Source organism: Cavia porcellus, unplaced genomic scaffold, assembly GCF_034190915.1.
Source record: "Cavia porcellus strain 051 isolate PalLab524CR breed Dunkin Hartley unplaced genomic scaffold, mCavPor4.1 scaffold_4, whole genome shotgun sequence".
Lineage (NCBI taxonomy): Eukaryota > Metazoa > Chordata > Mammalia > Rodentia > Caviidae > Cavia > Cavia porcellus.
The window spans coordinates 10,248,187-10,318,497 of record NW_026947487.1 but is presented as its reverse complement, the minus strand read 5'-3'; the positions used below and the strand labels follow the sequence as shown (position 1 = coordinate 10,318,497).

Below are 70,311 nucleotides of genomic sequence, written 5' to 3'. Positions count from 1 at the left end.
AGTGTATTCACTACAAAACACCCTGGAAAGGAAGGTGTCTGTGGAAAGTGCAGGAATCCTTGGAGGTCAGCCAGGCGTACTTCTGTATGGGTCTGGGTTGGTCACAGACGACATCTAGTCCCTGATTGCTCCCTCTGTAGCTCTACAGCTCTCTGCTTCCTGGCTGCCAGAAAATGAGCAGCTTTCTTCTGCCATGATGTTTCTCCCTTGGAGTCAATTGACCATGGACTGAAGCCCTGAAACCAGGAGCCAAAATATACTTCATCCCTCTGAAGTCCTGTGTACATCATGTGTGTGTGTCCCAGCAATGCGAAGTTGACCAGAAGGGTCTCTTCTCAGTGCATGTTTCTGAGCTTCTGTCAAGTAAGGGGTGGCCTGTGTGTTTAGGCCACCAGTACTGAGGGTTACATGGGACTGGGTGTGATGCCAAGGGTCACATTGCTAAAGCTCACTTTTTGCCTCTGAAATCTGGTCAACATGTGTCTCCTGGGGGGGGGGGGGGCAGCACTCACAGGAAAAGCTCTGTCCCAAGTTTGTCCTCAGGACTGAAATATTGGTCTTTAACAAGTCTGAACTAGAAACTGGCTGCATTGTAGGGAAAAAAAAATATTTTTTTCCTCCAAGTCTAATCATCAAGGACCTAAAACTCACAAGATGGTGGTCAGGATAACAGGGGGACACAAGACATGCCTTTGCTCCTTGGTAGCTTCCCACATTTTGGTTGGTATGGGTGAATATTCTTTTCTTATGGGACCTTAAGGAAATAGGGTGAATAACTCAAGAAACTCTCATTAGGACTTCCTTGGTCATGTGGGATAATTACTGTGCTGTCTCTGTTCAGGGTTCCCCTCTTTTTCTGGTGATGATATCCTCGCTTCTCTGAGGAGTTATCTTCCCATTATGTGCCCACCAGTGAAGTGACAAGAGGGGACCCCAACCCTAGCCACTGCTCATGTGTGATTCAAACCGGGCCAGGCAGACCCCTTACCAGGGATTCTCCAGTTGGGGGCCAGGGGAAGAGGGTCTTTCCCCTCTGCCAGCATAGCTGGAACCCGTGGAGAGGAAGCATAGGCGGTCCTGGTGCTCAGTCTCCACTTTGAGAGACCAACAATAGCAGGAATTAGAAGACAACTAGGTCGCACTGCTGACAGTAATTGATGAAACCGTGGCCCCATCTTCTGTAAGTCAGCCCCATGGCTTAGTGAATTCCCTCTTTGTCAGACTGGTTTAAAACGGATCATCATAAACTCTGACTCACGATTCAAATTCCCACCTTCCCAGCTGGGTCTGGGGACCCAGGACGGATCCTAAGTGTCCACTCTGTTACCCTCAGAAGAAGGCCAAGAAATACGCACTTGGCCTCACCCACACAGATAATCTGCATGCAAAGGTGGCCCCAGCAGGGCTCTTGGCTAATCAGGCCACATGGCTAGTAAGGAATCAGAGTGTCGAGTGTGGTGGCCAACACCTGTAATTCCAACTCTTAGGGGGCTGAGGCAGGAGGATCACTGAATATTTGAAGCCAGCTACATGGTCATTAGAGGTCAGCCTGAACTACATAATGAAACCCTGCCGCGGTAGAGCAAAAAATAAAAACTGAGAAGAAACCAGAGAGTTGTGGCCCATCCTCCTCCCACAGCCTAAAGCTGAGCAGGCGGAATGAACCAGTTCAGAGGCTCAGTTGACCTCGGTCACCTGCTGGTGCTTTCCAAGCTGCCCCGGAAATCAGCTCCGCCTTGCTCACTTCATACGCTCTCCTCTCTTCTCTCCAGGATAATTGTTCTGCTGGGGCTCAGGGCGTGGGAGGGTATGTGGTGTAGACTGTTGTTTATCAACTTACTGAACCGGCTGGCTTTAAATTAAAGCCCACCCACACACTGGCTCACACTGGGGCAGGCAGGAGGGACAAGGAGACCACTGTTTACCCCACTCCTGATACCAGATTGAATAAACAGGGGTGTCCTTCTCATGGGGGACATCTCTTCTGGAATGATGGCAACAACCTGCTTCCTACAGCTCCCACTAGTTGTGTTTCTTTCTTTTCTTTTTTAGGTTAAAGAGACTGGCTCTGCAGTTGAAGAGGATACACAGCCTGAAAGGTCCCTTTGTTCTCTCCACACTGTCACCAAACCCTAGTCCAAACAGAGCTTCTGTTTAATCAGTCAACAAGCTGTTATTGCCCCTTCTCCGTGGTGTAGCAGGGCTAAGTCTTGCATATGTATTGTCTGGTCTAATCTGATCTAATCCTCCCAATCAGACTGGGAGAGTAATTATCACCCCTTTCCAGAGGAGGAGTCCTGAGCAAGGTCAGGCAGCTGTGCCTCCCACTTGCCTGGCTCCCTGCGAAGCCACACCCCCTGCCAGCCAGCAGCCTGCTGCTCCTCCCAGCCCACTGGTGGCTCCCAGGACATGATCACAACAAGACCTGTGTCCTTGGCTTCATCTCATGTTTGGCAAGAGCATTGCACATAGGTGATGCGCTTTGTACCATGGGCAGATTCTATTCTCAACAGCCAAGCCCTGGGCATTTCCATCGCTGACACCAGTGTGGCCTTGAGAGTCAAGGCCACAGCCCCCTCTGTCTACCATGGAACCCCCAGTCACTGCCCAGAGCCTGGTACATAGTAGGTGCACAAGAAACACAGGTGACATTCAACCAGATGGATGAATTTCAAAGCTTCCGCACCAATGGGGAGAAACATGGGTAGCAGGGTTGCTTGTGCACTGGGTCATTACTTCCGACCAAGATGTCTCCTGGAGCTGAGGGGCAGCTTAAGGACAGCCCTCCCCAGCTGCTAGGGTCTTGTTTTATCTTTGGTTTTATTTTCTCCCTGCCCACCCTACCTGTGCATACTGCAGGGATGGAGTGAGGGAGGACCCAGCAGCCTCTCCCTCCTCCCACAGGGGTGGTTTGAGTTCTCCTTGCCTAGCAGTCCTCTGGACCCCCACCAGAATGCATGACCTGGGCTTGCATTCACCTCCCAGCCAAACAAACCCAGCCAGGGTGTCAATCAGTCGTATCAATTCTCAATTAGAAGAATCAATTAAGAAAAATATTGACAACAGCTTCTAATCCTTCCTATAAACATCACTCAGGTTAAAAGCTCCTCAGTGGTCAGGTCCCTGTGGTCTCCTGCCCTCATTGGAAGCTGGGAGGGTGCAGGCTCCCTTTGGGGTGGCCCCCATGAAGAGTGACAATCAAAACCTTGGTCACCTGTTCTTACACCTCATGGCCTGTCCTTGCCAAGTACCGCTGGCCAGCAAGGGTAGAGCACTCACCTCTGGTGGGCCAGAAAGGGCCCCTCACTGCCAACACTGTTGAGCACCCTCTTGACACCTCCTCTAAGGGAAGGAGCAGCGGATGTGGGCCTGGATGAATGTGACTGACAGCTGAAGGAGATCCTGCACTTAGCTCAGGCAGGTGGGAAACCAAACCTAGGTCCATGGCTGCTGCAAAGCTGGGCCAGTTCTGGAGCCCTGTGTTGGCCCTGCTTATTCTAGGACATGCAGCCTTCTGGTGATAAGGGCCAGCCAGGGGCAGAGGCAGAAAGCAAGGCTCAGGCTCTGGCGCCCAGTGCCAGGGGGAAGTGACCAGGCTTCTCCCAGAGGCTGCGGACAGCTGGAGAAATCCTTTCCTAGACATCGCTGTACTCACCAAATGAAACGGCCCTGGGGCCTGGGGTCCATTCACCCCTCCCCCTTGGGTGCGTGCCATGCCCTTCCTGTCTCCACACCGCCCCTGCCCTCGCTGGGCCTCTTTCCTTGCTCTGGCAGCAGCAGTAGGATAGTGTAAACTGTCCCTTGCTACATTAACATCCGCCCAAGTGGTCATTAACAGAGTCACAATCAATTTCTCCGAGATGATTGCTATTGCACAGGAACTTAATGGAATCACTGGGTCATTTTTCATTGGGAGAAAAGGAGGGGCAGGTGGGGTGGGAGGGAAAAACCGGCCCTGTACTGGCCCAAGGGCCCTCCAGGGACCCTCCTAGTGGGCCAGCAGTGGCCGGAAACCTGCAGAGGGAGCTCATGGTGTCCTGGCTGGGTAATCAGCCAGCAGAGAGGCTTATTAAGCAAATGGAACATGATAAATGTTTTATTCCCACCGTGCGGTGGGGAGGGCTGGAGGTGGGAGGGTCTCACAGCTGTAGCTGGACATGCCTGGTCAGGAGGGGCCGGGGTCCAGTACATGGGCAATGGAAGGTGGCGATGGGGACCCCCACGGGTAGGAAAAGCAGGGCTGGACCAAGTGAACAGCAGGAACTGGAGGCTCAGAGAACAAATCTGTCGGCTTTTCTTACCCTGTAATCTCTCTGATGTTTTCTTGTTCCCAGCACCTTCCTGTCCCAGATGGTAGGCACAGAGGGGACATTTTCTGTGTCCCCAGGAAGCCTGCTCATGGTCTTGCCCTCTGCTGGAGGAGCACGGCAGGAGGAAGGGCAGCAGGGTCTGCAGTGAACCGGGGACATGGGACACTTGTGCTGTGGCCCTGTCCATAGCCCACTCTCCCCAGAGGAGCCCCAGCCTCCATCCAGGGCACAGGTCTCCTGGGGATAGCACTGGTCAGCCAGCTCCAGCCATCCCTATACTCCCAACAGGCTCTGAACCACTCCCTCCACCCACCCAAAGAGCCTTCCCAGGATGGCGATGTGGGGGGCAAATCGGTTCAGCAATGCGACCAGGGCTCAGGCAGCTGCCTTGGGCCCATTGGGAGAGGGTTCGGACAGAGACTGAAAAAGACTCACACCAGCCTGCCTCAGCCTTGGGCATGGCTGACTGACCCATAGATGGTGTCCCTGGATGTCCCTGTCTCCGGGGGACAATACCAAGCCAGAAACGGGTCCTTGGGGTTTGAGGCTCTGATCACTGCAGAGGGCATGAGTGCTGGGAGTACAAGGCCAGGGCTGGGTCTGGGCCCTGCCCTTCATGACCCATGGCATCCAGGACGGGATGAGCTCTTGGACTCCAGGCTCATGCACCTCCCAAGACTCAGTGTGAAGAAGGTTCATGTGCTTTGCAGGGTTAGGAGGAAAAGAGGAATCTCGGGACCGTAACATCTTACTTATATTCCCTGGGGCTGGAAGTGTCTCAGGATTCAAAGCATTATTTTAGGTTTTCAGAAATGGAATAAAGAGGGCAGACAACTATTCGGTAGCCCCCACCCCGCACTCAGCCACGCACCCACCCAATGGGATCTGGGACAGGGCCTTGTGATAAAACTCCTTCAGGTTTCTGCAGAAAAGCAAATGTGTATTCACAGCCCGCCGGACAGATTACCATAGCTACCAAATGGATTCTTAATAAATTTTTGTGCTCAGTGTATTTGGGGAAACCCTGAGAGTGAGAGTGGGAGCCCAGGGAGGTTAACTCAAGTCCTGCAACAGGACAGGGCTGGGACAGGGGGTCAGCGTGGGTGGCTGTGTCTGCTCTGGTGAGGACGGGCTGGCGGTCCCCTCGGAGCACCGGAGGCTGTGGCCGCCTCGCTGGGCTTTATCCTTGGAAGAAGCTGGGCTGATATTGAATCCAGCCAATTAGGAGAATTTCCCATAAAAATTTAATTCTCCAATAAAATAACAAAGTGCAAAGTGAAATAGGTGAAGAGTTTTTAAACTGTAAATTAATGATCTATAGCTATAGCCATCATAATGATAACAGCTACCAATTAGGCAGATGCTGGGCCAGGAGCTAAGCTCACGCAGGGCACTGCCTGCAGGGATAGGGTGCGCTGTGACATTTCGCAAACCAGGTGTCAGGCTCAGGCAGGGCCAGGGGCTCGCTGTGACCCACAGAGGCCAGGCGGGGTGGCAGAACTAGATATACCAATGATGAGGCCTTGCCATACACGTGGCGCAAAAATGAATCACCTTCCAGTCAGTTCCGAGTCCCTCATCCCTGTTGAAATGGAACCTGGTCTTCCATGTCTAGGCCTCTGTTTCCAGTACTGGCTTTGTTTCTGGGCCAGGATGACCTGCAGAGCATTCTGCTGGGCCACAAATAAACAAGAGGTTATGGTCTGGAGAATCGTTGGGTTCATGGGTCCTAGAGCCAGGTTGATGGGTTAAACCTTAACTGGGCACTGGCCGTGTGGTTTTTTTTTTTTTTTTTTTTTTTTTGTCTTTTTCCTTTTTTATCGGTACCAGGGATCGAACTCACGACTGCCTGCTTGCAAGGCAGGAGCTTATGCCGCTGAGCTAAATCCCCAGCCCGGCCGTGTGGTTTTAAGAAAGTTCCTTTGGCCGTGCACGGGCCGCTGTGCGCAGGGGAACAGCCAGACCCAACCCTTTCCCTGTGAAGGACTCCCATTTGAGGACTGCAGGGTAGAAGCGAGCCCTCCCAGTGAACCAGCACCATGCCCAGGAGACCACTTGAGGGGGGACAGCCACACAGAGGATCCTGCCAGCGTGCAGGCTGGCAAACAGGAAGAGCCACTCCACTGCCCCTACCCATAAGTGACCAGCGGATCCAGAGAAACTCGGGTCGTGATGATGGCTATTGAGGTGAAATGTGACTGGATGCCTGTGGCGTTTTGGTGTTCCCTGACCTTGCAGGTCTAAGGCCAGTGGACAGATCATCTATTCGGAGAATAGTGTGACATCCAGGCGGCTCTCCTGAGGGCGGTAGCCATTGTTAATTCCTTATCATCTTGTTTTGAGGTCCTGTGTCATTTTCATCGTTTTGTTGGGTTGGGTTTTGTGTTGTTTTGTTTTGTTTGATTTTGTTATATCCAATGGCAGGAGCAGCTATTTCAAAGATAGCAAGATACATTATGGTAGCCATTTGGGATTTACTTCTGTCATGTTTTGAAGTCCTTTATTGAATCCGTTGTTTTGTTTTTAGTGGTTCTGTTCTATTTTGTGATTTTTACTATGTCTAAAGGTATCTGCAGCTATTTTGAAGACAACAGGAGGCATTGTGGTAATCACTGTTGATTTTGTACGGTTTTGAAGTCCCGTATCACTTATGCTGGTTTGTTTCAATTGATTTTATTGTTTTATTTCCCTTGGTTTTATCTTCTTTAAAATGAAAGAAAGAAAGAAAGAAAGAAAGAAAGAAAGAAAGAAAGAAAGAAAGGAAGAAGAAAGTTCACCTCGCCTGCACGTCCCACCGCGGACTCCTGTGTGTCTGCCTTCCAGCCCCTGTTTCCGTCCCCAGGCCTCGCTCTGGGTCCCTGCCTGGCTATCCTCCCCTCACTCTGGCCTGTGACAGGTTCCTCTCCATCCTCTCCTTCTGTATCCAGCCTATGTAATAAATCTCCCTTCCCGAGGCTACCCGCCTTGTGAATCCCACCCCCCAGGGCCCTTCTTGCAGTCTCCTTTTTGCCACCCAGACCATTTGTCTCAAGTCCCCAGTGCCACTGAGAACTCTTGAAGGTGACATCATGTTTCAGGGACCTCAGGAGCATCCAACCCCCAAATCCGCCCTGGTGGGCAAGCCAGGAACCCTGCACCCCAGCACCCAGGTTGTCCACGGGGGCACTGTCCCCGCTTTCCCGTCCCATGGAGCTGACTCTGTTTCCAGGCTGAGGGAGGCTCTGGGCCTGATTTGTCAGCCTGAGTAACTAGGTGTGGCACTGATGTCAGCAGCTAATTACTTGTAGCCATTATTAATAGGTCTGCACCAATTATCTGTTGCACAGAGGCAAGACTTCACAGATGAGAGCTGGGGGTGGGGCAAGAAGGGAGGTGCCACCAGCTGAGGGGCAGTCAGTCTGGAAGTGGCCCCGGAAGCCGGGGTCTGGGCGAGGTCCCCTCCCTGGTGGAGGCTCAGCCAGTGGCACTGGGGTGACGAGGTTGGGACAAAGACTGCCTTTGCACCTGTGTGGCTAGAGTGCTCCTGCCTCCCCACTCCCAGAATGCAATCTCCTGAAACCTCTTATTGAAAGTATTCTGCAGGTGATAAAAGTGTCACCAAAGATTTGCTCATTTTCTAAACTGTCATTAATAAAAAATTTATGGTCAGGAGAAATCTAGGCAGTAGAGGTAGGAGAGTGCAAGGATGATTTAAAATCTGTCCTTTCATAAATTAAAGGCATTCACTGGCAAGAAGGGGCTTAGGAAGGGACACTGCTGGAAAGTCACTGCCTCCTCTCTTCCTGCTGGTCAGTGCCCCTCATGGGCTGCCGAACACCTGCCTCCGCAGCCTGCCTTGCTAACCATGCACACAGCCAAACGCCACCTCCCCAGGGCCCCAACCCTAGCCCTCCTCTGGACTTTAAATGGATTATTTCTTGCTGCTGCTGGATTTTAAGATCTTTGAAGGGAAGCGTCTTGACTCCACATATGACTTCATTGTTTGTTTTTAGACAGGGTTGTAGCTCAGGCCCACCCTGAATTCACCAGGTAGTCCAGGCTGGCTTCAAACTCATGATGATCCTCCTGCTTCAGCCTCCCAAGTGCTGGGACAACAGGTGCACCTCCACAAGCTGTCATGGTATGATTTTCGGCCCTCAGGGTGGGGCAGGGTCCTGCTGTTAGAACCAGGAAGTGATGTCAGCAGAGAAAAGAAGCCCGAAGAAACTGCTGAGTTCATTTTTGTTTTACACCCAGGGGCCTGGGGCTCAGAGAAGGGCAAGTCACTTGAGGTCCCAGGGAAGGACTCTGCCCAGTGAGTCTTCAAAGGCTCAGAATCTGCATCTCAATATGTCCCCTGCCACTCTCAGGCCCTGTGGCCTTGAGCAAATCTCGGAGCCCCATGTCCCCAGCTAGTGTGTCATCGGCTGTGGACCTCAGTACCTTGCCCCGTGACATGTATTTATCATCACTGCCATCACCTGTGCTGTCCCAGAGTGCCAGGGGACACTCAGGAGAACCTACCTTCTCTGCTTGCTTCTCCTGGGTCCTGTGCTAGCTCCTGGTCAGACCGCAACCTGTGGGGACACTGCTGTGACCCTGGGGTCCCTGAGGCTCCCCATGGGGGGCACTGCCACATCCTTTGTAGGTTAAGTGGCCCCGCATGAGGGCCCAACAGGAGCCCTGGAGGAAGGAAGAGGGTGTGGCCAGCAGGGGACAGGGCGGGATCAGGTGCTGCCCTGAGAAGCAGAAGTGAGAGAGCAGGTGCAGGCTTGGTGGCAGGGTAGTCCTGGGGACAGGTTCACAGCCTGAGCTGTGCCCCCCTCTACACGGGTGCAGCTGTGAGCCTGAGTGGTATCGAGGAAGAGGGGCCGGTGGCCTGTGGCTAGGGGAAGCTCCAAGCCTCGTTGCCCTCTATGGTGGCACCATGCAGTCCTGGGCCCCATGGGTAGGCAGAACCAGAGGCTCTGGACAGACCAAGGCACCTTCCAGAACCTCTTGGAGACGGGAGGTTAAGGACAAAGAGGATTTTGGGGTGTGTGTATGACATTTACAACACAGATCCGGGGTCAGTGTCACTGTGCACAATGAGCCCTGGAGAGCCCTAGGCTGGGCTTTGCAGGCCTGGGGTACAGGAGAGGGAAATCGAGCCACAGGTGGAGGAGGAGGACCGGGTGTGCAGCCCACAAGCCGGGCAGGGCCCATGAGGACCGCAGCTGTTCAGGGCAGGCCGTGTGTGGAGGGCAGGCCCCAGCTGTCACCCCGCAGCCTCCACCTTACAGCCAGAAACTGGGGCTGTGTTCGACAGGGCAAGGGGGCAGCTGGGACACAGGTGTCACTGCACACTGGGGCGACCGGCGCCAGCCTGGGTCCTGCCCACCCCCCGTCCCTCCTCTCCCTCCCTCTGTCTATCTCTCAGTGTCTCTCTCCTCCCTCCTCCTCTGGGCCTGTCCTGCTTTTTGGTACACCGCCCCCTCTCCCCTTCCCTCTCTCTGAGCCCCTGCCCAGCTCTGCAGTGTCTGTCTCTGGCCTGCCCTGGTGTCACCACGCTGCTGACAGATACTGCTCCGGACTCCAAAGATCTCTGTGCCCCAGGCAGGTCCAATGGAGACTTCAGCCATGGGACACAGCTCCTCTAGTTTTAATGGGGTGCGAGGGGGGCTCTGGCTTTGGCTTCTCTGACCTCTCTGCTCTGATCTTTATCTTCTTTTGAGCCTGTGTCATTAGGAACAATTGGTTGCAGACGTCCTACCCTGGCCAGGCAGCTGGGGCACTAGGGCAGCAGTCAGGCTTGGTTCCCAGGAATCATAGGACGTAGCTCCCAAAGGGCTTGGGGCTTTGGCTGAACCCCGGCCTGGGCTGAGAGGCTGCCAGCGAGCCCAGCACCCACACACAGGCCACAAGCACAGCGCGGGTTCGGTGACAGTCCTTCCCCCAGCTGGGCCCAGCCCTGCCACTGCGGACTGTGCATGGAAAAAAGGTGGACGTGGCCTCTGTCTCCTGGCTGAGTCTGCCTTCCCCTGCCCTCTCGCCTGCAGCTCCGAGGTGGCATCCACCTTGACAGGGAGCAACACACCTCCAACAGCCTGCGTGTTTCTCAGGAGAAGCTGGAAAGGAGGGAAGGCTGCAGAGCTGTTCCCAGAGACCCACTCCAGAGTCAGGGCCAGGGCTGGGCTCAGCTCTCATCTGCTCTCTCCAGGCAGGTCCACCATGCAGACAACCAGAGGCCCTGAGCACAGGCCCAGGAGATGACAGCTGGGCCAGGCTGGGCCTGGAGCTCTGCATTTTGGTGAGCATTTGGGACTTCTAGCAGTTTTCTCTGGGCCTCTGGGAGACAGCCTTCCTGGAGTATGGATGGAAGCTGTGGCTCTTTCCTAGCTGTCATCCACCCTGCCCCTGCCTGGAGTGGCTGGGGTCAAGAGTTTATTAGACAGAAGGGAGGCAGCCAGGCCTGGTGTCATGGCCAGGCTGTGTGGGATGCATCCCGGCTTCCCAGCTGCCGGAGGAGATGAGTTGGAGCCACTGGTTCCCAACCACAGCTACACAAAGGAGTCACCTGGAGGCTGTGGGAAGGGCTGACGACTGGGATGGGAAAGCTCTGCTGGTAGAGCCCCAGTGAATGTGATGTAGAGGGACAGCACTGGGGATTGTACCCAGGACCTCTGCACTGAGCTATATCTCCCACCTTTTCTAGTTTGAAACCAGATCTTAACAAGTCAATATATTACTCAGGCTGGGCCTCAGTGTCCCAGAGTACTGGGTTTACAAGCATGTGCCACCATGCCTGGCTCCACATATGGGACTTTTAGGAGCTCCCATGAGATTCTCTGTGCATCCAGGTTTGGAGAGCACAGACTCTGGACTCAGAGGGCAGCAGGTGTGATCCAGGGGTGCTATCTGTGTGTGTGTGTGCGTGCATGTGTGCATGCATGTGTGTATGTGTGTGTGTGTGCCTAAACAAGAGAAACCTAGAGGGCAGCACCCAGCAGGTCTGGGAGGGGCTACAGAGGCGAGAAGAGGCCTCTGGGGACCCCAGTTTCCTCACTGAGGGCACAGCCCCGCCAACGGAAATGATCTGAACAGAGTCCCAAGGTCCTGGATGCCATGTCTTCCCAAAACTATGCTCACACCCCAAGGTCTAAGACAGGGACAGAAAGGAAATTCAGAGGCACACTGCTTACACAGGCTGAGGGGCCATGGAGAAGTCCCCTCGCCATGCAGAGCCTCATCTATAAAATGACTCGGAGGTCTTGGGGAGAATGATATAAAATAACAACCCAACGGTCAGAGCTCATGTTTGTCCACCAGCACAGGGGGCACCAGACACCCTCTGTACAGATTTCATGAGTGTTCTTTCAAGGACCACCTCATACACCCTCCTAGTTACCCTGTTTCTGTGAATGGGAAAGCTGAGGCTCAGCAAGGTTAATCAGTGTCACCAAAGGTCACACACTCATAGCTAGAATGTGGCAGAGTGCTTTTTTTTTCTTTTGAGACAAGGTCTTCACTCTGCAGTTCAGAACATTGAATTCACTATGGAACCCAGGCTAGCCTTGAACTCACGGCCATCCTCCTGCATCAGCCTCTGGAGTGCTGGGGTTACAGATGTGTACCACCATGCCTGACGGGCAGAACTTTTCATCAGATCCATCTGGTAGTGCCACCTGTCAACTCCCAGGAGGCTGAGAATAACATCTCCAGACTGTCTCATCTTCCTCTCGCCTTTACCTGCATCATCACTCCAGAGGGCTCTCTGCACCTGACAGACCTTTTGTGGCATCCACAGAACAACACTGATCTCTTAGGGTGGAGAGCAGACACAAGATACCAAGACCCAGAGAAGCCAAGGGAACTGCAGAGGGCCACATGGATGGCAAAGTGGAGGCCACCAAGCTGGAACTCGCATGCCCTAGGCAGCTTGGTGGGGTTGCTGCTAGCTGCTGCGGGGTGCCTGATGTTGCTGAGATCTTTGCACCTTTAATAGCACCCAGCTGTGACCCTCAGCGCGCTGAGGTGATCTTGGTTCTGATATGATGTAGGCGCTTGTGCCCAGGGGATGTTCCACAAGCCTGTGAAGCTCTTTCCCCAGCCTTCCCTTCCTGGAACACAATGGCGGCGCTTAAAGAGCTGGGGGTGTGGGATCCTTGAAGCAGCCAAAGAATCCCAGCTTTTGGGGGCTGCCCGGCAGCAGCGCCTCTCCTCTCCTCGGGTATTTTTAGTTGCATTTAATTTGGCTGCGCTGAGCACTTTTGATTTCACAATGATTAGTTAGAGCTTGTGCGGCTGCTGTTTCTCTTCTTCCCGCCTGCCTGTCTTCCCCAAGGGGACTGGGTGTTGTTTTGACTTTTATGTGATACAATAAAAACTTTCATTGTAGCAAAATGTTTGCTCGTCAAAATTAGCTTGGTTAATTCCAAAGAATTGTTTCATCTTGGCTCCTCAGGCACCGGGGATCTTTTTTTACAAGACGAATTGGCCACCAGCCAGCTATCTCCGGGACAATTCCTCTGTAGCGTTTATTCCCTTGGAATTTACCTTCAGAGAGAAAGACCAGCCCTTGCCCTCCAAAGGCTCTGCGGGATGTGTGCCCAGGTAGGTGGGCTCCAAGGCGGGGCAGGGAATGGTGGGGAAAAATGTATGTTTGGTTTTGTTGCTGTTAGAAGCAAAGCTACACACACACACACACACACACACACACGCACACACACACACTGGGGACAGCACTACAGACAAGTGACAGACTCGATGCATGCAGGAAGACAGAGATGCAGACACAGGTAAGACTCCCCCCACCCCAGCTGGATCCAGGTGAGAAATGCTTGAGCTGCCCCCCAAAACAGTTTTAGGGCTCGGCAGGCAGCAAGATGCAGTTTCACCTTGCAAAGACTGATCTGAATCAGAGAAGGAATTTAGCAGATATCACTGTTTGTGTCCTGTGGCTTTTGCAAGATCAACACCAGTGCCCACAGGAAGCCAGTACTCCTCCGGTGCCAAGTTCAGGCCAAGATGGACTTTAGCAACCTCTTCACCACCACCACCAGATAGATCTCTGTTGCCAAGGTGACCCCAACCATCATCATTAGCAGAGAGTCTTTACCCATGTGGTCGAGGAGACCTGAATAAGAGACCGTGAGAGCAGCTAACTAGTGAGCTGCCTTTGAAGGCAGGAGGTCAGGATCAAGGGTGGCAGGAAAGGGCTGGAGGGTGGGGGACTCTGGAAAGGGCCTGTTTTGCTCTGGCTGGCCTTGGGGTGATGCTCAGGGCTGGCTTGAAGCCAGCTGGGGTTATCAAATGACACACTGCCCTTCTAATCCCCTTTCTAGCAGCTCCTACTCTCTTCTATAGAGCAAGTTTATAGCCAAATATTTCTGGAAAAGAGCCAGTTAATGCTGTGTGAACATCCACCATGTGCTTCAACTGGTGGCTGGCATTTTGTAAGCAGTGGCTCCAGAGATAGTCCCGCCATACCACCGTGCCTATCTCATTGATAGATGGCTAAGCAGGCTCAAGGCCACCAGATGCCACCGAGGAGGCAGGGTTTGGCCTCAGGATGTCTGCAAAGCCAGCTTGTGCTTAGATCTTTGGGAGCTAGGGTGAGGTGGCAGGTCAGGTCCCAGACATCCCAAACTCTGACCACAGTGTGGGGGTGGGGTGGAGGAGCAGCCCCCTTGGGTGGAGGAGGGACTGAGGTCCCAGGGCACAGGGGTGAGAGGAAGAGGTGTAAGCTGCTGAGTTGGCAGACCTGTGTCCACAGGGCTGAGACACAAAAGGATCTCTGTCCTGCAGTTGTTGCTTCTGTCCAGGTGTTGTCCCCGAGTTGCTCATCTCTACTCTACCAACCCCTCATGTTAGAGAAAATGCACATTCACCATCTACTTTGGCTTGAAATCTTGTCCCCCTCAAAAACATTTTGAAATTGAATTGTCATCCTGGCAGCGTTGAATGATGGGACCTTTAAGAGGGGATTAGCCTATGAGGAATCTGTCCTTAGTCACTTTCTGATCACTGGAACAAAATACCCGACATAAGCAGTTCAAAGGAAGAGATTTATTTTGGGTCATGGTTTTTAGGGGCTTCAGGCTATCATCTACCTGGCTCGAAGGCAGGTAGGATGTAATGGAGGGGTCTGGAAGAGGAGATCTGCTATGTCATCGTGACTGGGAAACAGAGAGAGTACAGAGAGGAGATGGAGAGAAACACAAACCCCAGTGACCTGGTTTTTTCCAACTAAAAGCCACCTCCTAACAGAAAGTCAGCTGTAGTCAGAGATAGCACCCACATGATCCAATCAACTTCCACATATAGGCTAACTTGGAGGGACGTATTTTGGGGGAGCTTTGCTCACTGACTGTAGCTTCCCCCCAACAGCTGTTCCACATTCCTGGCATCTCTGGCTTCCTTTTGGCTTCATTCTCACAACTTCCTGCAAAGTCCTCCCAGACTCCCTTTGAAATCTGGGTGGAAGCTCCCTGACCCCACAGCTCTTGCATTCTGCATGCCTGAGTAAAACAGCACCATGTGGATGATGCCAGGGTCTGCTGCCAGCTCGAGTAGTAGCTAGGCCCAGTTAGACATGGCTACAAAGGCCTTTGAGCGCCTGGATAGCTGAGCACTGTGAAACAAATCCTGGGGTAACCTTCTCAAGCAGGGGTTCTTTTATCAAATGAAATCAAATGAAGTTTGCCCCCTGGAGCCCTGGAGAAAGGCTTGGATCTTGCTACTTCCTGAAATTCCCTGAAGGCCTCTTTCCTATTGGCTTGATACAAAGTATTTGTCTTCTTCTTAATGCTAACCTTTTTAGCAGCCAGCCCTTCAAGGCCTCTGCTTTTGCAGCTGCTCCCTTTCTGATGAAACTGCAGATTTTTCACATCTGCTTTTTCTCCCTGTTTTTCATTGATGATCTGACTAAAAAGCCATCACCAATACCATGCCATAGCCTGAAGATTGAATCGCCTTTTAAATTTCCTTCAAAAGATTAATTAATCCACCACTTTTAAACTCCTGCAAAGTCTCAGGACAGGAGCAAAATGTAGACAAATTTTCTGCCACAGTGTAACACAAATGGCCCCAACCCCAGTTGCCAGTGGGGTGCTTGTTCCCAGCTGAGATTTCCTGAGCCTGGCCTTTGCTGTCTGCATTCCTATCAGCATTCTGGTCTGAGCTTTGACTAGAATCTCCCATCAAGCTGGGTTTACAGCTCTCGCTCACGCTCTCTCTCTCTCTCTCTCTCTCTCTCTCTCTCTCTCTCTCTCTCCTTCCCTTCCTCTTTCCCTTCCTCCCTCCATCTTTTTAGTCAAATGAACTTTTAAAATGATGTGGCTAACTCATGTCATTTCCAAGATCTTAAAGATGTGAATCTGGAGTTAATGAGCAGTAAACAGGAAGAGAGTGGCTGATGGGGTTACTAACATGCACCACTGGGATTCTGAGGACCTCTAGATATTAGATAGCAGCTCTCTGGCCTTGGAACCATTGGCATCTCCTTCTGGCCTCTGTCAGGCTTGAGCCCATGGACCAAGCCAGAGTGGTCTCCACCTCTCCTGTCTCTGTCTCTATCTCCTGCCTCTCCCTTTTGCCCAAAGCTTCCTGGCTATTTTTCCCAAGCCCCATTCTGCATCTTCACCCACCATTTTTCCCGAATGCCACCCACATAGTGGGACCATTGTACCCTGGCCACTCCCCACCATCCTGCCCGAGGCTGCCAATGGTACTCAGCACACACAGTCCAGAAGACGACGGTGTCAAAGGCCACAGCTGTTGCAGCTGCATCCTGGGCCTCCTCATCCTGTACAGCTGGGCCCAAGTCGGTCTGACCTGACTCAAGTGTGGTTTCAGAGTCCACAGGAAATGCCTGCCAAGGGCACCCTGGTGGGTCACAGGAGACAGGAGAGGTCACCCCACGAGTCTCTAAAGGCAGACAAAGAGGAGGTAGATCTCACTTTGTGACATTGGGTGGCTGACCACATCTCAATGGGGCATGGTGTCACATACCTGTAATTTCAACACTCTGGGAGGCTGAGGCAGGAAATGTTTGAACCCAGCCTGGGGAAATTAGCAAGACCCTGTCTCAAAATAAAAAATATATAAATAAAAAGGGCTGGGATATAACTTAGTACAAATGTCCTGAGTTCAATCCTCAGTACTAGGGGCAGAAAAAGGCATTTTTGAGCCTCATCCAAAAATACACCCCAAGAAGGAGTCTGGGCATCCCTGCAAGGCACCCTTCAGCTAAGCATTGCCTGCTCTAGCATCTCCTTGGAGAGAACAATGCCTACCTGAGTGCCCTGTCTTATAAAGCAGACACAGAGCATGACAGGACCAGGACAGGTGGAGGCAGAGAGCTGATATCAAGATAGGCACCAGCAGGGCGGCTCAGCCCGGGAGGTACACCTGCCTGCCTCCTACGGTGGCCGTGGTCCAGCTAGGGAGGTAATAGTCCTTGGTGAGAAACCGTGGACAGCATGTGACTGTCCCCAAAGCATGGCTTTCCCCATATTCCTCCCAAGATCCAAGCTAAATGAGTGATGGCAAACCTTCTAGAGCGTTGAGTGACCCAAGTGCTGTGGCACACGTGCTGTAGGTTCCCCACCACTGGGTTAGACTCAGTTCACAGGCAGAGGAATCGTGGGCCACAGAAGCTGCCTACCTCTCCCAGTGGTGCCAGCAAGACAGAAGTATGCAGCTGGGTGGAAATAGATCAGGACTTGGACCCAGCTGGGAGCTCTGCCCACTACAGGGCCACCTAAGGCCAGCACCTGTGTGTAGCCTCCAAGGGGGTAAATCAGGGAAGTCCAGAGGCTCCATTCCACAGGCAGGTGGCGTCCTCTGGATGCAGTTCAGGGAGTGCCCCTGGGAAGTGTCCTGGTGCCAAAGAGGGACCCCAAGATGAAGTAGGTAAGGCACTGGGAGGGAGGAAGGGATGCACCACCATCTGGAGTCCCTGACCAGGCTCCCACGGATGCTGACCTCCTTCCTGCACCCTGTGGCCCTGTCTGTGCTGGCTGTGTCTCTTCCTGACACCCACACAGGTGTCACAGGAGCTGGCAACCGGCAGGCTGTGCCTAGGGGCCAGGGACCAAGGAGGGCATGGCCTCCCTGGAGTAGAGCAGAACCCCAATCCAGGGAAAGTAGCAGAGCCTCCAAAGCTGGGCTGTGCTGGGAAGCACTGTGACCTTGGGGACCTGCACAGGGGGATCAGGACACTCAGGGGCTACAGAGAGGAAGCAGACGCCTCCCTTCAGCCCCCAGAGAACAGGTCCTGCCCCAGGGAGCGGACAGGGCAGTCACCCAGCTGCAGCTGGCAGCACTGCCGTGGGGTGAGCAGGTATGTATGGGGCCAACTCGTGGGAGAGGTCAGCACAGCCACTGTGTGCGTCTCACCCATCCTTGGTGACCACAACTGTGCCTGGTGTCATTGCCTCGCTGTGGGACTCCAGGCAAGTTACTGAACCTCCCTGTGCCTAAGATTCCTTCCTGTAAAACAGAGCTGGTACAGGGGCTGGGAGAAGATTTGCCGGGACCCTGAAAGGACCAGGTGTGATCCCCTTGCTGGCATCCCTTGTGCCCACACAGCACTGTAGTCCCCTGGCTCCCCAGCCAGCAGGAGAAGAGACATTTTGGTTGTTGACTGCTTTGTTTTGTGGCTCTAGGCAAAAGCTCTGTCTCTGAGCTACATAAGCAACCTGAAAGAAGGGACTTCAGATCCCAGGATAAGGAACTGTCATGGAAAGAGACCTACATGCCCGGGGAGAGCTGATGGTGGCAAACGCTTCACCTAAGTAATCATTGTTTTCCCCACCACCAAGCGTCCTCTACAGGGCACTTGAAAGCCCTTCCCAGAAAGCAGACCCTCCAAGAGCAGTCCTATGACTGGCATGGAAGGCAATCTGGACTTGGGCACCCACAGACCTACCTGTTCAGATGGAAAAGGTGAAGAGGGAGGCAGGGTTAAATCCTCCTGCAGAATCTGGTTTTAAAAATGCAGATTTGAGCTGGGCGTGGTGGCTCATGCCTGTAATCCTAGCACTCAGGAGGCTGAGGCAGGAGGATGCTTGGGAGTTGGAGACCAGTCAGGGCTACAAAGTGAGCTCAAGGCCAGCCTGAACTGCATAGAGACACCCTACCTCAAACAGACAAAGAAAAAAAAAAGAGGCCAAAACCAAACTGAACATGGTGGCACCCACCTCTAATTCCAGCATAGGAGAGGCTGAGGCAGGAGAATTGCTTCAAGTTCAAGGTCAGCCTGAGCTTCCCACCCGCTGTCCTTGGGCAAGGCATTGCTCTCTCTCAGTGGGGACACATGCAGGAGGGTTGGGCACCCACCAGCTTCAGCCCACGAGCGCGGGTCTGAGTCCTGTTACCCCAAAAGGTTCATCTGCTACTGCTGACAGGTGGGGCAGAGACCCCCTGAGGACCTGAGCGACAACCCACTGGCAGGGGCAGGGGTGCCATGCAGACCTGAGCTTGCATCTTACACACTGTCACGTGGGCCTGAGAAACGACTTTTAAAGCCAGGGGCTGCCTTGCTCCTGTGGGACAAGCACCTTTGGCATCGCCTCCTTCCACTTCCGCACTGGCAGGGCCCCAGGGCGCGATCTGGTGGCTCCCGGGCTGCTGTGTGAGCTTGGGAAGCCTGGAGCCTCTCTGAGCCTCCGCTACTGCCTCTGTGGAAGGGGGACAATCAGGAGCTGCCTTCGGGAGCTGCCCGGAGAGGTCAAGCGTGGTGAGGCTTGCACCAAGCACTCGGCAGAGGGGTTGCACCCTGGCAGTGCCATGGGGCAGGCAGCAGCTGTGACTGCACTGACAGAGAGAAGAGCCTGAAACAGTGCTTACCGCGACGCAGAGGGGATGGTGACAGCAGGGGGTTATCGCCAGGGGGCAGGATTTCGGTGACTGTTGTTTTCTTCTTGTTTATCTGAATTTCCCAAATATTCCTCCATGCTCCTGGATTCATTGTGTCATTTGAAAATGATAATAAAGTGAAGAACAAGCCTGTCACTCGCTGCGTTGTGTAGCCACCTATGTGCTGGGGGTGTGCCCGGGATGGGCAGAGTGGGGACCAGAGCCTGAGGCGAGGTGGCAGTGGGGCGGGTGGGGGCTGTGTCCCCTGCTCAAGCAGAGCGGCCCCCTACCTGGGCGGGCCCAGGGGCTGGCACGCTCCAGGGTGCCCAGCTCAGACAAGGCGAAGGCACAATCATTCATTATAACTCAATTACGGTGATTAAGCTGGTGGCACGCAGAGGCAGGGGAGAGAGTTGCCAATAGAATTTACACTCCGTGTCATCAGCAAGAGATAACAGCAGCTGACGCGGCTGCCGCCTCCCCTGCCATCTGCTTGGCGCGGGCCGCCCGAGGGCTGAGGGCTGCCGCTGCTCTCAGTGGCCTGTGTGGTGGAGCTGCTGAGAGGGGAGCACGGCGTGGGGTGGGGACACACCTGGACCCCTCCCCTAATACCTGGCAGGAACGGGGTGTGGGAAGCGGCTCTGGCATTGTGTACACTGGGACAGGAGCTGTCATTCTGGGATCTGATTTTCCCCTCCGTGTTCCAAATGAAGAAACTGAGGCATAGTCAAAGGATCAACCCAGCAAGCTTGGGGCAGAGCCCCGGCTCAGCCAACTTCGGCTTCCCTGGGAGGGTGCAGAGCCGGCTGGGGCCAGCTGACCCAAGACTCTGGGGACCCGACAGGCATCATGTGCCATGGCGGGGGTTGGGGGTCACTGGACTGGGGCAGGGAGGAATGCAGTGACCCCCTCATAGGAGGAACTGGGACAGGGGAGATGGAGCTCATGGTCAAGGCTGGTGTCCAGAGACACAGCCATCTTTCCTGGGCCAGCAGAGGCACTGGCGTCCGGGAGTACCAGGTTCCCAGGGACAAGACTGCACTGCCTGTCCTGTCCAGGCCTCTGCTGGGCCCTGTGCGCCTTGGTGGGAAGCAGGACTCGGTGCCCTTTGCTCTTGGTTTTGTATTCATTCACTCAGAGCGGTTTACATTTGCTCTGGGTGCAGGTCCGAAGCCAGTCCTGGGGTGGCATCCACGCTGCTGGATGGCCCACAGCACAGCTAGAACTTGAGTCTCCTGGGGCCCCAGGGCTCCTCCATACCCCAGAAATTTGCCCTGAGCCCCTACAGCCCTGGCCCTGTGGTTTCCTTCCTCCTACATCCTCTCCAGAGCCAGCTCAGATCTAACTCCTCACCTCCCGGAAAGCCATCTGTGCCCTAAGACTGCAGGGTGTCTTTCCTTCGGCTCCCACAACCCTGTGCACGTGACCTGGGAACCCTGCATACTGGGGTCACCTGGGGAACAGGACTCCTCCCAGCCTCACTCCCAGCAGAAACTTTGAGCTGGGTCCTGTTCATTTCTAAAGTCTGAAACCTGGATGGAGTGAGTCCAAGGAAATGTTTGTTGACTGCAAAAATGTTGCAAATGGATGAGGTGGCACTGGCTGAAAGACCTAGGTGTGGGCCAAAGGCCACCCTCTTCCTTGGGCGCCTCATCCATGCCGTGAACCCCACTGTGAGGCTGCCTTGCAGGTGGCTGAGATAGAAGGCTATCAGCCCAGGAGATCTGAGAATGGGGGAAGAAGGTGCTGTGGCCTTCTCACTCCAAGTTGCAAGGTTCACACCTCTCAGGGGCTGCGGTGAATCCACCTGGGGCGCCCGGAGACATCTCAGCAAGAGAAAGGCCCTAGTGGGGGCCGCACCTCCCTGCCAAGCCCCACAGCCCCTGGAATTCCCCAGAAGAGCGAAAGAGGAAGCTGAGGGGGTGTGGAGGCCTGAGATGCAAAACTGCTCGGGGTGAGAAGCCGACAGGCTGGCTGCGAATCAGCCCGCGTCCGTGTGGGCTCCCCGCCTTCCTCTGCAAGCATCCAAACACCAGGCCCAGGGGAGCCCGGAGCGCCTCTCCCAATGCCTGTGCTCCTGAAGGAAGACGCTGATTAGATCCAGGTTCCTCGACCCCGGGGGAGGGGAAGGAGGCTGTCCGAGGCCAGGGCACTGCCCCCCCCTTTCTCATCCAGTCACTCCGATGGCGTCCCTGAGCACAGCTGGTGCAGGTGCTGATGGCCGTGCACAGCTCTAAGTGCTGGACCAATACTCTGTTCACCAAAACAGGAGTGAGAAGGGCCGGAGGCACAGCTAGTTAGGTTTCTTCTCACCGCCTTTACCAGAATGCAGATTAGGAACTGGGCGTGGTGGTGTACACCTGTAATCCCAGCACTTGGAAAGCTGAGGCAGGAGAATCTCCATGAGTTACAGACCAGCCCATATGTGCAACACAGGGAACTGCATAGTGAGACCCTGTCTCAGACAGAAACAACAGCAGCAACGCAGGATGCAGGTTTAAGGGAAGTAATCATTTAAGGCAAATGATCCTGGTTTTTCGTTTAAGATCATGATATAAAATTTTCTCTTTAAATCTGTAAATTTGCTTTCAAAAGTGAAGTTATTTAAAGAAGAAGTAGTAAGTCAATCATGATCCGAGGAGACCATGTGTCCTTAGGTGATTACATAGATAGTGACTCTGAAGTCCTGGATTCTGTGGACGAGGCAGCTGTGCCCAGGATGAATGCAGGACTCTAAGGCGTGAGCACCTGAACCTCTGGGACAGGGCCAGCAGGGCCGGAGTGGGGTGGCCTACCCTGAGAAGAAGGTGCTGGTGACTCAAGGAGTGATTTTGAGTAATAACTGTCCTGGGGCTTCCCAGGGGGCAGGGAGTGAGTCCCCAATGGAGCTCAAATGCAAATGACTTTCATTGACATATAAACCTGAGGACACACAGCGGGCACAGCAGTTTGCAGCAGTTTGCAAACAGTGCTCTGCAAGTCGATGTAGCCCCACCCCAACCCCAGCACCGAGGATCAACAAAGGGTCCAGGCTCCTTTGGGAACCGACTACCTCAGCATTGCAGGGAGAAACCAAAGGAGGACTCTTATTCATCCTTCAACACCCAACTCAGAGTGATCAGGTCTACAAAGCATTCATGGAAACAAATATCCCCTTCTAAGAATTGCCTGGTTCCCTGCTGAGCACCCCCCCCCAGTGGCCTTCTGTACGGGCTCCTAATTATTAGTAACCCTGAATTACAGTTGTAGTTTATTTCCTGTCCTCGCATGTGCATTCTATGAGATGTGCGCCCCCTCCCCTCCCCTAGTCGGCTCTGTTTACCTTATTGAATTCATGCATGGGCAGATGGCTAAGACTGACTTCAAATTCTGAGTTTTGAGATTCGATTCATTCTACTTGTGATTCTCAGTCTGGTAGGGACTAGGAATACAGAGAGCCCAGCTTGGCCTCCGCCTCCAGTTAAGCGTAGGTAACAAGGGAAAGTGTCCTGCAAACCGCTCAGAACTGAACACTGCTTTGAAACGAGATTCTCACGAGGATGAACACAGGTTTTTTTTCTCTCAAAATTTAGGACCTTATACTTGAAATGCTGGCAATTGTCGAGCTGTTAAAAATACATAAAAGCTCCTGGAAAGACCCCAGGACAATAAGCATCCCATTAGCATGGAGCACCCTCACCATCCGGATGAGGGTCTTCCCAGTAAAAGGGTCCGGAATTTGTTGGGGAAGTGGTTGACTCCATGTCCAGGGCAGAGGTGGCCAAGATAGGACAAAGGAATTGTCTTTTTACTAAAATGCAGCAAAGTTATTGAAGATTACTGTGGATATTTTCCAAAAAAACTCAGGGATACCCTGAGGAAATCCAGTAGGAGGTGAGAAGGGGCCCCCTCTAAACGTATCTATTTAAGCCCCCACATTCACAGTGATATTTTTAAAAAGCAAATCTCATTGGGCAACTTTTGAGAATATTAAGGAATTAATAATGGCATTAATTAAGGAAGTAATTAATGAAAACTGGAAAATATAGCAAAAAAAATCAAGCATTTATCCTGCATTTTCTATAAACTTTGCTTCAATGAGCCCAAAGGGTAGATTCTCTTTGTAACAAAAAGATGGCAAAGAAGGCTCAGTTTGAATAGCAACCTTTGGTAACCACTAATTAATGGCTGGATCTGCACGATGATCATTGTGTCCGCTGACCTGCAAAAAAAAAAAAAAAGCACCTAGAGACCGTGCATTTCCTGATGAATCCATGAAGTAGATGCTGCCCCCACCCCCAAATCAAGCCTGGGTCTAATCAAGCTCCTAGATCTAACTACAATTTAGCAATCAGCAGAATTCGGGCTGTGTGGAACTCTTAAGGACAAATAACTTGGTTTCTTCAATAAATAAATCAGAGAGAGAGAGAGAGAGAGAGAGAGAGAGAGAGAGAGAGAGAGAGAGAGAGAGGAGGAGGAGCAGGCAAGGGGAGGAACCTAAAAAAATCTATCAATATTTGCTCCTTTGATTCTATTTCAAAGATTTTTGGTCTAAATTATGATGATAAGGAAACTTTGTACATTGTATCTTTAATGATACTAGAAATTACTAATTTACTCATCTGTTTAGTGTTGCGAAGGTTCTATTTTAAAAATGAGGCTTACCTTTAGGATTTGGTAGAAGATTTTGTAACTCACTGAAGAAGCAAGTGTGTGGCATCTCTTGGATGACACTCCAGGTGGAGGCTGGGTGGCGCAGGTGGGGTCAGAGGACCCCGTGTCCCTGAGGAGCAGCGCCAGAGGGAGAGGCACTCAGAGAGTCCTGCTCTTCCTCCTCCTCCTCCTCCTCCTCCTCCTCCTCCTCCTTTTGTATCTGTTGGTGTTTTTCACATGAAGAGCTTAACAAGTCTCTCGAACGGCGTCCCCACATACTCGGAGCCACCGAGTCACAGGCACCAGGGATGATTCGCCTGCCTCAGCATCACAGAATGGACCAGAAGATGCAGCCGGGAGTGACCTGGTGAGGTGTGTGGCCTAGGTGATGAGTGAGATGGGCGCTTCCTGCCCTGCCACTGGGCCACCACCCCACCCTGGACCCCTTATTCCCTGTCACCCCACCCCAGCCCCTTGAGGGGCTGCATCCAGACTGAGTCCCAATCTTTCTGGCTTTCTTTTTTGCTTTAAAAGAATCTTGAGTGATGAAATATTTCAGATATGTGGGAAACAAAAAGAACACAACGCTAGCAAAGTCACCACACAGACTTCTAAAATGTGCATATTTTAACATCTTCAGATTTTTTTAAAGTGATAAAATGTGATAGGCAGGGCTGAACCTTAGCCCCCTCTCATCCCCCCCCCACCATAGAAAACTACCATGATCATGATGGGGCAGGGTGTGCATCTGCTAATGGGGATGTATCTCCATGCTCAAATATAGCATTGTTTTGCAGTGATTTATGTTTTACATGAATAGAATCATATATTTCTCTTTGCAACTTGCTCTTTTCACACAACAGTGTGTTTTTGAGACTTATCCAAATTGATATATAAAAATCTGGCTTATGCATGCTAATGCCTATGAACAATTCCATTATATAGGAAAGTGTAGAGTTTTTATGAAAGTCCATTCCCCCATTAAATGGACAGGTGGGCTTGCATTACTTTTGCTCAAACAAAGAGCCCATAAATATCCCATAGCCACCTCTCTGGAAAGACACTGGAGAGTCTCTCCAGGCTTGCAGCCCTCGCCTTCTCCCCCCCCCCCCCCCCGCCTCTCGCAACTCTGCCTGGACCCCTGGTCTCTGCCCGAGTGCTGCCTGCTGTCTCCCCAGCCTGCTCAGCCTGGGACCCAGCCTGGCTTCAGGATTGAAGGAGGTTGGTGTGGCAGGCAGCAAGAATTGGAATTGAGACCATTGTGTTGAGAGCTAGATAGGGCTGGGCCAGATGAGCGTGGCAGGGTCCCCTGCCCGCCTCTCTGTTGCCGGGCGAGTGCCTCAGTTCTGTGACAGCTCCTGTTGACATCTTCGAAGACCCCATGGAGTGGTCATTTGTACCACGGTTGATTCACTCATGTGGTCCAGAGCTCCGTGTGGATAGACATTGTTATTGATCTTGGCATCTTAGCAGCTTGCGTCATACCTGGCACAAATTGGATTCTCATGACATGAACATTGGATAGATGGGTGGGCAAAAAGATGGGTGGATGGATGGATGGATGGATGGATGGATGGATGGATGGATAGCTAGATGGATGGATGGATGGATAGATGGACAGATAGATGCAAGGTTAGATGGATGGGTGGATGAACGAGAAGGTGCGTAATGGATGGATGGATGATGCAAAGGCAGGCAAGACAGGTGGGAGAGTTTAAGGATGTTCTCGAAGCAGGCGCCGGTTTCCACGACTATTTTGAGCTTCCTCCTTTCTAAGAGGAGTTTCTTCATCAGTTCTGCAGGGGGAAAAGACAGGTTGTCTCCCTGATACTGATCCTCTAACGAGGCCACTGAGTCCTGTCACTGAACAGCTACTTCCCTGCTTCCTGTCTTTCCTCAACCGAGACATGAGCAAGGGGTTTAGGAGAGGGGATAACTCTGCCCATGCTGAGGTTGGGATACCTGGGGACATAAAAAGGGAGGGGCTGAGAGGGGTGGCCAGATCAACTGTTGTATGGGGTACGCTGAGCAGTGTATCTAACCCGATGAGAACTAAGACTATTAAGCTGCCTCATAGCCACACCTGCTTCTTTCTTGCTTGGATTTTGTTTCAAGCAACACAATAGAGTCCAAAGAACTCCAGATGTCACTTGCTGGCACTACCCAGGCACTGTGAATTAAAAGACTAATTCTAGGGCTAATGAAGGGTCACTGATCACTAGCACTGCCCCAACAGAGGATGCCATGTGTGCTGCCCTCTAGAAACTGGCCTCGCTGGGCAGACAGACCGGCTGACAGGTGCAGGGAATCCTGCAAGTATTGCTTGGTGATAAGTCTGCATTTTTGCGTTACAGCAACAGTTAGGAGGTAACTTTTAAAAAACCTAGAAGTGAGGCATGGTGGCACCCGCCTGTAATCCCAGCACTAAGGGGCTGAGGCAGGGATTGCTGCAAGTCCAAGGCCAGCCTGGGCTGCACAGTGAGACTCTGGCTTAAAAATAAGCAGAAATAAACACAAAAAGCTAGAAAAGTGGTAACAAGGCCTCCTGTCATCCTGTAGAGAGGGTGAGCAATCCACAGGGACTAGAAGAGCACTGTCACATGCACAGGAAACACAGAGCATGGAAACGGATCTACAGTTCAGATGTGGGGGAGGGTGGGCTGAGGTTCTGGCTACTAACAAGCTTCACCAGATGCCTGGAAGGAGCGTGCTGGGGAGAAGAGGCAAAAACAAGGAACCTGTCTGTAGAGGAGACAAGGAAACCAGTGCCTCCTGGAGGCTCTGTCCTGCCTCATCTCTCATCTTTCTACCCTTGGGCCAGGCCCAGGAAACCAACACAGAACATCCTTTCAGACACTATCTTCCTTTCCTGGAGACGGGAACAACACTGGCTATATCGCCAGTTGGTTATGCCCAGAGGTGCGTCCAAACCTCAGACATGTTCCTCTGCTATCCACCTGGCGCGTATGGACCCTGCCTCACTCCTATTTGGCACTCAAGTGCACACTCAAATCCAGGCTGGCCCCCTAGCTCTGTTACAAACCACAGACCAAGGGCAGTCCGGAGGGGCGGTCTTATGCAAGGCCACAGGACATGTCCGCACATAGCTGATGCGACCCCTGGGGGCTCAGACGGAGCTTCCTTCTGTGGGAACTTCTCCATAACCCTGAGGACCCTGAGACCCCTGAGAGTAGGGAGAACACCCACCTTTTCTAGGTGTAATGGTAGCACTGTATTCTGAGACCATTTCTCTTTTAAACGTTACCCCCTTCCTTGTATGCAAGGGTAGCAAGAAACTATTTGTGTTGATTTATGATTTGGGCAAATAAGGAGCTATGTCCATGGAAAGCCTCATTTTTACTGGAGTTAGGGTCCATGTGGCTAAAAAACAAAACCCAGGGCTTCTTGGGCTCCGGCTCTCCCCTCTACCTCTCACCATGCCTTGCTCCACAACCTACTGATATGCCTTAGGTCAAAAGTGCTGCTCCCGACACTTGTTCAGAGATGAGGCTTTTCAGAAGGCAACTGGACCACAGGGGCATGAAGCTCAATATATCATGAACAGGGTTTATTGTAGCTAAATGCAGTATCAGGCAGGGTGACCCAGTTGGATAAAGTGGCTTATTGTGGAGTGTATATGCGTATTTCTATCCCCAGGCCTTTTCTCTGCTTCCTGGACGCCATGAGGCAAGTGGCATCCCTCCAACTCACCCTTCCACCGTGTTTGTGCCTTGGAGGTACATGTACCGCACCCTCTGAGATCCTGAGCCCAAATAAACTTTAAATTGGGTGTCAGGCATTTTGCACCAGCATTGTAAGTTAACATTTACTTTTCCTGGCTGCCCCTTCTGCAAATCCTCCTATCTCAATTATCTAAGACATCTCGTTGTGACCCAGGGACTGAGGTCTCTTCACATTTCAGTTTATTAAGCTGACAGGGATTCTTTCCTGTTCTTTCAGGGTTCTCATGTTCTCAGACCCCACAGTTTCACTTGAAGTTCATCATTTGACTTCCCCTGCCAAGATGTTTTGCCAGGACAGTTGTAACAGTCGCTGGGTGTTGTCCTGCTTGTCTTCCCTGTCATCAGTATAAAAGCAAAGCCCAGCTCCCACCCCACCCCACTGCCCAGCATGTTGCAGGGAGGTGACACAGGCTTAGTTGTGGACTTCACTTCTCACAGCCAGCCTGCACAATGAGACTTCTTATGGGGGAGGGGCTGGGGAAAGGCAGGGATTGGGACCCTGGCCCTGGATCTTCTTGTGGATAAACGACACACTGGGGGGAAAGCAATTAAAACACAACAATCAAACCAACCTTTAAATATTAACTTTTAAAAATATAAAAACAGCTCATTACAATGACTTTTCTTTTTTTGTTTTGTTTTTTCTCTCCAGGAATAAGTTTCTTCTACCCTCGCCCTCCCTTTTGGCCAGAACCTTAACAAGAAGTGACAGGTGATGCTCTGGGACCCAGGGAGACAGAAACCCTGCACCATACACCTCTCAACAAGGTCCAGGGCGGCCTGCTGGCTCCATCCATCGTCACATCCCGCCAGAAGGCTGTGCGGCCAGGGAACCCTGGAGACAAGCAGTTTTCCTGGGAGCCCCTCCTTCCTCTGCACCAGAGCAAATCACGTTATAAAATAATCCATAAAAATGCGTATAAAAATTATCTTCCATATGCTACATCCACAGAGAGCCCACCACCAGGAAATCACATGGCCCTTTGCTTTTCTTTTAAAAGAAGGGAAAAGAAAGGACAAAAACAAAAACAAAACCCTAATACCTTTGAACACTTGCTACAGGACACAGCATTGTCCTGCAACCTCTCTGGCCCATGAAGAGCAGAAAGGCTGCCCGGGTCACCTGTGTGCCAGGCTGTTTCCCCAAAGTCCGCAGCCCACTGCCCTGCCCAGGTTGGGGTACAGGAAACTGCTTTTCAGATTCACAAGTCTGCAGGTTAAGAGGGTTTCTCCTCCCAGCAGGAGGCGGAGGGGCTGAAGGCAGGAAAGGGGCGAAGGCATTTTATAAAAGGACATCGCTTCTAATTCTTTTTATTCAAATTAAAAAAAAATAATGCACCCACATCAGTTGCTGTTTGTCTCTGGTGGCTCCCTGAGCTGAGTGGCTATGCTTCCCTCTAACATGAGTCCTCTGCAGGCCGCCCTTGAAGGTTAGGAAAAGCTGGGGAGTTCCTCAGAACCTCCAGTCCCCAAGTGGGTGAAGAGCTTGCACCAAGAAAGGAGGGCCAGGGGCACACAGACAGACAGACAGGGGAAGATGCTACATTGGGGAGAGACCCACAGAAATACCTAATGCTCTGCAGACATCGGCCCAAGTCCTGTCCACCTGTCTGTCTGGGGCTCCATCTGGACAGGCTTCTGACACTGCCCAGAGTGCCACAGGTGGTACCTCAGGGCATCTGGCTGCAGGTTGCAGTTCCCCACCACACCCCAGAGGCTCTCCTCCCATTCCAACCCCCCTTCCTGTGTTGCTCCCTCCCCTGCCCACTTTCCCCATGGGAAATTCAGTTTAAAAAGAAGAAAAAAGAAACAAAACTTTTAAAACAAACAAGCCACCACCACATGTGGTTTGCAAATACAGCAGGCGAAAATACACGGCAAGGTTCCGGTGGGAAAGGGCCACCTCCCCCACTGGCCAGCCCCAGATAGGGGTCTGTTATTTACATTTTCACAAGCCTTGTGCACTGCACAATTGGGAACCAGATTCCCCCCCTCCCCAGCACAACAACGTGGTCCACTCCAGTGTTCCCGACCCCAGATGGGGAGAGGACAGGGCAAAAGAAAGGGGAAGAAGAGACGACATTCATGAAGATGTCTGTGGGGGAATGGGAGGCACAAGCCTCCAAAGAAATCTATTTGTAGCATCTGCCAGCATGGTTATGGGGGAGGAAGAGCAAGTCCATCGGAGTTCAAGAGACACATCGGTCCATGCCCAGAGTCCAGGCCGTGACGAGCCACACCCACTGCAGCCTGAGGACCACAGCCCACCTAGATCACCACTGCTGGCGGCCTGTTCTCCGCGACCCCGAGGGGGCTCGCTGGGTCTCTCTGTCAGTGCCGAAGCGGCTTCTCCCAGAGTTTGACAGCCCTGTTAGAGTCCTTGTTTAGTAGATGACCTCATAAACCGTGGCCTTCTTGTCACCAGAGCCTGTTACAATATATTTGTCATCCGCTGAAATGTCGCAACTCAAGACAGATGAGGATTCTTTAGACTGGAGGACGACGAGAAGCAGGAAAGCATGGGAAGGAAAAAAAAGACAGGAATCGATTTGCTGAGTTTTCCATGAGACTCTGCCCCCTCTGCCTGCCTGCCTGCCTGCCTGACAGCTCTAGCCCCTGACACGAGATCCCACCTGCCCAACCCTCTGTAAAGAGCAGCAGGACGTCACAAGGATGGAAATAGGAAATGTGGCCTCTCTTCCACATTGCAGCCAGGACCATCCTGAGCTATGACACTCTGTGTAACCAGAGACTCAGAGGCGCATACATGACACACGGTTCACTGGCCATTGCAGCACAAGGGGCTCAGGTGCATGAGGACGTGTGTGTACATGTATCCACGAGGCAGGGTGCCACTGAGGGGGAAGGGCTGCTTGAATGTGGCCCACATTTGCCTCCTGGCTCTCTCTCTCCAGATCCCATATGAGCCCTGCTTCAAAGTCCTCTCTCCTCTCAGGAGCCAGGAGCCAGAAGCCATCAGCAGCTACGCAGGTCCCTATGTTCCCTCTGCAAAAGCCATCTTAGGTCCCCAGGGGCAGGAAAAGGGACAGGCAGGTGCAATTCCAGCTCCAGGCTCTTCCTGTTGTGTCTCCTGCCATCCTTGCCCCCATGGCCAGGTGGACTAGCGATACCTGGAAGATGCTGGCTCCGTAGGGCGTCCTCCAGGCGTTGAGGAGGTTATCTTTCCCTGTGCTCACGAACCACTTGCCTGCGGGCAAAGGCAAAAGCACCATCGGGCTGCAGCTCCAGCAGGACCCACCCCGATGCGATCAGCTGCCATGGCAACATGGTGAGACCTGCTCATCAGTGCTCAGTGTTGACTGCCCACTTGCCAAGACCCACGGGCATCCAGAGAATGCCTCGCTCTGCCATCCACGGGTGGGATGGGAGGGGCTGGGTTGGGTAACAGCAGGATCTGAGGTTAAATACGGGGACCGCACTCCCGGGGGTTCCTGAAGCCAAAGTCGGTGGCTCACCACAGTAGGCAAACTTGAGGGAGAGCACACAGCTCTCATGCAGGTGCAGCTGGTACTTGTCCGGCTTGGTGTGGTGCAGGACCTCCACGTTGCTGCTCTCCATGCCTACGGCCAGCCACTCCCCGGTGGGGCAGTAGCCCAGCGAGAAGATCTGCAGATAGCCGACAAGAGGCTCAGTACCCTCCACCCCCACGCTGAGCGGCTCCCCAAAGCCTTCCTGCCTCACATCTGCCACTTGCAAACCAAACCCTAGAGCCCCCCGCTCCTGCCATGGTCCAGAGGAGGTTGCCATTTTCAGCCCATCCTGGGGCAGACTGCTGGGCTCAGGGCACCCTCTGCCTCTGGTCCTTCCATAGGAAAAACACTAAGTGATAAAATACTTAATTATTAAACATTTATAACTGGAAGAGTGGAATAATGAAAATAACAAGTTGCAATGCCTGGCATTCCTGACTGCTGTCTAAGAGCCAGGCTTAAGGTGAAGGCTTTTAGAGGAAGCAAGCCAGGTGCCCCACCACACTCAGGAGTCAGCTTCGGTCACCTCCACCTCTTGGTGGGAAAACTGGGACACAGCCGCAGAACCAAGGTCTAAGCCCACAAGAAAGGCCGGTGGTTCATCTCCAGGGCCTTATCCAGCCTGTCCCATTGCTGCTTCCTTCAGGAAGCCAGGACAAAGACTTGGGCAGTACCCACCTGTGGGACCCTCTGTCCCCTCCCGTTGCAGTGGGGTCCCAGAAGGGAGGGAGGGAGGTGTCCTGGGTACATACCTGGGAGGTGAAGTCATGCTGCTGCAGCTGGCGACCCTCCCGAAGGTCCCAGGAACGCACAGTGTTGTCCAGGCCGCCAGTCCACAGCTTGGTGCCATCGTGGGAGATGTCTATGCAGCTGGCCCCATCCGTGTGGCCCTGAAACTGCCTATGGAAGCCACGGAGGGAAGGAGGATGAGCCTCAGGGAATCCCTGACCACCAGGCTGGCAGCTACTCTAGGGAACAGGTGGGCTAAGGGGAAACTAAGGCCCAAAGTGAGTCATCATGTACCACAATCACTTAATAAGCCTAAAGCATAACTGGCCCAGTTCTCTCCCCACCCGTTGAGGATGGCCTTGTGCAGGGGCAGGCTCCCGGGGAAAGGAGAGTTTGGGGAAACAGAGGACAGGCTTCTGAGACCCAGTTCCTCCACATCACCCTCCACCCCTGCAGTGCAGGGCTCAGGCCACAGATTTGCCCATGGCCACATGAGCCAGAGACGGACAGGAAGCACCAAGAGCCAAGCTGGGCAGCACTACTGGCTGCCACTGTGCTAGGGCACAGTCGGGGATCTTTCCCAACACACACACTCCCCATCCTTCGGCCACCTCTCACAGAAGCAGGCCCACTCATCTCGCTCCCTCACCAACCCCCACCTGGCTAAGTCACCAGGCCAGACGGTGACTAGTCCGAGGCACAAACATGCTGTTCTGCTGGCCTCACCTGACCAGGGTCTGGTTGTGCAGGTCCCAGACAGCAATGTTCCCATCGCTACAGCAGGAGAAGCAGACTTTGGCATCAGGGCTGATGGCCAGGGCGTAACAGGCGGGTGCCGAGGACGTGAGTTCGGCCTTGATGCGGGGCGTGGGTGAGGCCAGGTCCCAGATGGTGAGTGTGCTGGCCTCACCACCCACAATGAGTGTGCGCCCATCAGGGAGCAGCTTGCAGGAGCGGATGTAGTTGTCCCTGTTCTGAAGGGAGAAGGGGCAGACTGAGCAGTGCGCATGTGTTCCCTCCCGGGGGAATAGAGAACTTGCATGTTATGACAGGAAGCTAAAACCATCCCTGCTTGCATCTGAGAAAACCAGGGTTCAGAGAAGTAAGCCAGCTGGCCCAGAGCTCAATCACAGGGGTCTCCTATACCTTCCCCGAAGCTGTAAGAGATGCCCGCAGCCCGAGAGGCTCACCAGGCAGTCCAGCTGGGAGATGGGGCTCTTGCTGCCTGGCTGGCTGATGTCCCAGATCTTCACGCAGCCCTTGCCCCCCGTGTAAACATGTCGAGTGGGGTTACTGATGGTCACAGCGCACACCACCTCCCCATGGCTGAGGGTGTTGATTTGCCGGGCGTGTCTCGGGATGCCAGGGCCGGCCAGGGCATCATGCGGAAAGGGCACAGGTTGCATTTGCCCGTCCGCACTTACATGGAAGGAATATGCACTGCAAAGGCAGGAGCAACGTCACTCTGATCCATTCCCATTGTCGGCACATCCCCTAGGCCCTGGCAGGGGTCCCTAAACCCTGGTTCTTCTTCTAAATCCTTTGCGTCCAGTAACCCCATATTCCTGGGACACCTCCTGCAGGGTGGTAAGTGCTTTATAGTCCTGCTTTGAATTTTTCTCTCACTTATAATCCTTGTTCCAAGGACTGGGGAACCTCATGGGCACCGTGGAATGCCCTTTGCCACCATCTGTAATGTACTCTGACATGCAGCCCTGGAAAGAACCCAGCTGCTTTTAGAAACCAGGGGTGTTAGTGGAGTGGGGGGGGGGGGGGGAATCTGTCTGTGACCCTGAAAGCAAACTGCAGAGGACCTATCTGAGCTGTGGGCAGCCTGTGGGGCTCTATGGGTACCACAGTGTATGTACACGCAACCTCAGTGTTCCAGAGACCCACAGAGTGGACGGTACAACAACCAGCAGGCAGAACCCAATGCCATTCCTGAGGCCCGCGGCAGCTCCACGCACTTAGGTTAGGAACACTGTCCCTTTCGGAGCTCAGCCACCATGTGCTCAACACCCCTGGGTTCCCCAGGTCCCTAGTTAAAGGGACAATCTGTGTTGGGAGCACACCCTGGCAGCAGGGACTGGGGTCAGATCTGGCCTATGTGCTTGGTGGTGGTGGGTCGATGGGCTGCTAGGGCTGTGCACTCTCTCCTACTCCCCACCAAGCATGCAAGCCCCACAGCCAGAGCTTACGGTTTCCCTCCTGGGATAGAGGTGAGACTTGAGGGCAGGCCCGTGGCCCGCATCGGGGGGTGAGGGTCAAAACCAACCTGCAAAGAAAGGTGAAAAGGCAGTCCCGCGTTAGTGACACAGCCACCTCCCTCTTCCCCTCCTGCTTCTCGCCCTCAGCTGCACCACCTGCCCTACCTGGCTCCTTAGGCCCGGGGCACTATCAGCCGGGCAGACCGAAGGCCCGGGAGGGCCCGGGTCAGTGGCAGGAGTGGCTAGCAGCAGCACTGCTCCTGCTCTTCCCTTCCCTGTTCCAGCAGACCCAGCCCACAGAGGGGCTGCCCCAGGGACAGCAGGCAGGGACAGGAACACAGACCCTCTCCACCAACCCGAATCCTCAGTGTTCACCCACAGTCAGGGAATCCCCCTGGGGGTCCACTCCTGCCCCCAGCCTTTCCATCCCTGCCAGCCCTAATCAGCCCCAGTCTACCTGCAGGGAGGCCGCACAGCAGCAAGCAGGGAGCAGGGGTAAAACCTGGGGCCCACTGTGATCCGGTTTCACCCCCAATGACAGCTGCTCACCTCTCCTTAGGCCAACCTCTACCAGCTCCCTAAACTCCCTACCCAGTCCCCCCAGAAAGGAGCCAAAAGGTCTACGTACAGCTCCAAAGCTCACCATTGGCGATCGGCCATAGGCAGCAGCGGCGGCGGCGGCAGCGGCGCTCATCTGGGGCGGGATGTTGTGCAGGCTGGCGTAGGCGCTGGGGCTGGTGAGGGACCCGTTCATCTCGTGGTGGCCCATCATGGCGAAGGGTGCTGCGTAGGAGCTGGTGATGGAGATGGGCGTACGCAGGGCGGAGGCTGTGGGGAGGGGCGCATCAGCGGGGAGTACTTGGGTGGTCCTGGGGGATACCCTGGCCTGGATGATGTTCCCTGGACATCCCGTTGCCCCTACATCCAACCAGACCTGGGAAACCTCTCAATGCAGGCCCTGGCTGGGGCAGCTGCAGCTCAGTTGAGGACCCTGTGCCCCGGCCCACCCATGTGGCTTCAATCCCAGCCCAGCCCACCCTTCCCAGTCATCAGAACATCCATGTGCCTACCCATTATACCTATCGGGTCCATGCCCGGAGGTTTGCCTGGCATGGACCGGAGCCCAGGAGTCGTGCTGGTGCCTGGAGTTGGGGCATCATTCCTTGGCGTTGGAGTGTTGGACTTGAGCCCGGGGGTGGAGGACTTGTCATTCTGAAGAGGGAAGGCACAGAGACCAAGGAAGACATGAAGACCGCTTTGTCCTGAGAGGTAGGCCCAGCCCCAGCCCCATAGTGGGGGCCGTGGTGAAGGTTCCCATTTAACAGACACAGCAACCAAATCTCAGGTTTCCTGAGAGCACAAGCAGCACGGGAGGACCTAGGTCAGGATCCCCCAGCCCTGGTTCTTCTACTCTGGACACCACCTCAGTTCTGCCGGGCACCTCTGTACTCCCCAGCCCTCCCCACCCCTCCTCAGAAGGTACCAGCAGGGACCTCACATACATGACCAAGGTCTTTGGTCTTGGAGGAGGGTGTGCTGCCGGAGGAGGCCACCGAGGCAGGGCTGGTTGGGGCATCTTTCTTCAGGCCTCGGGCCTTGTCTAGCCCATTCTCAGGAGGGGAGTGTGAGGGGCTGACACGGGGTGTTGCTGGGTCCTAAAGAAGGCACAAGGGGTAGAGAGATGCTATGAAGGCCACAACCAGGCTGGAGCCTCCCAGCACTGAGAACAACACACAGAGAACACAGGGGAAGGATGGAGGACACCTGACTGAGATCAAAGGTCACCCTCCTACCCTGGTGGGCAACCCATCCTTGACAATCTAGTCGGATCCCTTTTGCCCACGGGGAGGGAGACCGAAGCCGGGATGTGGGAACAGCCCCTGTGACATGGGCTGTGGCCTCGTGTGGCTTCTCTCCAGCAACTCCCACTCTACAGAGTACATGTCCCTGACTTGCAGCACTAGGAGGACAGAAGGCCCCTGCTGGTCTCAAGGATTTCTCTGGACAACATCGTAAGGTGGCACCATTAGGACCCATGAATATGCCCGGCCACCCTGCAGCAGAGCTCTGTCCCCTCCTCCTGATGTCCTAAGCCCACAGGCCTCGCTGCCCTGCTCAGGCAGCAGAGCAGAGCCCCACCCTGGGAAAGGATAGTTCCAATCCACCATCCTCCTTGCACCCCAGGCCTGCCCTTACCTCATTGGAAACATCCACCACCAGATCGTCACTCTTGTCCCCGTCACTGTCCTGTACCCAAGACAGAAGGCAGCAGGGCAGTGAGAAGAGGTCATGGCCTCCCACCCAGACCCATGCCCTGCTCCACACACCGACAGTGAACCCAGCCAAATGCCCAAGCCCGGCTGTATTCACCACACTCTGTGCCTTCTACCAGCAAGGCTCCAGGTGGAAGCCATGCTTCCTCCAGGGTGGGGTGGGCTCTAGCCCAGCCTCCAAGGGGTTCCTGTGCCCCACCATGCCCACGTGTCCAGCCCATCCGTCACAAGGCACTGATCTCTCTTGTCTGCATGTCCATGACTCTGCTGAGGGTGACCACCACAGCTTACAGAACACAGCCTAACCCTCAGGCAACCAATCGGCTCGTGAGAGCCCTGAGCCTCTGCCCTAGCTCTTACTCCTGCTCGGCATGGTGATGGCAGGCTGCCCCTTTGGCTAAGGAGTCGGGGATCTCACCATGGCCACCTATGGAAGAGCCCATAGCTCTCCCCGGGCCTCATGGAGGCCAGGATGACAGACACCCGCTCACTCCCACCCCAGCAGCTCCCACGTGTGTCTGTGACTCCCCCAACACCAGTTCCGCTGCTGCCTCTGTGGCTCAGTGTCTGCCCCTGGACTTCCTGAGCCACAGCTCTGGCCCTGTCCTGTCCTGGCTAATGCTCTGCAGACATACGTATCGGCTCAGGCTGTCCTTGTCCTCGGCTTTCCGCTTCTTGGCTTCCATGCTATAGTCTGCAGAGCCCCGGTGTTTCTCACTGGCCCGGAGACTTTCTGAGGGTGACACTGAATTATTCTGGAAGCAACAAGAGGACTCAAGGTCAGAACCTGTGCTGACGTAACCTCTCACATGCAGTCATAGACACACAGCTAAGTGCAGGACGCACAGGAGACCAGGGCAGGGCAGGACTTCGGCGCTCTGTCTGTAGACCCGACATGTTCTGGGCTGCACCAGGAGCTCCTCCCCAGCTCCCCAGCCTGCTCCCAGAAACTGGCTAGAGCATCCCTGAATCTCCTTTGTCACCAGGCATGCAATTAAGTAATTAACCTTGCAGCAAGCCACCTGCCTCCTAGCCCCAGAGGCTGCATCCCACAGATCAAACCCTCAGGACCTCAAACAAACAAGATTCTCAAAGTCAGGAAGGCATTCCCTCTGACAACCAGGAAACACATAAATGTGGGGAAGAAGCAACCCCTCCTCGTGACCCTAAGGAGTTGGGGACTGTGTCTATGGTTCCCAAGCAGCAGGAAATCCAAGGATTTCAGGCCACAGGAGTTCTCCCTCAATTACAGAGTAAATGAGGGGATACCGGCTTGGGAAGAAGATGGGCCAAGAGCTGAAGTAGAGAAACGTGGGGACAGTGTGCATCCTGTGGCTGCTTGTAGGAAGAGGGCTTTGAGCACCATGCCCCTCCTGCATGCTGCTGAGGAGAACTCTGTTCTCAAGAGCCTTGACTACATCTACCCACTCTTCTCCCCTTCCACCCTCCCCACATCCATTTTCTGAGCATCTGCCCTGGCTCAGGCCTGGCTGTGGATGCCAGGGGTGGCGGAAGGAGTGAAACAGTCCCTGCTCTCCCCTCCCTGCTCTCCCCAGCTGCCAGGCTAGCCACAGGGAAGACAAGTGGCAGCCAATCTGGGCCCCGGGCAGTGTAGAGATGCATGGCGAGGTCACAAAGGGACACAGAACACCGTCTGTTCCAGAGAGAAGGGTGTCAAAAGCAACCTTCTCGGATTTCCTGTCTCATCTCCCCATCTTATGGGAGGCCAGTGCTGCCCTGGGGGCAGGGGTCATCAGGAGAGACACGGTGGCGCAGGAGCCAGTCACCGTAGAACCTCATATCCTTTCCTAAGCCGGTTTTTCTGGGCAGCTCTTCCCTGCCAAGTTTCTGCCTGAAGCAAATTAAAATGGCAGAGTTATCAAGCCTTGAAGAAGGAAGAAAAAAAAAAAAAAAAATACAGCGGAGGTTATAATGGAACCGCAGCTCAACCTCCCTACAGCCGTGCGAGCACCACGGCCATGGCGCACACAGCCGCAATTCAATTAGCTGCTGCGAGTACCAGCAGGAAAAAAAAAATCACCGTCATTTCATTTCATTTCCTCTGACGGTGGCGGCCACCCCGTGCTAAGCAGAAATGCTTCCAGCCCCTCGGGTGGGCTGCCCCTCGAGGGTGCACAGGCAGGGAGGAGGGGGACGCTCGGCTGGCCCTGTTTCTCCCTGCGACCCAGTGTGCGGCTCAGGGAACAGCGAGCTCTTTCTTCTCCTGCAGTCAGGCTGAAAACCCTCGCCGCTACCGGAGAGTCATGTCAGGCATTTAGCGGCATCGATCCAGCCCGCCTCTGGCTGGCAGGCAGCCAAAAAACTAAGTATTTTTTATTGCTTCAGCTAGGCAAGGAAATATGAATGAAGCTACCTCTAATTGGACTCCAGACTAACCCCTCTGGGACAGCATCCAGCCCATCCACCCGGCCCCCTCCCTCTCCAACACAAGCCCTGTCCTTCCTGCCGTGGGCCTCATCTGTTGACAACCTGGTTTCCAAAGGCTCATTACTCCAGGTCTACAGCTTCCAACACCATACGCACGCGGCCCCAGTGCCCTGACCCTGAGCTGCTGGGCCCAGCTGTCCTGCCCGCCCAGCCCCGGCCCCAGCCCAGCATCTGATTCATGCTCATTCAGTTCTCCAGGGCCTGTGTGTGCTCCCGCTGCCCTGTGAGTCACCCTGCAAGGGTGTCAAGGAGTGTTACGGAGAGCTCTCAGCTGCTGGGGCAGCCGTGGGCTCCGAGCATGAAGCTTTCATGACGGGGACACAAAGCCAAAAGCAGAGTGAGGTGAGGATGTGTCTGATGAAGACAGGAGGGCCCTGGGCTTCCAACACCGTTTTTATGAGGGCTCTCTGGTCCAGGTGATCCGGACCCAGAAGGTCTTTGAACACAGCTGAGAGGAACTGGGCAGGAATCACTCCTGTGACTTATGTAGGAAATTGAGGCAGAAAGAGACCGAGAGAGCTCTTGGCATGTCACCAAGCTGCGACCAGAGCCGAGTCTATCAGTGCCCAACCTCGGCTCACTCTTATCTAAGCAAACTGCCTCTCCCCAAATGTCACTGTCGGAGGCTCAACACTAAAGCAATCAAAGTGGATTTTCAGCTTCAATTATTCCTTTCTTCTGTGCCTCGCCATTTCTGGGCTGGAATGGGGATCTGGATTTCTGAGCACGTAGGCAGGGCGAGGAGAGCAGCGTCACCACAGATGAGCAGTTGAAGACTCAGCCGGGTGGAGGAGGGCCCGGAAGGGAAGGTGAGGCAGAGCTGCCCAGGAGGCTGCCATCTAGATGGTTAGTTAACTGCCCGACCTTCCAAGTCCTACTTAACACGAGGTAATAACCAAAGCCATCCTAACAGATTAGATGGCCCCAGATACAAGCAGGGCGATGAGAAATAAAATAGCTCTGCTAATCGCTGGAGGATTTTTTATCCAGACTCCACTGCGCTTATTCACAAGGCTTATTCACTGGAAACAGAACCTCGGAGCCTCGGTGTGATCAGAAAGATTTACCACAAATCTCAGCACTGCAGACATGCAGCCAGCCGGCCCTTAATGCTTGCTTGCTAGCACTTTCTTAAACCAAGTGAATGCTCCAAACAGGGAGAAAACTCAGGCATTTGAAGAGACTGAGGATTTAGGGTCCTGCCAGAGGCATCCAGCTGCAGGGTGGGTAAGAACCTGGGCCCAGACTGTGTGACACCCAGAGGTCCTTAGATCAGGCATACCACACCAGATCCAGGCCTAGTCAGCTGACCTTTCTGGCTATTTATTTCCTCTAAAAAGGAGTTGGTGCTCATTTAACAGATGGAACAAAAGCCATGGAGCAAAAGCTGGGAGAAAGGGCTTCCCTAGCTGAAGGTCACTTAACAGGTGACAGCAATGCCTGCTTTGTAACAGTAACTGCCCCCTCTGCTGGGTCTGGAGGAGATGTGTCCCAGCCTATCAGCAGTACAGCCTTCTCCCAGCCTGGGCTCACAAACACACAGTCTCTGCTTCAGCCCACAGAGCAGCAGAGTGGACCCCAAGCCAGCTTCCATCACCCACAGGATGGCCCTGTGCCTCCATACATCTCAGGGCATCCCGAGCAACATACTCACCGTGCTGGATTCTCTCTCTTTGGGGAAGGCCGGGCAGGTAGAATGTCAGGATGCCCGAGGAAAAAGACAAAAAGGAAAGGAGAAAGTCAGTCTCCTCCGTCCAGCTGGCTTTTGGGATTTACTAAAAATCCCCTCCTGGTTTTAAAGCAGGCAGAGGCCTGGCACTCAGTCTCTGTGAGCGGACAACTGCAGAGACATGTGGTGATATTTTTCAGTTTGGAAATCAACTGTTGCAGGGCCAGTGTCCCCCTAAGCCTCGAGGGTGGGCTGCAGGAGTGAAGTGTGCCCCATTGTACTACAGGACACCAGTTCCCTCTGCAACCAGACTGGTTCTCAAAGTTGCAACCCTGGCAAAGAGGGCCCATAGGATGGGGGAACTGAGAACATTACTGTTAATAAGAAAGGAATGAGGGAGTAGATTTTTTAAAAAATTAACCCCATTATTCTCTGTGTCTTTACCAAGAAGCCCCTGGAGCCGATGGCTTACACACTAAGCAGCAGCACCTGTCTGCTCCAGTCTCTCTTCCTCTGCCAAGAGGACCATCCTACTATGGGGACAAGATACTGGGCCTCTTGCTTTCCAAGATGGTGGTTCAGGCGAAGGCAAGTAGGTGACACACTCAAGGCCTTGTGCCCAGGAGGCTCAGAGGCCACTGGCCACATGCTCCCCTCCCCAAAGTAAAGCAGAGCACACAGCTGGCAACATCTGTGCAGGGTGTGCCAAGGAGCTGGTGCTGACATGATTGTAACTACTGAGTGTAGCCACCTGGGTCTTCGTGGCAAGGGCCAAGCAAAGGGCTGGGGAAGGTTCCTTTCAATCCCCTGCTTCAAGCAACATGGCTCTAACTCTTCAGTTCACTCCTGGTCCTAGGGTGACAAGCATTTGCTGGGCCCACAAAAGGTAGCACCCATCCCGACCGTTGCCTTGCCCCAGTTTAAGCCACACCTCTGTGGTCCAGTTCATGGTGGTTCTTCTCGTCCTTCACCGCCAAGTGGGCCTGGCTGCCCAGGGCACCAAGTGCTAGCAGCCCAGAGCTGCTCCCGGTCACTGGGGGGATCCCCGGCGGCTGGAGGCCCGACGGGTGAGGCGGCAGCTGGACCGGGGGGCCGTGCGTGGCGTGGGAGAGGTGCTGCGCCTGGAGTTGCTGCTGCTGCAATGAAGTTGGTGTGAGCCGAGCTGAGCAGAACAGGTGGGGAGCCAACGGGGAGAAACACCCCCAAAACCTGTGCCCCAACTCGGTCCACATGCTCATCTTGCTGAAGGAAGTCTGTTAATGGACTGCAATGTAGATACAAGATTTACGTCTTCAAGCACCCCAGCAACCCCTGCACCTGCTTTAGGCCCGAATTTCTGTTTCCAAGCCCAAGATAAACAGTGCCTGCATTCAAGACTGCAGTTATCAGGGCTCCCACTCAGCTGAGGGGAATCATTTTGAAGCTTGCACCTCATTCGACCATGCCTTCAATGTCAGCAGCCAGAATCCCCCACCCTTCAGCAGGGAGACCCCCTAACTCTGCAGAACTCTGAGCCTGGTTTACAGAGCCAGGGCAGGCTAGAGCAGAAAAGGGTCAGGAGCTCAATGAGGTTGGGGCCACTGAAATAAGAGCTGACACCTCTGGGCATCAGTGTGGACAGAAGACATCAGGAAGGCTGGAAACCAGACGGACTGAGATGGCAATCCCAGATCTGGAGTGTATTAGCTGTGTGGCGGTCTTGGGCAGGGCCTCAATTTCCCCATCTGTCAAAGGGGGAAAGGAGCACCTACGCAGAGGGGGTGGGGCACACGGACACTACTCATGGAGCAGCAGGACAGCAGCTGGCACTGATCGTGTTACAGTGGGCCCTGACTCTTCCAACAGCCTAACACAGATCTGTCCACTCGCTGAGTAGTCTGATCCATCAACGATTCTGTGCTTTCCTACTCAACTCAACCCAGGACTCAGCTCCCGGAGCCCCAAATAACCCTTCCCACCACCAGCCTCACACTTCCTCCCTACCCCAATGACCAGCTCCAGTGGCCTTCATAGCCCCCAGTCTTCATCCTAGGACTGCCCATTGTTCCCAGGGCTGTACTACTCCTCCTCGGGAGCAGCTGGGGCCATGGGCATGCCGGCCTCCACCTCTGAACACATCTTTCCTCTCAACCAGTGCGAGAGAAAAAAAGAGAACCAACCCTTTGTGAATGAATGCCTGGGCACTTCCGAACATTCCCTCCAATCCTTCCCACCACTTGGCAAGGGAGCCTGTGCCCATTTTTTACATGGCAAATGGATGCTTTGAAGGCTGGAATAGGCAGCCAGGAACTGGCCCTAGTCCTGCCACTGTTAAGTGAGATTTGGACTCAAATCTGTCAACCACCAACCTCACAGTGTTTGTAAGAAATCCGAGGTCTAGGAGAGCTCACCTGTCAATATGAAACACCCGCTGCCAACTGCTAACAGACAACAGGACAGCAAGTGTTTGTTCCAATGGTCAAGAAACTCTGTGCCCTCCCAGCCAAGATGCCAAGGGCCAGCCTAGCCCTGCCTCAGATTAATGGCAGCCGTCAAGCTCCTGGCCTCTAAAGGCTCTCTGCAGGGAAGGCTGGCATCAGCCGCCATCACTCAAGGCCAGCAGCTCGTACGTCCAGGATGTCCTTTGTTGGGCATTTACAGAAGGCATTGGTGGCTTCGGTCCTGGGTGTGACCTCAGGCCTACATGAGACACCAAGGCAGACACCAACCTAAGACATGCTCAAAGATGTTCAACTACTGGGGCTGGGGATTTAGCTCAGCGGCATAAGCACCTGCCTTGCAAGCAGGCAGTCTTGAGTTCGATCCCTGGTACCGATAAAAAAACGAAAAAGACAAAAAAAAAAAAAAAAAGATGTTCAACTACTGTCCCAGCTAATGAGCTCTAGGGCACTCCACCTTCTCTTTTAAAGTTGTTATCTTTCAGATCTTATTACAAAAGTCATACATGCTCACTGTAATAATACTAAAAATAAGTATGGATTTAAAAGTTTGGGTTTGTTTTTTTTTTTTAATTACCTTCCAATCCTACTACTCCTTGAAGATTCCACTCTGCCTCTGTCTCTACAAACTCACTATACAAACAGGTTCTCCTCGGCCACACTGCTTTAAAACCCCATATGGATTTAAGTAGAAAATAAAGAAATGGTGTCCTTTCTCAATGACTGCTTAGCATTCCCTGGTACAGCCGTGCCATCTAGGTGCCACAGGGTCTGCAGTGGGGCCCCCTGGTTTAAACATGTTGCTGGGAGATTTTGAATTGTGCTCTTGTAACTATCAAGTACAGTGCCAGAAAGCAAGGATGGAGGTATTTCATCCACTTTTCATAGCGCAGTGAGTAAAATCCCTGAGGAAGGGCCAAGGAGAGGAGGGGAAGGCCGTTTGCAAGCAGCAACTTGGCTGGCATGTTCCACACACGATTCTGCACCTAGACACAAAGCTTACTGCAGACCAGTATCCAGGGAAAGACACAGTGAACAGTTCTCTACACCTTACTAGGTGGGTCAGGTCTCCTCTCCTATCCAGCCTTCTAGCCTTGGCCTCGCCTAAACGCCAGCCACCTTCTCTTTCCCATCTTCCTGGTCAGAATAGATCTCCCCACTTCTGACGGTTCTAATAGTTTAGAATCTGGAGCCATAGAGCCCAAAAGAGAATCCAGCTCTATCCTTTATTAGAGATGAGTTCTGGGACAAGCTGGCTGACCTCCTTGGGCCTCTGCTTTCTCATCTGCAGAATGGACATCAATCTCTTTGGGCTGTGCTGGGATCACGTGTAAAACAAAGCAGGTCTCAGGCAACGCCCACAAAGGCTATGAATAGGTTGCAGGTCCAACTGTTTTGTTCATCTCTACGCATGCCTGGAGACCTGGCAGTTTCAAGATAGCAAGGCCCTTGTCTTATGTAGCCTCTGCTCACTGATCTAATTAATGCTTCCTTCTGGAGCTTCCAATGCGGGCTCAACTTAGTGACATCTCACCACCTCATTTTCAAGGCTCCACTGGCCAAGGGCTCCCACCACAGGACGCAAGGGCAGGGTCCTAATGCAGACACCAACAGCTCTCAGCCCCCAGGAAAGACAGTGCAGCCCTCAGCCCTGTTCCTTTCACATGGCTCTCTGGGGGCTCCACGGATATCAGTTTGGGGGCTTGATAACCAGATGGGGCACAGGCAGAGCCTGCAGCAGCAGCCAGAGCCAAGGACCAGCACCACTCTCTCCACCAGGGGCTCATGGTTGTAACTGACAGAATGTAAAGGGCAATCTCATCATTAGTCGATCCCCTCAGGGAATCCAGCTCTTTGCCACACTGGAATGAACTCTGGCATGGCTTCTTATTACCTCTGTAGTTTGTGACAACTCCCTCTTCCTCCCCACCCACCCTCCTACCTCAAAACAAAAACAAAAACAACAAAGATTCCACATTAATGCTTTATGCCATCGTTCTACTATGATTCTCCAGGAGATACAAGCCACACATTGTTAGTAGACAACAGCCCTTCCATCTCCCAGTCCAAAGTCTGTATCACAGAACACTGTAAAAGAAATAGCAGATTAGGGGCTGGGGATTTAGCTCAGCGGTATAAGCGCCTGCCTTCTTGCAAGCAGTCAGTCGTGAGTTCGATCCCTGGTACCGATAAAAAGGAAAAAGACAAAAAAAAAAAAAAAAAGAAATAGCAGATTCATCATCAGCCAGCATATAGGGTCCTGGGTCACTACTGCCTTCTGGAAGTGGCTACCCAAGGGTCATGCGCTTCCTTCCTTGTGCCCAGGAATCTTGTCCTTTTAAGGATTCTGCAAAAACGTGGATCCCAGAAATAAGGAAATAAGGGCTATGCCAGCAGCCACTCTGCAGGGAGCAAGTCTTGGCTGGAAAAGGGGTATGTTTTGTGCCCACCACGACTTCCTGTGGACCAGCAAGAGACACAGTAGGCTTAGTCAGAAACTATCCTTCCCCTCATCTCTCCTTCCTGGTCCTCTCCTCATACACCATCCTGAGCTTGCATCCAGCCTTTCTCATGAGAAGACCTCAGAAAGACACTAATTGTCATGGTGACAGACCACCGGCAACACCCACACCAGTGCTGGACACATCTAACTATGGGTACAACCTCGGGCTCTTCCATTCCAAGCCTGAGGGGAGTCACAAACACCTGACCAGGCCATGCTTGCCATGTCCTCTCCTTCCATCTTTACACAATGGGGAAACTGAGGCCTGGGAGAACAAAAAGACATGCCTAAATCCTTGCTAACCCCTAGCTCAGGTTGCCAGGCTGTGTGCCACCAAGCCTGAGAACAGCCATTAGAACCTGGAGGCTCCCAGGTTCTGTTCTCTCTTCTGGTCTCTGCTTCTCAATCTCTGCTCCCTGCTCCCTAATCTCTGTATCTCTGCTCTATTGTCTATATCTCTGATCTGACCTTTAATCTCTGCTCTACACCTCTGACCTTTAGTCTCTGATCTTTGAACTCTACTCTAGATCTGACCCATGACCTTTGATCACTGCTCCAGACGTCTGATCTGTGCTCTGGAGCCCCCGGGGCTCTCCTCTCCCCCAGGAGATAAAGCATGCCCTGACTAGATCAGCCTCTCCTCCTCCTGCAGCGCAGTCAGGCAGGGCTCCCCAGCATGGTGGCCTCAGCTGTCCGTAATTCCTGCCTCACGAGGAGGCTCTGTCAGGCAAAGCGATTAGAGGGCTGCGTGCTTAATGACAGGGGGATGGCTGCATTTACTCAGAGCCTGAGAAGCAATTACCTTGAAAATGGGGGTCACAGGCCCCACTCGTTGGCTTTAATTGAATTCCAATATCTGCCTTGAGCTGCCTTGACCTAACTTGTGGCTTCCTAAACGCTACTTAAAGGAAGTGGAGCTAATCCAAGCAGCTCATCTTTCCCTATCTTTACTGCTTTCTTAAAACTTAAAAAAAAAATTTTTTTTTTAAATTTTCGTAAGAGGATTTTGAACCCAAAAGACGAGGCAGAGGAGGAGAACAAGACCTGGGGACCTCACAGACAAGGAAGCTGCCAGAAGAGGGCTGCAGACAGGAGGGCAGCCAGTATGCCGACGGCCTCCCTGTACCCCTCTACCACCCCCAAAGTCAGAGGGCACGCTCAGGAAGAGCCCTGACTGCTGCTTGGCTTCTCAGCATCTGTACAATAAGGGTTCTGGGCTAGGTGTGAAGTCCCTAACCGGGGTCTTTTTGCCCCACAGACACTAAGGCAACCGGCGACTTTTGTGGGTGTCACTAATTGACACTTGTTGGGTAAGGCCAGGGCTACTGCTGAGTATCCTACAACGCACAGGATGGAAAGAAGGCTGAAGAACCGTGGCTTAGACAATCACTGAAGACACTGCCAACCTGAAAATCTTACGATTTACTTTCTAGGGGCACCAGAACTAAACAAATCCCTAGGACACAAAAAGGGCCTGCCCAGCGTCACACGGGGGAAGAGCTGTGAGCAATACCCGAGCCTCTGCCCCACACTGACAATCCAGGAGATCCAGGAGTCATCATTTATTACCTCTTCCCATGAGAAGAAATTCCCGGGGGGGTTTCTGGTTTTGCCTTGAAATACTGAACCCACATTAAGGACAAAAACAGGAATAATGACCAGCCAGTGTCCCGAAAGGGTTAAGAGTGACAGGACCCCAGCCAACCAGTCCACTGCTTTCCAAACCTGACTACACTTCCCAATGATCTGATGAATTTCAGCAGCGGGATTCCAAGCCCCGGGCCTCAGACCTACAGTAAAGGAATCTGGGCAAGCACCTGGAATCCGAGTGGCCCAGAAGTTCCCTGGGTGAAGACACTCAGACTGTTTGAGTATAGGGAAGCGGTGACTCCACCTAGCTCCTTCATTTCAGGGAAAGAGGAAGACAGGTACACCCCAAATTCACAGTGGGGGAAAAAAATAAAAACTAAAAAACTTCTGCTCAGACGTTGTTCTCAAACATCCTCAGCCTCCCATCAAAGTAGAAGTAGAAAACAGATGCAAGGTGAATCCAAGAAATACATTCAAACTGCAAGCCAGGGAAGGGCACGAAAAGCCAGAAGAGCTTCCTCTTCCCACTGCATGCTGGGCCAGCAGGGGCCACGACCTGTGGGATGGGACTCTTAGAATACCAGAATGACCTGTCCAGCTGGCCACACGACAAACGCACAGCCACTAAGCTCTGCTGACCCAAACCCTGCTCCACAGCACAGTGCATATCAACAGTACAGAGATGGTTCTGATCCCAAATGGCCAAAGAAGGGCAGGCCCCTGCTGGGCAGGGTGGCCAGGCCCAGGGAGGGACAGGGCGGTCGGCCTGGCCTCAGTGTTGATCCCAGGCCCCCAAAGCCAAGGGGCAGTGAGACTTGTGGGCTTAGAGGTAAACTTGGGGCACATGTGGTATCCCACTAATCTGGGGACTAGTTAGCCATGAGGGAGTCACTGGGGACAGAGATTCAACCCTGTGGGCTGTTATGAGAAGTCAAAGCCCTGGGGCCGCCATTCTTTGAGGCCAGCTAAGCTCAGGGTCCACCTCTGGTTATGTTAAATGAGAGGAATAAAAGGGCTATACACACGGTGAGAGGCAGATTGGGGAGTCCACGTACCCCAATGATGGCGTTCAGCTCCGTCATGGTGACCTGCTTAGCTCGTTCCACCGCCTGGGCCACCTGCTGCTGGTGCTGGAGGGAATGAGGCATGGTTAGCAGCAGCCACTGTGTCCAGCAGAGAGGGCACAGGTGGGCTGCAGAGCACAGGGCAGAGGGGACCTCAGGACACAGCCCCAGAGAAGACAGAAAGAGACACACAAAACAAGCCTAGGGCAGTGATGGAATGGGGGCGGGGGGAGGTTCTACTTTCTTCTTTAAATCTTTCCAATGAGTACATATTATGTTTATAATCAAGACTTCCTTCTAATCAAATTACATCTTCGCATAGAGATGAGTGCCAAGGCAGCAAGAGTCAAACACCTCCCTCAACCATACAAACAAAAAAGGTGGTTTCATGCAATTTGAATATGAGCTGCAGACTAGATAACACAACAGGACAAGTCGCATGCCCAAACACAGTGCCAATGTTGTAATCATGTTAGGAAGGCACCCCTGCTTTCGAGCTGTATCACTGTCCCCAGTGTACGTACGTTAGAGGGGTCTATATACCCAACTTACGTCCATCTAAAACTACAGAAAACAAGAGAATGTGTCTCCATGGGATGAGGAATTAAAAATAGCAAACTGAACCCTAATATGAACTGTTGGATGTCTGGGTGTCACTGTGAGTTCAATGACATGATGAATGACGGGGCGGGTGGGGGGAGGCTGTGGGAAATCTACCCCTAACCAAACAGACTCTCGTGTCCCCTGGCAGTCAAACCAGCTGTTCATTTCCTCCAGAGTCCCTAGCTGGTCCCCTGGAAGACACCCTTAGAAGGTGATGTCACCTATTAGTCGCATTCCGGCCTGGCCGTTGGCAGACTGGCCATGGCCGGCCTTACATGCTCCGAGGAGTGGAGGCTGGGGATGGACTCAGAGGTGGCAGAGAACCATTTCTATCCAAGGTCTCGGATGCAGTCTCTGTCCCCATCAGACTGAGAAGGCTCTGTATATTTCTGATTGGCAGCTGCGCCAGTCTGAATGGATGGGCTGGGCTGGGCTGGGCTGGGCCGCCTTGGAAAGCAAAGGCAGCAGCAGTCAGAGAGGTCTTACCTCCTGTGACAGGAAAGGCATGATCTGGGCTAAAATTGTGTTCAGTCTCTTCGCAATCTCTGTCTGCAAAGGAAAAGACACCACATGAAGTCCCTGCAAATATATCAGTGACTGAAATGTAACGGATAAGTGGAAGTACCAACTCCTACGAACCACAAGAGCTCTGTTCTTTCCACCCCCATGAACTCCACAGCACGAAGAACCCTTCCCAGGCTCCTGACCTCCTGGGGAACCCCATCTCCTACAGAAATGGCCCACAGGTGTGGCTCAAACTGAAAAGCCTCTTATTCCAGATGGAATTCCTATTAAAACAAACCAAAACCAAAGCCACCCCCATACTCTGGAAAGACCCATGACAAGAGCAAAACACAAAACTGGTGCCCACAAGCAAGAGAGGATGCCCCTGGGGCAGCATGGGGCAAAGGGTTCCCCAGCCTCACACACAGGGGCATGCAGCTTACTGGGTCCTCCCCAATTCTAATTGTTCTCTGCTGCCTGTACCCCATACATGCCAGCAGTCCGAAGCCCCACAATTGAGTCATCTGTTTCCACCAGGGCCCTCTGTGAGCCCCGCAGAGCTCAGATCAAGAGCAGTGCTGAATGGTTAACGGACTCCAGTCAGGAAGGCCTAGGACCACTGACAGGCAGCTCTCATAACTGCCTTTCTGATCTCATTCTCAGTCCACAGCAGCCAGGACTGAGGTTCCCCCAAGCTGGCTTCAAAGCTTTCATTAGCACAGAGCAATCTTTCAGAGACAAAACCATGACAACAGCATTTAAAATCTGTGATCATCTGCATGTCAAATGATTCTGATAGAGATCTATGGGCACTAAAAAACAGGGCCACCAGAAAGCTTATCACAGACCCTGGCAACCCTGGGTCAGGCAACCCCCCTCCGACCCAGACATCCAGAAGACAGGTCTTCAACTAAATAGCCTCAGGGACGTGTGCAGCCCTGCATCCTGGGGCTGCTGGCCCCTGTGGCCAGGATCTCCACAGCCTGGGGAGCCTGCCCACGACAACAGGGTTCCTGCATGGGGACTGGGTCCTTAGTGGCAGCTCTTTGTCTGGACACCCTGATCCTTGGGCACAGGGCAAGTGTTTCCCAGAAGACACCACTCTGACACTTGGGGTGGAAACACTGTCCCTCATGCTGTAGTGTCCCAGCTGTGTCACTAACTGTCCCTACTTCCAAACATTCCTGGGGGTAAGAGAAGTGCCACCGAGCTCAGGCCCAGTGGGGCCTGGCGTTTGCAGGCTGGCGGTACACTTGCACAAGGGCACCATACCTCAAGGTCCTCAGCCTAGCACCCTCTGCTTGAGGAAAAACGGGATCCTCAGATTTTACAGCTATCTCCACATCCAGGCTAGGGACCCAGGTACCACGTGACCATGGCTGTATAGCTCAGGAAGCCCTGTGGGGGGCTCAGATTAACTTCCTGCCCCCCCGCCAAGTCACGTAGGGCCATCAGACCAAGGCCACAGAGACCTGGGTGCTCATGAAACTCAGGCTGTAAGCTTTCAGCCTGGCTTTCGTGGGGCCCAACCACCACAGGTGAGGAAGGACTCTGGCAGGTTGCCAGCAGGACCTTGTGGCACTGGGGCAGACAGAGAGGGAGTAGCTTACATCTTTAAAAAAAACAAAAAATACAGTATGCCTGGGCTTGCCTGCCTTTGAGTCCTGGGGCTTTTTGGGGAATAAGGGAGTGCTCACCCCCCACGCACAAAATTTCACCATCATCTGCTCTTGAGTATTGTACCCTTGGTCTCCTTGAAATGTAGAAGCAGGCACTTGAAACATTCGTTATCTGTACACAGGCTGCCCAGACCTGGGAATGGGCTCCCCACACTCTGGGGAGTCAGAGAATAAACCAGAAAACTCTTTACTACTGAAGATGGAAAGCTGGCCGGGCAGAACACCTCTTAACAAGAATGATAGCTGTAACTGGCACCATCAGCAAAGCCAATGCCACCTGCACTTCGTAGGGTGAGCTCTGACTACCACTCTTACTAAAATGCCCATTTTTCAGACGGGGAAACTGATACTTAGCAATTAACCAACTCTGTTAAAATGATTTCCTGCCAGGGACCAACCTTAGGCCTTTTGACAGAACTCAGAGAAATATGTTTGAAGGGAAAAATGACCATCGGGTTCATGCCCGATAGCACAGCTGATTCCAACAGCTGTCCAAAGAGCCTTTGATACAGCTTAAAACTTCTAAAGCATCAACTCTGAAAAAAGCATCAAGACGTGTGACTTCAATAATTGGGACAGGTCACAAGTCACAAACTGGAACAAGATCACATGCTGGGCAACTTCTTTTGCCAGTTGGGCATCGCCTGTTATCAACAGGGCAGCTGTGGTCCAGCCAGCAGCCTCAGCTGTGGCCTCCAGCGGCCCTGCCCTCTGCCTTGGGGCCACGGAGCTCTAGCCTTTGAGCCAGACCTTCAGAGGCATCTTGGGTGGGGGGGCAGGAGCAGGAGTTGGCTTCTTTTAGAACATTCTGGAAATAGGTGTTTGGCGAGGCCGATGCAGACTCTGGAAGTTGCTTTTCAAGTATGGTTCAAAGCAGGCGGCGCTGCTGGCAGGGAGCACAGCTTCTCAGAAGTAACTAACGTACTTGACGCTGACAGGCGGTGCAGAGAGGTGGGCACAGAGGTCCCACACCATTCATAATCTGCACTACCAACCGGGCGCTGGGAGTCACATGTGCCCTGCTTCTCTGTTGAGATTGGTAAGCAAATAAATGATGGAAAACGAGATGGGGGTGGAATTTCCCAAAGTGCAATGTGTTCTTACACTCTAGTGGCTCCCATTTGCACATTCATTAACACAGGAATATCTTGCTGTAAGCATTTTAAAAAGCGTTTCTCCTACTTTGGTCACCGAGGTCGAGATTTCAGACCTTTCCCGACCTTTGACCCACAGCACTAAAATTGGGGAAAGGATCCTGCTGTCGGTGCTCATCTACAAGACCCCACTTGCTGACCCTTTATGCTTCCGGTCACTGAGTGTACTCCACATACCGTGGACAGCCACCCCGGTGGCCACTCCAGACGGTTTCTCTGCTAATTAGGTTCAAGCTGCCCGCCTGCTTGCCCTGAGGACTTTGGGTGCAAATTTCATCTTAGCCTCTCAGCCAAATGAAAACGAGGCAAGAGAGCCCCAACACCTCAAAGAGCAGGTTATGCTCCACGGCCACACAGAGATAACCTGGCTCCTGCTCTCAGTCACCTCTGCCTCTTGCTGTGTGGCTTTAGGCAAATCATTTCCCACCTTTAGGCTTCGCTGCCATTGCCTACAAAACGAAAAGACAAACTAGCTAACCTATGAGGTCCCCGCGCCCTGATTCAGGGCTTTTGAATGCCACACCTTTGCGAACTGTCCTGTGACATGTTACCCCCCCCCAGAAGCACAGCTCCACGAAACAAGAGCACTGCATGAAGGTAAATAGCCAGCAGGAAGAGATGAGTGAATGCTAGACCGGATTCCCAGTCCTGGCTGCAAAGGACGTAAACCACTCAAATGTGTCCAATAGCAAAACTGCACATAAATGTCACACTGTCCAGTGATGTCACATTGCTATGATTCACGAGGCTGGCTGGCCAGGGACCCTCAGACTGTCAGAAGAGGGCTCATTAGGAAGTTTCATTTAGTAGGAAGCAATTTCATGTTCGTTAGGCAGGCAAGTGGTCAATCCAAGGCTTCCAGGGTCCTGGTCACATCGCTGAAATCAGGACTTCCTCAGAGAACCAGGGCAGCAGTTTAGAAAGAGGTGTTTGTGCATAATTGAGAGGAAGGGCAGACACTTGCTGCTCTGAATTGTGACTGGACACCCCGAAGCCATGTGGACACAATGGTTTTGCCCAGCTCTGAGGTCAGCATATTGCCAGTGACCTCTGGCAGGTCAGGTCCTGGTCTCTGTGCTTCAGATTACTGCTCTAGATCTTTGTGTATTTGGGGTCTCAGGCAGCTCGAGTCCACAGATCTGAGCCAGGTTTTAACTGGTTCTTGTACATCTCCTGTTCTGTGCTGTCTTGGTGCCTGCGCTCTGTGACGAGCTAGTATTAGAGTGCAGTAAAGGAGGATGAGGCCACTCCAGCCCTAACAGCCCCAGCAGCCAGGCACCACCATCATATATTGGAAGATTCCAGAGCAATGTATGAGCAATTTCAACTTGAAGTATCTCATTGCATTTTCTAAACAATTCTAAATTGCCAGGTCATCCATGGTGGACTATCAGATGATATTCTTTTTTTTTTTTTTTTTTTTTTTTTTTTTGTCTTTTTCCTTTTTATCGGTACCGGGGATCAAACTCACGACTGCCTGCTTGCAAGGCAGGCGCTTATGCCACTGAGCTAAACCCCCAGCCCCTATCAGATGATATTCTTACCAGGCAGCTTCTCTTTGGGCTGGGCCAGTAGATGTCTAACAGAGGAAGAGAAATCCAGGGAAGGGGATGGGGAAGACAAGGTCCCCTCCACTCTGAAATATAGCAGTGGTCACCCCCGCCCCTCAGCAGCCACGGGAAGCAGTGTCCCTGATCCATCCCTAATCACTTGATGATAGGTGAGCTTTCTTAAAGGCCCTCTTAGCACTGACGTATCGATCAAATTATATATACCTACAACGCCATTAAATATTTATGCTAGCAAGGATGCCGGCTGCATTCCTGATGCTGGAAGGATTGGGTGCTAGGAAAATCCAACCCCCAGCATGACCCTGAGGATCTGTCTCCTCCGGCCTTGACCCAGCGTAACCTGAACAGCACCCAGGGCCTTCCCTGGGAGAGAGGGGACAGGGAAGCACACACACTCCCCCCCAGCTGGCTCCAGCAGACAGCTGGGGCTCCTGGGTGTACGCGACCTTTGTGTACACTTCAATGGAAGAATCCACCTTCCCTTTTCTTTCAAGAAGTCTGTGGCATGGAGGAACTATGCATAGAGGGTGGGGACAAAGAGAGAAGGTATCTGGGCCGTGGACCCAAAGAGGAGTCAGCCACACATTACAGGACCTGCACTCCCCCTCCCTGGGCTGCCCTGCACTGTGAGGCTGTCTAGGAGAGGGACAGGATACAGTGTGCTTCTGAGGGCTCTCAAGTGTGAAACAGGCCAGTAACCCTAGCACCTGGAGGCTGAGGCAGGAGGACTGCCATCCAGGGGCTGTATGAGCTACGGAGTAACTTCAGAACCAGCTTAGACTCCATAGTGAGACAGACCCTGTCTCAAAAAGCAAGTAAATAAATGAGTAAGGGAACTGGGCACTGTGTGCACACCAGCGCTGTATCCTGAGGGGCCCCCACGGGAACAGAGGCAGATGGCACTCCGGGGAGGGAACTGGGTCCCGATGACTGCCTAAGTCCCTCCTGGTTCCTAAGACTCTCAAGGCTTTTATTTCTCCAACTCTCAGTTTCTATCAACCGGGCTTCCTGTTAACAAGATCCCATAATCTTTAAATATTTGTTCACTTTAATTTCTTGGTTCCCAAACACATTAAACTCTGCTTGTCTCCCACCCTCACTTGGGGAGAAAGGATCTCAAAGAGCCTGCTGGTGCAGACATAACAGGAAGAGCCTCTGCTAGCACACCTTCCCCCAACACTGCCCATTCAGCCCAGAGTGGGGCTGCCCCTCCCCCTCTCGCCCTCCCCTCAAATAACCCCACCCCTCCCCCACCTTCCCAGACTCCAAGGCAGCCAGGGCCTCAGAGAGGCAAACTCTCCATTCATCCCCCGTGGTTGCCATGGCAACCCCCAGCCACCTAATCCCCCCCCCAACATTATGCAAATCTCTCCTTGCCCCTCAACAGGCTGCTAAAAGTCACATTAGCCTTACAGGGGCAGCTCATTAAATTTTGGGGGTCTCCCTATCAGGTCAGGGCTACAAGTGAAGTGCAGACAAGGCAAGGGACATTGGAGGACATGTGGGAAACTTGGGTGGCACAAAGGGAAAGTGAGGTAGGGAGGGGAGACGACAAAGCCCTGTTCTGGAGCCACCCAAGTCCATATCCCTTCCTTAGAACTGAAGGGTCAGCGTGTCCTACTTTCCCAAACAAGGGTTAGCAGGAGTGGTGGTATTTTCTAGTTTCTGAAAATCAAGATCAGTTATTTAGAAATCTGTGTGAAGCCATCTGCTCCCCATCAAGTTACCCTCTTTCCACATGGCTGCCACATTCAGCCTCTCATTTTACAGAGGAAGTGGAAGAGGTCCAGAGAAGACAAGCAGTTGCCCCAAAACACACAGCAAAACAGAAGTCACCGAGTCTCCCACATGGAGAATCAAATCAACTCTTACCTCTCCTGGTCAAAGGTCCTTATTAACCAGAGGTGCTTCTGCACCCTCCTCCCAACTCCGGGGCGCTGGCAAAGTCTAGAGACATTAAAGGGATCCCACTGGGGCAGTGCTGGTGACTACCACACACAGGGTGCCCCACCACAAAACACTCTTCAGGCCCAAACATCAAGGGTGCGCTGGCCAAGAAGCCCAGGTCCACTTGCTTCCGGTATCAACATTCATTAGCGCCCAGCATGGAATCAAAGGCTGGGTGACCTGGAATAAGACCACTGTTGTCCAAGGGAGCCAGGGATTTCCTGTTCTGGCTTCACCCACGGCTGCATCCTCAAGGCGACCAGACAAGTCCTGACCTTCTGTGCCATCAGCATTCCTCCGTGGTTTGTGGCGCTCCTGCTGGGCAGGGCAGGTAGCCCAGTAGACTGGGCTCTGGGAAGTCTAACATAAAAGACAAACACCAAAGAACCTGTACACTCTCTCTCTGCGGCCTCAGCAATGTGGGGATTCTGCTCCACTGTCCAACTAGCAAGGGAACACACTGGCAATCCCCAGCCCTTGGGAAGCTGAGGCAGGGAAGCACCTCAAATTCAAGGCCAGCCTAGACTACATAGAGTTCAGAACCAGCCTGAAATACATAGCAAAACCCTATCTCAAAAAAAACAAAAAATGGTAGCCAGGGTCTCTGTCAGTGCAGAAAGCTGTAAGCTGTCAGCCAGTGCTGGCAGGCAGGTGTCATCATCATCCCCATCACCAACTGCCATCAAAGACGTCCATGAGTGCCCAGTCACGTGCTGCTAAGGAAGGATCCCAGATGGACCCCAGGTTCCTGGAGCTCCTCTCTCATCCCTGATGAAAAATAAGATATCCCAAACATTGAGGGGTGGGCACCTCAATCCCTAGCCCTTCCACCGGATTTCTGCTCAGGCTAGCAGGACTACAGCCTTCTCTCTGGAAAGAGGAGGCAGAAGGGGTGCGGGCCTCTGGGAAACAAAGGGTGAGGGCTTAAGGACAGAAGCTAAGCACCTGCCGCCCCACTTCCACCGTCCTCACCCTCAGTCTGTGCCCTAACCCACTCCAGACCAGAGGGCCACCTACTGTACCCCTAGAGCTCCTAACAGCGCTCACACGGTGGAAAATTGCGGCACCGCACTCAGCAGAGAGGGAGGACCAACCCCAACCTGCATCGGCTGGTCCACCCCACTGCCTGTCCCCTTCTTGGGAGAAACCACCACTAGTTCCCACATCGGGGGCAATTTCATGGTCACTCTACGGTTTCAGACCAAGCTGGGAGAGACCCAGAGGGCTCCTCCTGTCTTTCAATCACGTAGCTGGCAGGGCAGAGTCCACTCCCAAAGGTCTTGGGGTTCCACCCAATTGCACTGGACTCCCACCTCTGCAGGACCAGTGGGAAGAACTCTCTCAACCTCTGAGGCTCTGCACTGGAGCCCAAGACGAAGCCCGGGGGTGCAAATGAAAAAGGATTCTCTCCAAGCCAGCTATGTAGTTTTCACCATGAATCAAAAAATAGCAAAAACAAACCACCCCAAAACAGCAGAAAAGCTAAAAAGTCAACAAGGACTTTAAAGGCAGAGGGGATAAAGATCAGCTGTGACACCAGCTGGGCCCAGCTCACGGTCTCCTTTGTCACCAGTTCTGACGTGGTCCCTGGCTCTATCATAACTCTCTCCCCTCCCACTTGTGCCTTTGCCTGCCCCCACATAAAACTGTCCAATGTGAGACAAAAGGGGGGGGGGGTTAAGACACACTGAAAAGACACCTTACAGCATGACACTCAAACAACCTTCCAACAGTCACAACTTCTGAGCCCGTGGGCCTCTCTGAAATCAGAAGCCACTGTCCTCAGGAAATCCTCGATGCACACAGGGTCCGGGCAAATGGGGTCACCACTCTCAACCTCAAGTCCCCAGCAAAATTCACGCTGTCACCCAGTTCTAGCCAAATGCCATGGGGTCAGGGGCTACTCCTCACTACTCAGTGGTCCTGTCCTTCGGGGGACAGGAAGCCTCCCCATCACTGCACATCCACAATCCAGACGCAGTTCTCCAGTGCCCGGATGAACGTGGGTCATCTCCGCCTCCCCAACCTGTGTTCTGTGGCTTTATGTCTTGGTGGTGTTGAGCATGGACCAACAGTCCCCATCCCTGATGATAGCTGAGGTCTGCTGGGCTCGCAATCAAGTGCAACAGAACACGAAGGCCTCCTCACTGCTGTCACCGCTCGTACTCAAAGGATGACATTTTCAACTACTTCATCTTCAATCAAGACCTTCCCTGGAATTATCTGGTGGCGGCAGTGGCGGCAGTGGCGGCGGTGGCGGTGGCGGCAGCAGCAGCAGCAGCAGCAGCAGCAGCACCCGCCGCCTCCCCAGGGGCCTGGACTGTGTCCGTTACTCACAGACCCTCAAGCCCACCCAAGTCCACCTTGGAGTTCAGGCATAGGCCATGATCCATCAAGCACAAAAATCCAGAGCCCCAGGTGTCTCTGGTCCCTCAGTCTCACCCCTTTGTCTGATATCTCTCTTCAGGGGCCTGCATTTGGGGAGCTTCCTGTTCTATCTTTGTTCCCAGGTAGGTCCAAGGAAGGAGAACCACAGTCTCCTGGAATCTAATTGGGAAGGCTTGGTGTTTGGGTCTCTTTCTCCCTCTCTTTGTGTCTGTCTGTCTCTCTGTCTCTCTGTCTGTCTCTCTCTCTCTCTCTCTCTCTCTCTCTCTCTCTCTCTCTCGATTTTTTGAGACAGTCTATGTAGCTCAGGCTGGCCTTGAACTCATGGTGATCCTCCTGCCTTAGTCTCCTGAGTGCTGGGATCACAAGTGTGGGCCACCATGCCCAGTCCCAGGCCTCTCCAATGGGTGGCCCGAATCCCTCATATTCTAGCTGACTGTGCAACAGCCTTAGCAAACAAAAAAATTCCAAATCAATGCCACGGAGCATGGAGACTCCACCTGACTTCCTCAAGAACTGGAGGAATGGAGGACCCTCCATTGGTGAGGGAAGGCAGACCAGGGTCTGGGGATGTAATGTTTGAGTCCTCCAAGCAACAATCCCAACCAAATCCTCTTTGGGTCTCTGGAGACAGGACATGCTCCCTCTCCTAAGGTTCTCTTAGTGCCCGCTCGAGGGGAGGAGCACTTATCCTGAAAGGCCAGAGAACAAAAGAGACCCCAGAGAAGAGAGGAGAAAGAGAAAGGAAGAAAGCTCTGATGTGTCTCCCAGAGCATTTGTGGAAAACAAGATATTGTCCCTTTAAGCATATAAAAACAAGGCCCTTGAGCACGCAGTTCTCACTCAGGCACACAATTACGGGTGCTTTCAGCTGTCTAGCACTACTTCAAGAGCACTCTTAAACCAGACTGTCAATGGCATGTTGAAAGCTATTTTGCTGGCTGCTATCATTAATAGCAAAGTGGAGAGCCGGGCTGATGAGAATTAAATATGGGGGAGGGGGTGGGTCACAACCAGTCATTACGGAATTACCAATGGGAGGAAGGAGAAGAGCACTTTGGGGCGCACAGGGTGGTGGGGGGAGCAGGCAGAGGAGGCCACCGCGGTTCCTACCCCCACCCCACACCAGATGGCTGCGGGCCAGCCCTGGAGAGACATATGGGGCTGAGCCTGGTGGGTGGTGAATGTGAGGGCAGAGAGGCCTGGGAGATCGCTTTGCTGCAAGATGTCACCACCTCGTCTCACTTCCCAATTCCCAAGTATGAGTCTCTGCCGGCAGCAATCCGAGGAAGCTTGGCTTCCGGAAGCAAGAACAAGTCTCCGTTAGGGCCTTCCTGGGGGTTGTCGCCACCCCACGGAGCCTCAGCCCCCAGCACCACTTGGGCTCCTGCCTCCACACCAGCCCTCCTGGCTGAGTCCCCGCTCCCAGGCAGAGAGCAGGGCAGTCACATTAGCACTTACCTCACTGTACTCCAATTACTTACTTAGCTGCCTGGCTCCGCAGGGGGAATGGTGTCTTATTCCTCTATGTAACCAACCCCATCCCACACCCAGGCACAGCCCAGGCCCCTAATAACCATTTCGGGAATGAGTCCAACTCCCTCATTTTACTGATGAAGAGAATGGATGCAGCCAGCGGAAGCCTGAGGAGCTAGCAGCCAGCTCCCAATTCAAATCCCCACCTTCCTACTTCCCAGGGCAACATGAGGCAGCCCAGTAGTTTACTGAGCACCTACTACACACCAGCTGCTCAGGCAGAGGCAGGTGCTTGCTGGGAAATGAGGTGAGAATGAGGTGTGAGGAAGGCATGTGGGCAGCAGATCCCAGGGGAAAGCCAGCTGAGTCGGCAGCCCTTTGGCCCTTGGTGTCCCAGTGTTTTGTACAAACAAGAGACAGAAAAAACTCTCTTATGCAGAAAGGAAAAGGGAATCTATTTCTTACTGACTCACTGCTACAACAAAATGGAAATGCAGGGCCCCTCAGTAAACTAGGCCCTTTGGGTGTCCACTGGGAGGAGTCCAAGGAGAGGAGAAGCAAGTTTGTTGGGGTGTGGAGGTAGAAGCCAGCTTCTTATCCAGGCACAGGGTCTTGGACTTGTACAGTGAAGACAGGAACCATGGACTGGGCTCCTACGGTCATATCCACTGCCAAATGCCCAAGAAAAAGGCCCAGGGTAGCTAGAGAGGGGGGTGGTCCACAGAAATGCAGGTAAAAGGGCGTTTTGGGATCAGCAGACCCCAAAAGTGAGCAAGGCAGGCAGCTAGGAGGCAACTGGACACAGAAAAGGCAGGAAAAGTCAGATGGAAACCAGGGAGGAGTTGGGTTCCTATACTCTTGGAATACAAAATGCATTTCACAGTTCGGCCAAGTGCCAGGCCAGCAGGCACTGCCCTGGTCTAAGGACCTGTGTGACCCTTTCCTCCTAGAGGGAAGGCTCTACCTTCTTACCATCAACTAGACTCAACTCCTTCCCAGGGTCCTTTGAACCCCACTGCCCGGTGGGCTTTACCAGGATACAGATCCTTAAGCAGCTCGGAGGCCTTCCCACCTGAGCCCTGCATTATTACGTAGGTGACAAGCCTTAGAGAGGAGGAGAAGGGAGTGACAGAGATTTCCCATCTCCTACTTCAGCCCTGGGTTTATGGCCACCGTGTGGCTAGGATAAAAAGTTCACAGGTTTTACCACCAATCCCTGGCTGCGAACGCTCCCTCTGGGATTGCTAGGCAAGCATTCTGTGTTATTACTACACACATCGAAAATCATTAGTTGTGTAAATAGCTGGCAATTTAGAACAGGACTGTGGACAGAGGGTTCAGCTGATACGGTTATACAATCCAAGTGGGGTACTTTGGACTTTGGTGGAGCTGAGTTCATAGTCTTAGCCTCTTCAGATAATACTGCAGAGCAGCAATGGCCTTTAAAGACTCAGGGTGCTAGCGGTTAATAAAGGAGCACCCTACGTTTCTCAGATCTTGTCAAAAAGATCTGCATAAGCAGCTGGCTGGCAAAAAAAACACAAGGTCATGAATTTGATTCCTGGGCCCAAAGATAAATAAATAAAAATAACAATTTAAAAATCTGGGTTTAGGAAGCCTGCCTAAGTCAGTCTGATTGGGAGAGGGGAAGCCAGCTCCTCATTCTGGGCCTCAGTTTCCTCTTTGGGAACTCAAACACTGGGATGAGAAGCCAAAGGGCTCTTTCCATTCCAGGACTCCTAAAGAAACTGAAAGACAGGGTTGTTTGGCTCACAGAAAAAGGTCCAGGGTGGGTACGATACTTTTTCCAAATCAAAAGGCCTCAAGTCCAGTTTCCAAACAACCACGATCACCAACACCGGGCGAAGGACCAGGGCGACCCACTTTCTCAAAGCCAAAGCAGGTTAAGTGCTGGGTCCCCAGCCTGTAAGATAGCTTTGCAGTTGTAGAAGGCATTCAAAGCCTCTGCAGGAAGGAAATGCAAACTGAGGAGCTGGTCAGCACCATCCCCTCCCTGGCCTCTCTGAATCACCTCTGACATGCTGCTTAGAGGAGCTTAGAGGAGGTGGGTGACCCCTTGAAGTCCCAGGTCAGGCCTGTGATTCTGTAATCTTTGCTTTACCATAATTAGGGAGGGAGGCAGAAGAGGAGGAGGAGAAACCATTTATTACTTCTCTGGGATCTGACAGCTTGCAAAGAGAGTCGAGGGTTGGGGTGGGGGAGAAAGCCAGGGAAGGAGTCAGCCACGGTGAGTTGAACCTCTCAGGAAAAGCAAAAAGGCTGGACGCACCTTATCAGTTGCCCTCTGTCAATTTTCAGGCCTATCTGGCAGAACTTGAGGTTCCCCACTAATCACCATTTCCCAGAAAGCCAGCAAAGAATAAAAAAAAAAAAATTGGGTGGTGGTAGGGAAAGTGTGTGTGTGTGTGTGTCTCGCGCAAGCAAACTGAGAGCCCCGCCACCCTTCCCAAGGTGCTAGCTGTGTGGATCATCTATTATATAAAAGTACAGACAGTCCCCACCCCCACCCCAAGCTCAAAGATGAAGAATCCAGCCTGTTTGTTCCAGGCCGATGTAATCACACGAACAGTCAAGTCTAGAGGGCAGGACACTGCATGAATAATTCAAGCACTCCAGTCACTTGATTGTGTGTGCAGATAAAACACCAGTCAACCGCTAAACAGGTCAGCTGATAAACTTGTTTGCTCAGGCCTAACCACCATCCGCCAAATACACCCAAGACCCACGCTGCAATTAGTGGCAGGGCTTTCTTCTACAGAACCCTCACAAACCAAACTGAGGGAGTGGCCGGCGCCATTAGGTCAGGGTTGCATTTCTCAGCAAGGTTTCCTCACCCTTCTGGCTCTTTGTTCCTACACAGCCACAGGGTGATTTCACCCAACCCAGCCTGCCAGAGCCTGGGGGTGGCCCCTGCATTGAGGGCAAACACATTTCAAGGCAAATGCAAAATATGCAACCATCTATGCTAGGAGAGGGCAGAAGTCCTGATCTGAGCCCCAGGCAGGCCTTCTTGCTCCCCCCACCCCCACCACACCCCAAGCCTCAGTTTCCCCACCTAGAAAAAGAGGGCAAAAAAAAAAATCACTATCCACCACTGGCAGCTGAGGGGATTACAGGAGACTACAAAGCCACAAACCTCAGGCATTCACCCCCAAGAGAACACTGTTTGGGGAAAGGCCAGAAATCCCAGATGCACACAGCTGCTCTTCCACCAAATGCGTTATGATGATGTTTAACTCTTGTGGGTTCAGAGCATCCCTGGCACTACTCAGTGTACTGCTCTGCTTGGGGCCAGCTAAGGTAGCTTCTGCCAGAGGCATCCACTCAAGGCAAGGGGACACCACCCATGCAGACCTCAACATGCAGCGACACATTACACCTTAATTACAAAGCTCTTAGGATAACTGCTGCTATAAATTTTAAACCTCGGTAAAATTACCCTCTTTAAACACACCCAAGATACTAAGCACCCAGGAAAGGAAAAAAAAAAAAGGAGGTGGAGAAAGGGAGGAAGTGACACCTTGCATAATATGCAAAGGTCATCGAGACACCCAGGACCCCCACCTGCTTCATTTATTTTATGCCTCTTTCCTGGACCAGTGAGGCCGGTCAGTCCTGCCTAGAGTGGCCCAGACCCTGGCTCTGCTCTGTTCTCTGGAGGAAAATCTTTCCTACTCACAGAGTGGCAGCATCTGTTTATTTCTGCAGACCGAGGAGTTTAAATGTGGTAGCCGTCATGCACCGTCCCGGGGAACTAATCCCTTAGGAAGCCACAGGCTAGATTCCCACACTGCTCGGTAAACTCAGGCCCTTTCCTGGCTGCCCTTCACCCAATGCTGGAGCTCCCTCCAGGAGGGGGAAGAACCGCATTCAAAAGCCTCTATATGAAGCCACTCAAGCGGGCAGGAATCAGCACACTTTCCGGGGTCACCTGCCCTTCTCACCTGCCCTGGGTCCTGCCCCCTTTAAAGAGCAAAATTTAAACCTTGTAAACCGCTGTTAATTTAGAGCAGAAAATCCATTCAAGTCACGGTCACCAAAGGCTAGAATGAGTCAACAACCTTCTGAGATTTCAAGAACACCCAATTGTTAAAAAGAACAACCGGCCTGCGCCATTTATACGTGCCAAGTCCACGCTAATCAAGGGCCAAGCCAAATTATAGGCAGCCTTTCCCCGGTACACAACTATACAAACATGCCTCTCCCACAGCCCAGCCTAGCAATGGGGCTCATTACTGATATGCAGTGAGATAAACAGTGTTTGTATTTGCTCGGTTTGAGGTATACTGTTATTAGAAAAGTGACAATACGAGGTAGTTTACATATCCATCAAATGACACCACACTAGTTAAACTGGTTTGACTTCAGCCATCTCAAAGGCCAGGCCTGGCTGACTCTGGCAAGTCGGCTTCATCCCTCAGCCCCAGCTTCCTTCTCTTGGTAAAATGGGAACTTGGCCGCCTTCAAATTAAGATACAGATGAGAAAGTGCCTCCTAAATGTAAGGCAGAAAAGTCACATTTCATTCCTAAACCACCAGTGGCTTCATTTCCTTAAGTTTCAATAGCTGAGCCTGGCTTTTAGAGGCCCTTGAAGTTTAATCTTATCAAGGCAGAACATCACATTTTTGCAAGAAAAAAAAAAAAGAGAGAAAGAAAAAGGGGGAAAAAAAACCCTCCTACATTTCCTCTTGAGAATCTCACCACTAAAACAGATAAAAGCAGCCAGCCACCTCCAGGTTTTCAGGAGTTTGTAAAGCAGCTCACAGAAGTACAACTTTTCCTTTGGTCCTTTTATTCTCTACCAAGATCCAACAGTGGTACTAATTTCACACGCTCAGATAGCTTGATGTGGCCAAGAAATCAGCAAAGCCTCAGCACCTTGCAAGCCAAGGATTAAATCCATTCACCTGGTTCAAGGAGAAACAGGAGGAACAGAAGAACCAAACTGATTTTCACACCAGAAGGGACAGAGAAGGGTTTTAAGTTTTTCTTTTTCCAAGACGCTGAAATAGCTTTCATAACATGAAAAAACGCTCTTACCTGCTTGTGCATTTCAATGTTCAAGCCATAGGACATCTCATAGTACTAAAAATAAGAAGAATGTCCATTAACAGACAACCTAGAAATCTTCATTTTTCAACACCAACATCATAATACACCGAAGTGAGAAGCGCCAGCCAGGTCCTCCCACCGACCGGCACAGTCCCTGCCATTTTTCCTGTTTGTACAAGGTGGCAGCCTCGACAGGGAATGCTGTGTACACTGGGCCCCTCTTGTCCTCTGAGAGTTATTTAGCACGGTGTGGAAGGCCTCTTATGTAGAAAGAGGCGCGCGTAAAGTATCTCCCAAGCCCTCTGGGAAACAGAAAATGTAAACTGGCTGGGACACACTCTGGCTACAGTGTAGATGGTCTACCTAGGGTCCAAGGGCAGAAGACTCAGCCGGGGAACCCCCTAAGTGGGAAACAGAAGAAGAGAGTTTCCAAAGGTCCCCCCACTCGTCAGAAAATCCAGAGGAAGGAGGGCTTTTCTGTCCCACTCTGGCTAAATCCTAGGGCTGCCAGGCAGAAAGTTTCCAAAGGCTCCCGGGAGGTCCCCGAGAGTGATCTGTGTCCAACCCTGCCACGGACTCGTCCAATCCTATCTTTCTTAGCCAAGATAGGGCAACCAGCCCTCTGGGAGGCCCTCAAAAGACATTAAAGGAGCTCAAAGCCAACACAGAGGTCCCGGCAGGAAATCTGGGATTCTCTTTCTGCCCCTCCTCTCCCCAGCACCCGCCCCTCCAGTGGCCAGCGCCTGAGGAAGCTGGTGGGGCGGAGAGCCCTCGTGGATGGCACTGTTCCCCCGCTCTTTGCCGCTGGCCCGCGGGGTCCCCGGCGCCCGTGCGCCCAGCCTGCGTTCCCCTCCCGCGCCTCTCACCATCACGTAATGGCGCTGCATCTCCGTCTTCTCGTTCGCCAGCTTGTCGTACTCCACTTTGAGGCTGCGAGGGCAGGAGGAGCTGCTCAGGCCAGCGCCTTGCACAGCCTCCACCGGGGCCCCACGGAAGGGCTCGGAGAACCACTTCCCGGACATCCCGGGGGCACACCATTACCTTCGGGGCACTGGGGGCTGGGGTCCCCGCCTTGGGGAGGAGGGGGTGCTGGAACAACTCGAAACTTTGCACGGCCGGGGAGGCCGGTTGGTTCCGGCCGTGGAGGGGGGAGGGGGAGGGGGCGGCACCAGTCGCTGGATGGCGACCCCCGGAAGCCACAACAAACCCACAGGCGACCCGACCACACCCGGAGGCGGCGCCAGGAGCTGCCGACCGCGGGCAGGCAGGGGTTAAGGCGACGCGCTCCGAAGGGGAAACAAAAGGCGGAGGCCCCGCCGCCCCGGGGTCGGCAGCTCTGTCCCCGCGGGGGGTAGTGGCAAGAGAGGGGCTCCGGGCAGCCCCTCACCGCCAGCCCCCGGGCCGCCCCCACCAGCCTTACCTGTGATACTGAGCTTGCAGGAACTGGAATTCGTCTTTGATCCTGTCACAAGACTCAGCCACTGTGAATTTAAATCCCGGCTGCCCGGGTTGGTGGGGAGCCTGGAGCCGGCGAGAACAAGACGGAGGAGGGGAGGGGGCATCAGACGGGGATTCCGGCGACCCCGGCTCCTCCCCACCTCGGGCAGCCACCCTCCCCACCCAGGCCATCCCCGCAAGTTTTCCAGCTCCCAGACTGGGCGCGGATTGGGGGGCTCCCCACGTCTTCCACTGAAGGGCCCCATTCCCAAGTAAGCGGGGGCGGGGAGACCCGCTGGGCGAGTTGGGAGACTTAGGAGAGGGGGCGGGAGCGTGGACAGCTCCCTCTAGGCCGCACGCAACCCCTCAAGACTCTGGGCTGAATCACCCTCACCTCTCCACGGCACCCCCCCCCCGCCCTGGCCCCTTTGTGTGTGCGTGTGCGCACACACCCGAGCGCGCCCAAGCACACGCACACACACAACAGAAAGGTAGCAACAAGCAAAATGGAGGTGTCAGATAAACTGCCTCGTTTACCCTGCCATGATAGATGCTTAAATAAACCGAGTTGCAATTACTCACCGGATGTCTGCCTTGCGGATACATGGCAAGGAGGGGTCGTGATTCCGAGAGCGTGGAAGCGCCGAGAGCCCGGGCCGGGGAGGTGCGGGGGAGAGGGGAGCCGAGCCCGAGCGGGGGGCGGCCGGGGAACCGAGAGCTCGCCCCCGGCCCCCCCACCCCGCTTTCGCAGCGGAATCCCAGAGTCGGGCGCCCGCCCCAAGCGGAGACAAAGAGCTGAGGAGCAGGCGGCAAGTCGTCGGCGGGTACCGAGGCCAGGCGGCGGGCGCGGGCTTTGTGCGCCTAGGGCTCGGCGGCCTGCGGCCGGCCGCCTTCCCCCGGCTGTGTGCAGAGCGTCAGAGCCGGGGGCTTCGCGGACATCGTCGGGTCTGGCTCGGGGTCCCGAGGCCGGGGGCCCCTCCAGGGGCAAGCGCGGAGCCCCTGTGGGTCGCTCAGTGCGTCGAGCTTGGTGGGGGGCGCGCCAGGGCAGCCCCAAGCATCCGGGGCTGGCTGGTCAGATCCCAGAGGCAGCGAGGCCAGGAGCTCACGGCGAGAGAGTAAGGAGGCTGGCAAGGAGGCGGCGGCTTGGGGCCGATGGAGCGCCGATGGATGCGGGTTGGAGCGCGGCGCGGGCGCTTCGACGCCCCCCCCCCTCCGAGAGAATCCTGCTGTTCGATCTGTTACTGCCGCCGCGGCCGCCGCTCCAAGCCCTTCCCGGGGCGGAGAGAAACTCCGGGCTCAGTAGGTACAAAGCAGCATCCTAACTCCAGCGGGCACGGGAAGCCTCAGTCAAGCGTCCTCGTTGGTCCTAGCTCCAGCGCTGCGTTCCCGGCGAGGAGCGATTGAAGCGCGCAGGCAGAATACTGGAGAGGAGACGCAGCCAGAGTCCGGGGAGCGCTGCGGCTTCCTTCCTTCCCTCGGCCCGGCTCTCCTCTCCGCGTCGGGACAAACCCCAACACACACGCGCACGCGCGCGCGCGCACACACACACACACACACACACCACACGCTTACACACACCCAAAAAAGTGCCTTGGACCTGCGGATACCACACACAGACAGGCAAGAGAGACGAGCACGAGGTCTGAACTGCCGCGAGAGCAGTTCCAAATAGGGACTGAAAAGTAACAAAATAATGTGGCGGCTTTGCTCGGAGCTGGCCAATGGAAGCGCGGGACCCCCACGTGGGGCAGCGGAACTCGGCCTGCGATTGGACATCGTTGGACTCGACGTCACAATGCCCTCTTGTGTCTAAAACTATGCATGAAAAGTAGCAATCAGGCCCTACCCGCTGGTGACTTTCGCATGGGAGTGAAAAACAGCGCTCCTCAGATCAGGAATTAACCGAAAGACATATAATAAATAGATATATATTATAGTCCTGAGCTGCTAGGATTTTTTTCCCCTCCTCTTTTTTTTCCCACGATCTCTTGCAAATAATTATTTGACGGGAGGGGGAAGAGAGAAGACAGAGAAATAACAACAAAAGAAAAAAAGACAAGCTACACAACCCTCCAAACCTGTGGCTTGTAGTAATGTATCAGTTTATTCTGCAGTGGCAGCAAACGATTCCTCCCTCTAATCTCATTAGGTCTGCAAAGCAGCCCAATTAGATACTATAAAACAAACAGAATCACTTTGTCACTTTAATGTTTTCACTTCACAAGATTTAGGGCCCATAGAATGGTGGCTTCCCAAGTTGCTTCTGACCTTTAAATTTTTTAACTCAGAAATACAGGGAGTCCCCCCCCCCTTTTTTTTTTTGGCCTTTTTCCTGCCCCCTCCCCATGAGCCTCAAGCTTTGCTTCTTTGTTCTTAGCCCTTCTTTTCAGAAAGCCAAACAAACAGCGCCTCTGATGTGCGGCGGCCTGGGCCACTCTGGCTCGCCCGACAGCAGGCACACCCCGCAACTGGTCCCCTCAGAGGCTCCTTCCCCTAGGGACAGCAACGTCCTGACCACAGTCTCGCCAGGCCAGAGTCCCACCGAGTGGTTGGAATTGAGAATGGGATTTAGACCCTTCGAGTCGCCACTGGCGAGCTCCGAGTTCCTACCCGGGTTACTCAGCCCACTCGCGACAATACTCTGTGGCATCTTGGATGCCTGTCTCGACGACCCAGGAGGCACAGACGCACCCTGGGGCGCTCCCTGCGCAAGTCGCGGACCCTTGCGCGGTCACGCAGCCCACTCCACTTCGGGGCCTTTCCCCGCACCCCGATGGTCTAGCCGCCCAGCGCTCGGAGTCACACTAGGGGACGCAATTGGAGCCAGCAGCCCTCCGAGAGGGCACCGCCTGGTGGCCCCCGGGTCACTCCCCGGCCGCTCGGCGAGGGCGTGCGCCCTTGGATCTATATTTTCTTCTCTTTAGGAGCCGGAGGTTCGCTTTTCATCTTAATGAGGAGCTGAGCGCGCGGGCGCTCGGAGGCCGGTGCTGGGTCTACACGTGAGCGCCCGCTCCGGCCGTCGGCCCTAACCGCGCTCCTCCATTTATTTATCCTGCTAAATAAAAACATAAATCGTGTGCGGTGCGCACCGAAGAGGGGGCAGGGAGAAGCCCGGGTCGACAGATGCGAGCATCTGGCCGCAGCATTCATTAGACACAAAATGGCTCCTCTTTAGAGCTTCCTTTTCTCCTCCTCCTTCTCTGCCCTCCCCGTGACGTCACGGGTGGGCGCACCCGCTTCATACCCGCCCCGCCCCTTTCGCTCTCTGGTGCCCACGTGGGGGACGTCAGCCACGCCCCTGAGCAACTCCAAAGCACCAGTCACAGACAGCCAGAGAGGTTCTCTGCTCCTGATTGGTGAAGCTGCCAGCCGCTGTCAGTCGGTGGCCAGAACTGTCAGTCAAAACCACGCGGGGTGGGGGAGCGCTGACAAATGCCGAGGCTTCTGAGCCTCCCGCTTGCAAATAGTGCTTGGAATGGCTGCTTAATTAGCTTTGAATGGCTTTTCCTTCCAGCTCAAACAATCTGTCACTACCATGTGGTATAAAGGAGCCATGCATAAAAAAGTAAGCAGAGGCTAAATATCAATTTGATTTTTTGTATCAAAGGAATATTTTATTTTTCTCTCTAGTAATGAAACGTACCAATTTAAATAATAAAAGGTAAAAACACACACACAAACCCCCCCACACAAAAAAAAGGGGGGAAAAAAAGAAGGCAAAAAAAAAACGAAAAGGAAATGAAAACCCCAACGCCACGGTATTCCAATCTTATGCACGCCTCCAATAGGTAATTTCTGCGGCCCGCTTTCGGGAGGCAGCCTGAAACTCCCCACCCCCATCCCTTCAACTAGCGTTTAGTGTTTTGTTGTACTGCTCTAGCTGGCCGAAAACGGTGGGGAGGGGAGGCCTGAGGGGAAGGGGAGGTGGGGGCAGGGAGCGAACTTTGAAGGGAGCTCTTTGAAGCTGCTAATCAAAGTGCAGGAGGTTTTAAGACCCGTAAACTAGGGGTCCTACAGCAGGTCTCGATTTGGGAGCCGTAGGGGAAGACAGCGGAGTGCGTATCGCCCAGATTTATTAAATGCAATGCCTTCAAGATGCCCTGAACGCGGGCCTCGCCTAGGTCCCTTTCTCGGTCTCCGCCAACTCTTACGACGACCCCAGGTCGCGTCTACGCGGGCTGTGCTCTGTCTCAGGTTTGAGTCTCGCTCCTGTCCCGACAGCAGCGCTCCGGGAGACCCCAGGAGCCAGAGTGCTCCAGCAAGAGCAGCCCCGAGCAGAAGGTCGCTGGTGCCCAGGCCCCACGCAATCCATTCTCTGCTCACTCCCACGGGCGACGGCCTGGCTCGTAGCCCATTTTGCAGAAGTACAAAAGAGGGACAGAGAAAGCTTAGTAATTTGCCCCAAACAGGGCAAAGGGGCAGAACTGGAATCCGGAGCAGCTGCCTACACAGCCAACCTCAGGGCCTCGTTGACTTACTAGCAGGGTCTGCGAGCATTTGGTTAAGGAAAAAACATTCATTCTGTGTATTCATTCATTCATTCATCCATCCATCCATCCCTAGC

At 53.3% G+C, this 70,311-nt stretch overlaps 1 protein-coding gene across 12 annotated transcripts; it reads right to left on the bottom strand.

Annotated features, from left to right (window-relative positions):
• Positions 1–28,074: 28,074 nt before the first annotated feature.
• On the bottom strand, positions 28,075–66,510 carry Tle3 (TLE family member 3, transcriptional corepressor). Of its 12 annotated transcripts, none has more exons than XM_003477633.5 (20): positions 66,330–66,510; positions 65,731–65,831; positions 65,177–65,240; positions 64,299–64,343; positions 49,007–49,069; positions 47,879–47,983; positions 41,254–41,458; positions 40,308–40,324; positions 36,841–36,960; positions 36,129–36,179; positions 35,435–35,587; positions 35,003–35,144; positions 34,561–34,760; positions 33,924–34,000; positions 32,916–33,165; positions 32,452–32,699; positions 31,749–31,896; positions 30,982–31,132; positions 30,637–30,713; positions 28,075–29,997 (listed from the first exon to the last, which is right to left on the bottom strand). In XM_003477633.5, exons 1-20 carry the CDS (start codon positions 66,351–66,353, stop codon positions 29,890–29,892), a joined length of 2,349 nt encoding a protein of 782 aa, XP_003477681.1. In that variant the 5' UTR covers positions 66,354–66,510; the 3' UTR covers positions 28,075–29,889. The 12 variants fall into 12 exon arrangements, with proteins under 12 accessions (XP_003477681.1, XP_012996858.1, XP_005007236.1 ...); XM_013141404.3 differs by having other exon boundaries at positions 34,576–34,760; XM_005007179.4 differs by having other exon boundaries at positions 35,012–35,144.
• Positions 66,511–70,311: the final 3,801 nt, after the last annotated feature.

Bases quoted from the DNA above. Each gene is read 5' to 3' on its own strand.
- Tle3 (XM_003477633.5), bottom strand. From the start codon at position 66,353: ATGTATCCGCAAGGCAGACATCCG. The intron at 65,832-66,329 runs GTGAGTAATTGC...CGCCGGCTCCAG, and splicing joins ATCCGCAAGGCAGACATCCG to GCTCCCCACCAACCCGGGCA. The intron at 32,700-32,915 runs GTGAGCCTCTCG...TTCTCCCTTCAG, and splicing joins TCTCCCAGCTGGACTGCCTG to AACAGGGACAACTACATCCG.